The sequence below is a fragment of the Limanda limanda genome, chromosome 19, assembly GCF_963576545.1.
Source record: "Limanda limanda chromosome 19, fLimLim1.1, whole genome shotgun sequence".
Lineage (NCBI taxonomy): Eukaryota > Metazoa > Chordata > Actinopteri > Pleuronectiformes > Pleuronectidae > Limanda > Limanda limanda.
Window position 1 is genome coordinate 8,763,705 of NC_083654.1, and position 72,089 is coordinate 8,835,793.

Sequence of the window (72,089 nt, forward strand, 5' to 3'; positions counted from 1 at the left end):
ACTCCGATTGGCAGAGCTGTCGAGGACGTCCTAATTAAACGCTTACAGTGTGGTAAAGTTGAACATGTGTGCTGTCATCGTAATTGGCCACTCTTGGCAACTGTTAGCTTTCAGTACGAGAGCTTTGTGTTATCTCTTATCTGAACGTCAGACTTGTATCTGCGCTAATGTGTCACTTGATACAGCGGATAAGAACAAAGCTGTGGTTATATTGACGGTTATAATCGGCCACACACACACACTGAACTTCCTGTCATGATTCTGCTGTTTCAATATGGGTTTGTCATGACAACCTTCATGCCTACGTTGTTTTTTTCTGCTAAAAGTTTTTCTATTCTACCTGTGTGTCATTGGTTAAAAACCTCTGCCCAGGAGGTTATTTTTAGACCCTATAAAACAAACTGAATTACACGAAACCTGGTGGAACGATGGGACGTTGAACAACAATCAACATAAGATTTTTGCGTGGGAAAGATCCAGGCTTTTTCATTACTTTAAGAAACATTTTGAAAAAACCTATGAGGGTAGTTTGGTTTAATTTAAGAAGAATATCTGAGCCGTTGCAGAGGAAAGCTCTCTGCTAAGGGCTATTGTAGTTAGTTCTCATTTAGTAGAACCTTAATAACCACATGTTTTTATTTGATTATGTCTACCTGTTTCCATCATGTGCAAGACCTAAAAGCTAGGATTATCCCATTTTGCCCGTTTCTCATTTCCTTCGTTAAACACTGGTCTTTGCATGACTGCAAATACCGTATAAGCAATTATGTGAATATGCATTTATAAATGTATGCATGAATGTATGTGTTTCCAAGTGTATTTCCCTTCTGGAGTGTGCAGCAATATCCCACAGGGGAACAAATAATGGTAAGTCAGCTCAGTATGAATTTCTGATGTAATTTTACATAAATGTAAACAGAGGCTGCTGTCGTATGTAGAATTCACTGGTCTGTGCTCATAGAAACTTAGAAATCGGAGAAATCTGAAGTTTGTCTGTCTATCGTCTGTTAATAACAATATTAAGCTTAAAGTTCAGCAACGTAGATAAGGATTGGTTAAAAAATGGAGTTAGTAATTCTATGCACCTATGTACAAAATGTCAAATGCTCTTGAAGTTCTGTAGTTTGAAATAGAGTCGAGGTGCTTAGTTAAATATGTGTGTATTTCGATTTGGCGAGCTGCTCGGGTGCTTGATCGAGGGCCATTACATTCTCGTTAGTTCTGCTCCAGTGCTCGGGGTCTGGGCCAAAGCTGCCCTCGATCCCCGAACACAGGCAGAATCGCACCCAAAAGGCCCCCCCCGAGTCCCTGTTATGTCGCTCTCTCCCTCTGCTTGACCACCCAAGTGTCCATTATGTCATCTTCCTCCCTCTGGACTCTCTTTCACACAGTTTTTTTTTTTTAATGTACTTCTCGGCTCGGAGTATGTTCAGCAGTCTCTTCTGAAGGGCTTCACTGAATCCAGAACTTGTTTTTAACTTTCTTCAGTGTACTTTCAAACAAATGTAACTGTAATCCAAATGCACAGCTTATTTAGTTCGATCTATGTCTACCATACAAACGTCCATTGTCAACATATCCCAGGAGGTTACTTTTTCATCAAAATGCCAGTTTTCTTAGTTATCAAGATTTCTGCAAAAAACACTGAACCAGTTTCCGTGAAATGTGCTGGAGGTGTTGAATGGATCTGGACAAACCGTGATTATTTTTTCACTTTCTGCGACATGGTGAGACAGGGTGTTAACCTTGGCAGAGGTGTGCACAATCATATTTCCAGAGAACATGCAATAGAAATAGCATGGACATGGTGTCTTGCGCGGCTTACAAATCCTGCAAATATAGTGTTTACAAAGCATAAGTTTCTCTAAAATTGCTCTTTTTTTCTATCCAATTGAAAATGTTGTGAGTTTTCCGTCATATTTTGATATTTGTCAGGTGTCCCAATGCTTTTGATTGAAACTGAAACACATCTCAGATATTGTTGAAGTTCTGTTAATACATGGCAGGCTTAACAGATGGTACATAATATGTTATTATAAATGATTTGCTGCTGATATTTATATTAAACATTTTCCAATTTCTAAAGGTTGCAAAAGCTCGGCTGGATAAATTGCATGATGTGTTCTTTCTTTCCCTAAACATCTTCTTCTCCATCCAAAACATGTTATTCCTAGTTATGTTATTCTTGTATTAAATCTCAAACAGTTGAACAAATAGTCTATTCTTGTGCGTTGTTTGCGCACGCCATGAGAAAAGCCTATAAACCCTTTGTCACAAAAAACCTGTTCATTGTCTTGGTAAAATTAATTCTGACAGTCAAACCCAATAGTGAGAAAAGAGCATGAAGCCCACTGCTGTTTCCGCATTCAAATAAAAAAAAATGTGATCTGTTTCTCTTACACATGGCAGAAACTACAGCGGAGCTGAAGTGACTCAGAATCACCGGACAGGACACAACTTCAGAGAGCTGACAGGAAACCTCGAATCAGATCGACAAGGACACATTTTATTTACAGGCCCTGGTGGCTTTGCCCTGTCATCTTTGCCTTGGGGTGGAATCAAACTATCTGCAAAAAAGAATTGATCATCTAAAAAGCAAAGAAGACCGAAACACAGAGAAGTTCAAATAAGAAAACTTTTGGGGTAAGAATACGGGTTTCTTAGCCGTGTTTTTGTAAGGGAATGTCAATGTGTGGACGCTGCATGTAACAGTGGGTGAGGCAGAAGGGAAAGATGCACTGTCATACGCTGATTAGGACAAAAGTCAGTGAGAGGGAAATTGAATGAGAGTATTATTCATCCATGGGCAGCCTTCCATCACAGTACACACCCAAGCGGACCAGTGAGACAAATGCATGCATTTCTCGACACTGCGGAGTGCCCTCCATTCTCATTCAAATTCTATGGCGGAGCGCAGAGAGTTTGAAAAACAAGATTTGCTCTTTTTATCACCTGAAATACATTTACCTCAGCAGCGAGTAGTGGAGCTTTATCTTAATGAAATCTATCCCTGCTACCGATCTAGCTGACATTACACTGCATCTTAAACAAGGCAGCCGGGCACCCAACCTGAGAACTACTGGTGTTTTGTGTTTGTTTCTCTATCTCTCTCTCTATCTCAATCTTTCTCTCTTTCTGTGTGTGTGTGTGTGTGTTCACAAAAAAGAAAGACAGACAGACGTTTTGTAGCTTTATATTCCTCATCTCTGTGGATGATTGGGTTATTTTTGTCAATGACTCACTGCCTTTTCTTTTTGTTAGTTATTCCTGGTGGAGAAACAATGATGAGTAATTCGGCACTTCCTGTTTGTCTGTGTGTCTGTGTTTGTGCAAGCGAGAGAAAATGAGAAGTTCCTGATGCACCATACATAATTCAAATGTTTTACATCTCTACATTGTTTTTTTGTCTCCGTCAACAGTCACACATCAGTGCCTTCGCAGTAAATGAAGCGTGCCGACATTATTGTAAAAGTGGGTTTCACTGTCTGCTCTGTGTGTGTGTCTGTTTGTCTGTCTGTGTGTGTTTCCTTTGACTGCAGGGGGTTAGTCCAGGACATGGACGTGGTGGCTGGCACACTGCACTGCCCTCAGATCTGTCTTGCATTCTTAACGAACGTAATTGGCTCGGACAAAAAAAAATAAAACATTTAAATGATGATGAACAGATGGCATTATTCACCAGACTGCATCATAACAAGAGGCGGGCACCCCGATCTGCCGGAGAAGCAAGAGGTGAAACTTCAGAAATCATCCTCTTAACTCGGGACATCATGGCGGTAATCAGATGATAATTACCTAGCCAAATAAACCTTTGATTAGCTTTCAGTGGGTGCTGTTTCTGTTGTATCTGGCCTGCCACTGGTTCCTGCAAACACAGCCGCATTCAAATATGTTAACACCTGAATGAGTTGTGTAGTTTTACACCTGAGTGGCTTTTATATGTTTGTGCCTCACACATGCCCACACAGCGTTGCTTTAATACCTCTGTAGCACTAATAATGCCACAAATCTCCACAAACCTCAAAAGAAATGCATGCACACTCCTAAGACATGAATCTGAGCGAGGTGTTTGGACTGAGGATGAAGTAGCAAAGCTCCAAATAATAATCGTGTTGGCAGAGGTTTTCAGGTTACAGTCGTCTCCTCCCTCTGGCTCTGCTGATTAAAGCCGGCACCAATGGGACACAGAGGGAAAACAGTCTAATATAGCTATGGGCTGGAACAGATGCCGCGCTTTGATGAGCACGGGGGTTAACCTATCATGCAATGTCTCCAGTCATCAAGAGAGGAGCAGGAGGGGGTCTGCTTTAATTACCTGAAGGGAACCGGAGAGCGTGCGTTTAAAGAGGCAGAGTTCAGTAATCACAGTTTTACATGAATATGAATAAATCACTTGGACCAAAAAGCTAGTGGATGGAGGTTGTCCTTCATGTGTCTGTGTGGGGGTATTCCGTATTTGTACTGTGTCATAAGGAATATTAATTAAGATACCTTCACTTGGAGATGGGTTGAAAATATGTATCTTAGCCAATTGGCCACACCCACATTTTGAATATGAAATAAGTTATAATGTAGCATCGTAAATAATGACTACTTAAGCAAAGGCAATGTTTTTAACAGGCGGAAATGTGTGTCTGACATTATTCGGGGTTGCACCACTACATCCATTCAATTCAATTTGATTTGTCTTAAAGTGCAGTGCCTGTAGTGACCTGCAGGGATTGAGCCACGGTGAGTTACTTCTAGACAGTAACTCCACCCGATGGCGAGGAGGCCGACTGAGGGACTCAATCCTCGGAACCATGAAGCTGTTTCAGTTGTTTCATTTAAAGTGTAACTCAGAACCCAGCACGGGAGAATCCGTTGTTGTGGTCGTTGTTGTTGCGACAAACTCATTGTCGTCGTGATCCACAACATCCCTTATGTTGACAAGTCCTAACAGTGCTAAAGAGCACTGCTTGTCTGTTTATTCGAAAGTCTGTTCATATTAAATGTATCAGAGGTCCAGATTCAACACTGCACTTCCCGTGGCCCCTGAACAACTCACATTCCAAGTTGGAAGCTGATAAGCGGTTCATTCTACAGATGGAAAGAGAGTTCTGGAATCATAGGATAAATGCCACTAAATCACAACACACATTATCTGAAGGCAATTTACACAGTATCTTTACAAAAAGCTCTGCCTCGGTTGGTTGGTGGAGAGAGTAGAGAAATGGGTGTGAGAGAAGAGGTGGATGGACAGAGGTGGGGAAGAGAAAGAGAGGGAGAGAGAGAAGAGACAGACCAGGAGCAGTTGTGTTCCTCATGTGTGTTGTCTTGTGTGAGCTATGTGATGCTGGTAGGTATAATGATGGTATAATGGCACTAATGATTTAAGATATAATGGTGTTATTAGTGATAGCGGCCAGTTAATAGTGGTAATAATGATAATGATGCCAATCAAGAATGAACAATTATATTCATATGCAACTAAATGCTTTAATAACAAAGATAGAACGAAATGATGTATTAATAAAACCAATTGTAATTGTCAGGAAGTGGGTTTATGTTGTGCGTACAAAGCGCAGGACTGTTTCAGAGACCAGGGCTTCTTCAGTGGTAAGAGATTGCAGACACAAAAGCATTTTGACAATTAAGTCTATCATTAAGGATCTTACTGAAGACAGTTTCCTCCAAATATGGTAATGCTGAATGGTAAATATGGTATTAATATTTTAAATATTATGTAGTTTTCTTTGTGAAGGAAATCTTACCGGGAGAAGGACAAATATATCTATTATATATATAATAACCATTGTTGTGTCCTCGCTGTCTGTCTCAAAGAAAGTAAGTGTCCTCTCACAGAGATATAATTTAGCTTTCTCGGGTCATTATCCAACCTTTGCTTCTGCAATAGAGAGAAGATGACTCAGTATTATGTCAATTTTATTTAAAAAGCACTTTTAAAACAACTCAGTTGACCAAAGTGCTTCACAGGTGTAATAGTACAACCAAAGGACAGTAAAACGTTATGCATCATAGTGTAAGTAAATAAAATAAAATAAAATGATTAATGTAAAATAATTGACTTTTTTTTTTTAAATGACACGATTATGGGGTGAATTTACTGTAGATGATCTTCTTCTGTCTTAACTCTATGTGCTGTCATCCTGGGCTAGAGGCCTACAAATAACACAGTGTCTTTGAAGTCTAAAAAAATTCAACTAAATAAAGATTATTGCTTAAAATAGAAACTAAAACAAAATTGATCTAAAATACAAAAGATTCCATGACACTCTGCTTTGAGATAATTTACAGGAATTAAATGCTAACATGGCAGATTTTGTTACCCTGTGTAAACAAACATACTGTCATAAAGTAAAATTATCAGAAATAGCCCACTGTTATGAACTGTAATATAGGTGTATACTTCAGTACTGCTTTGTTGAAATGGTTTAAATGAACTGTGAATTTGCACACTGTTGCCACTATTGTCTCTGGTTTTATTCTAACGGTCTTTCCTACACAAACTGCATACAATGATTCAGTTTCTTATTTGTTTTCAATAATAAAAATGGATTATTGGATATTTTTTTTCCACCACAGCGAAGCTCAAGATCAAGACCTGTGAAAACTGAGATAATGCAGCGCTGGTGTGATTCGTGTCTAATGAGCTGTTTGTTTCAGCACCATGGACAGCGACAACACATCCTCACACACACTGTCAACACCTCGAGGAAGATCTCGTCTCAAGTGTTGGAAAGAAATAGATTCAGACCAGATAACAAGAGAGTTCTGCAGCGACATAAGGATCATCGGATGGATGTTTCATCATATCATGGAGCCCCGGTAAGAAATTAAGCCGATGTTTATTTTTACTCTGTAACTTCAGAAGAGGAGAAGTCAGATATAGACATACAACATCTTCTAATAAAACTCAAATTGAATTCAATTATAATGTAACTTTACTTTACTTTTTTCCCCTCAATAAATCTAAAAGAAAGTTATTGGTTGCACTCCGTCTTTGTTTTGGGTTGCCTTTGAAAACAGTCAGCTGTGGCACAACTGAAAATGCAACTAAGCAGCGGCGGATCATTAGAGTATTTTATTAAATTAATTTTAAAAATAAACTTTGTTTATCGACTCATTACAGTTTTCTTTAATTGTGCTTTGTGTGATGATCAACAATTACCCCAGCAGTGCGATGGTGCTCATGGCTTCCAGATTGTTGATCTAGTCATGCTCGAGACTGAAAAGACACACACACACACACACACACTCAGACACACACAGTTCATGCAAATGCACACACAACAGCTGTGTGAATCCAACTGCTCTGGAAGATTCCAATTACCCGAGCTTCAATGATCCACAGCAGCACCGCCTCCTGTCAGTGCTCTAATTTAGCTTGTGCTAATTAAATATTCATTCTAACAATCAACACCACAGGGTCTAGTTGTTGGCAGGACCATTGATTGCAACAGTACAAGAGCTTAAATGTGTGCGGATATGTGCACATGTGAGTTTGCTGTCCGTGTGTCACATGTGACCTTTAGAAAGAAACATGTGCTGTGCTTCCTTTTTTGTCTTTCCTTTCCTCTTCTTCTTCCTCTTTTTTCCCCCTCTTCCCTCACTTCTCCCGAGGCCCTGCAATTAGTAACTAAGCTCCCTCTCTCTTGTTGAAAATAGGGGGGACCACCCCGTGCGAGGGAAGCCCGGGTGATCAAGCCACAGGACAATCCCTGAGATTTCATTAAATCTCCATTTAAGGTTTCATCAGCCCCGGGGAGACAGGAGGGAATGGAGGGTGGAATTTGTGGAGAGAGGCGGAGGAAGACAGCAGTCGTTCCAATCTCCGATTTCCCGTGTTGAATACAGAGGAGGGGAGAGGCGGGCTACATGTTGCCTTGGTGACCACAGGTGTGCAGGAGGCGCGCACACACACACACACACACACACACACACACACACACACACACGTATCAAGTGCCCACTCTCAGTGCATCGTTTCCTGTGGATTTTTTCAACACCCTCTCAGACAGAAAATACAGGCGCAGATATCAGCTTTAACGGGGGGAAAAGTTTAGCTGTTGACTCTGTGTGTCGCTGCAGATGATCAAACAAACCAGGGGAAGGATATAAATCTGAACGGCGCAAAACATCCATTAAATTCAGCGCCATGACTCTGGTGGCATGCTGTGCAACAGGATGGAGGACTTGTTTGCTTCAAAGGAAAGGTTATCATGCCGTTTCACAGAGAAATCCAAGCTGCCGTTTCAGTTTTTAATCTCCAGATTCATGTAACTGGCTTATTTCCTCTGAGCTGAACATGTTTGAAGTAATAAATTATCAATGCAGTTTTTCCCCTTTCCCCCCCCCTCTAAATACCTTTCACATCAATGCTCATTGAACTCCATCACACACATACACATACAAAGTGGCGCACACACACATACCATGTTTCGACTAATTAAAAACAGTTACTTTCTGGAGTGGTTTAACCAGCTCTCCCTCTCTCTCTATACAGTATTATGACATTAAACATGTTATGTTGACAGCCATAGCGTGCTCTAATCCTCACGCTTACAAAGTCCCACCTATGGACTCAGACACAATAATTAATCCAGAGGATTTAAAGGGGCTACATGTCAGCATTTGATTTTAAAGCATTAAAAAAAAAATTCTTGGATCATCAACAAAATATAACAATAATTGTTTTGACATCATGTTAGAAAAGTGCATATATTGTGTTTCAGAGTGTATTGTTAGCATGCTAATCAGCCAGCCCTGCTCTGTCTTGTAAGAACACGTTGTACAGTCAAAAAGTGGATTTGTACAAATACAAATATTTTCAGATAAATGAAGTGGACTAAAAGTGAAAAATATACAATATAGTCAACTAAGTAAAGTAGATATAAATATATAAAATAAACATACTTTATTACATCTCACCACTGTTTTCTCTTGGTGACTAAAGGAATGCAGGAGGCTAATGTAGATGTAACATTTCTTGTAAAATGGGAATTAAACCGCTGTTAATGCAAATATTGGATATATAATGACATTAGAAACCTACATTTAACACCTTTGACGTGTTTATCCTTTGGATTATTTCTCAAAAAGTGCCATGCTTTTAGTCTGACTGGCAATTTGTATTTTTGCAAGTGCCCTTCTGGCCCATCAGCAGCTCTTATGAATGCACAGGAACTAATGACGGAGAGTCCTTGATGCTGCCAAAATGTTATACTTCTACATTAGGTTGTTAATGTGCTCCTGTCCATCACAGATTGTTTGGCAGTGTGGTTACATACACCACTGAGCCACAGTCAGACTAAACGCTTCTCTACCAGAGACCTTGCAGTCCAAACAGTACACAGTATATAAGATGTAACTCTCAGAACTGCATCTGGAAACACTTCATGTGAAGAGCAGTCACCAACCGTAAGTGATGCGTTTATGGGGTTTCATCTATCTGGTACAGTATACACTATACCGATGCATTTCTATAGAGTGTGCTCTGCTTCCTTGTGGAAGTGATGAACCCATGATGAGGAGATAGGAGGTTGTGTAAATGAAGATGAATAATGCATGGCCCTGCTCTGAGCGCCTGGCAGCTGCATTTGAGAAGCCCTTTGTAAGAGCCTCTCAGCTTGACGCACAGGGAAAGTTCCCGGTGCTGCGTTGTGTGAGGTGAATGCAGCATGGTGATACTGCTGGAGTCCTGCATGGAGAGAAGGATACAGTATGTAGTTAACGGCGAGAGAAGATGGCACGAAGCGGTGCTGTAGGTTTGAAGCCCAGCGGTTTAACATGCTCCTGAGTACCTAAGCATGATTTGTGCAGCACAGACTCTGCTGTGTTCGTCCAGGCTGTGCATCGCATTACTATGGTTGGATGTGGGAGGGGTTATCCGATGAGTTGGGTCGATTGAGGTCAGATCCAGTTCCCAACACAAACAACCATCTTAGGGTTTTGTGGCCTAAGACCTCCTCCTCTAAAGCATGTTGCTGCAGTAGTTTACTCCTGGTCCAGAATACATTATTTGAGATTTTTAAATATTTGACCCGCCGGGGGTTGAGTTTCAGTGAGTGAGAACTCTCGACTATATACGTCAAGGTATGTTGAAACATGGAAGGCAAACCAGGCAACTGCTCGGGGCCCAGCGCTGAGAGGGGGGCCCCTGAGAACGCCTGATTTATCCATTAATCCAGGGGTCTTCAACGTTTTTCAGTTCAAGGACCGCAAACTGATGGAGAGATGGAGCAGGGACCCCCTACTATATATATTGTTTTATATTAAACTGGGCCTGGTGCCATGTATAAATATAGCTACCCTGTTATTGTGCATTCAATACTAAGCTTTTCAAATAATACACAGGTTTATATATCCATGTTTTTAATTATTGTGTGTCGCTGAATGAAAAATGACGTCTTCTGCCTCCATTTATCCGTTCGCTACACTATGCTGGATTCATGTTAATGTGTATTTAAAACAATTTAAATTTGCAGAATTTTTTTTTTACATTTTAAAAATATAAAAAGTTGTCTAATCAACCAAAAATTCCGCGATTAGTTTTTTTTCTGCATTACTCCACAGCGACATCTATTTTGTGAGAATGACCTAATAATCTATGATTGGCTGTGTAGAGAAGACTGCAACAACACACCCACCAGACCCCATTTAATAAGGTTTTTGCCAAAAACGTCCTTGTAGGGCCCCTTAGCCCCCTTTTGCCCAAAGTCCATTGAAACGCTCCGGCTCTTATGCTAAACCTGTGCCCCATATGCTATCCATAAGGGTTGCTGAACCTCTACATTGTTTATCAAAGCCTGAGTCTTTGGAAAGCTGTGTGCGACCCCCCCCCCCTCTACATGTAAAGCAGTCGCTCGAGAAGAGGATATGAGAAGTCACATGCAATCGTGTCAGCTGTAAGTCTCGTTTGACAACAAGAGCTTTGAGCTAAATAAACAACTGGGGCAGACTTTTATTAGAGTGGATAGGTTTCCGGCATCAAAGCCTCACCTCTGTTTTGACGGAAAATCTCTGAAACACTCAGATTGAATTCATGAATACAAACAGAGCCTATGACAGCCGGCGAGGAGTTTTGAGTTGGAACAGAGAACGTCTGCGAGAGGAAATGAAATGCAGCCTCGACTGTTTCCTCTCACACTGCGTATGAGCAGAGACAAACTCTGGCACCCGGCCTCCGAACCCCCCACAGCCCCCCCCTCTCCCGGTGTCGGCTGCTGTTACCACTGTACGTTCACAGCCAAATGATAGCATATATCAAACACTGTATAGACACCATAAATAAGGAAGCCTTTTAGCTGCCACTGCTGTTCTTGGATCAGCCTGAACCTTTTTTTACGGTCCTGAGTTAAACAAGAAAAAGGAAAATAAATAATCCGGCAGGTAAAAATCACATCCAATCGGTGTGTGTATCTGTTGAGATGCACGCGGTGTGTATGCGTGTCCTTCTGCGCTCTGCGGTGTGTGTGTGTGTGTTTTCTCAGAGAGTTACTATCACACACATGGATCAATGGGGAGAGATAGTAAAAGTATGACTCTCCACCCTGGAGAGACGCCATCGATTTATGACCGTGACCACAGGAGACCTGTTACTGAGATTCTAGCAACACAAATCCACACACACACACACACAGAAATATTCTGGTTCTTTTTTATCGTCAGAAAATGAAAGTGCAGCTTGAATGCTTAAGGTTTAACCGAGAGCGGTGAGCAAAGAAAGCCAGGAGAGTATTTGTAATATATTTTTAATTAAGACTTGGCCATTGTAGTCCTTATCACAGTCATGGTGACTGGTCAGAATATGGTGATATTTATCTTTTCTTTTTATTAAGAAGATGATCTCATGAGAGAGGCTGTGTGTTCAGGGAAGCCACACAGAGAAATATTTGTTAATAATATATTTCTCCTATCTAACACACAGTCACAGTGGAGACTCATTGGGTTGGCTACACTATTACACTCGACAATTCTATGTACTGGACCAACTGTGGTGTAAGAAACTGATTATTCAGAGTTCCACTCACTCACAATCATTCAATTGGCATTAAATCAACAAAATATATACATTATATACTACACACAGTTGGCTGACATTTTTTTTAATTATTATTTGTGTTGAAAAATCTGTTTTCAGACTAACAATGACAAAATCTGCTACTTTGACATTAATTTGTGATTGAGGCATAATCATGTCTACATCTTTTGTTCGTTTATTGTATGTTACCATGAAAGCTTGTTAGCTACTTAATACCAATTGACCTGCCTGTTTTTAAGGCTTATGAACTAAAAAAGGGGGAGGCCTGTAGATTTAAAAATAGCCAATCAGAGTCAGCTGACCGGGAAGCGTCACCAACCAGATGTTGCGGACTGGTGTTGAGAAGGAAAACATGACTGCGTACAGCGTAAATATGATTTTTGTTTCCAGTGACAGGCGAACAGGATAAAAGGAGGAAAAACTTAGTTAACAAAAGTGTGGGTGCTTGATAATGTGTCATGTTGTTTTGTGCAAAACATTACATTAAAAACATTAAAAAGTGCAACCAACGGGTTAGGGTTAGGGTCAGTCTATGTTTATGCTTGTTTTAATTTTGAAGTCACGTTTGATCGCGCAAGTTTCTTCAAGTTCCCACGTCTCCGCCATCACCACTCAGAAATCATTTGTTTAAACGCCAAGTATGTGCATCTCAACTGTGTGTGTTCGCATGAGAAAAAAAATATTCAATTTTGGTTACATCTGTTTATATGTCTTATGCAGGCTGACGTTTTTTAAAAAGAGTGGAGATTGGGAAAATCCTCTCGTGCGCAGCAGCCACAGAAGATGGTCTTTGTTGCCAGACCCCTCCTTCATCCTGATTCTCGGTTGATGACAGTGACTGGAGCTGGTGCTGCCTGTTCCCGATGTTCATTCAGTCTCTTGCTCAGGGTCCTTCTCCTTGTAGCACCACTGCAGCTGTTGTATGTGATATCACACACATACACAACCCCCCCAGGGTCCCTCTCTGAGGAAGTCCAGTCTGAAGTGGACACCAGCAGAGATCTTAACGTGTTGAATGAATTTTTGCAAGAGCAGGCACCTTGACCACCTGACATCTCGAGAGGCTGAATGAAACACTGGGGGAACACCGGCTTCCTTTCAACACCACACCAAAGCAAACATCTAGTCCTTCAGCATAAAAAGCAGTTTCTTATATTTTTTACATCGTTTACATAAGAGAAAGAGAGTAATACTTAATCAATAAAAATATGCAGAACTAAACACCCTATTACGTGCAATGCACTGAATACATATTGCGTCCTTTGCGGAAGCCGGTTAGTTAATATTCAAGCCAACAGAGTGACCTGGGGCCTTTTCCATATTTGATTGAATTTAGATTGTTTAATTAATGCTTGTAATACAGCATATTATGGTCATTCATATTGTTTAAAACCTCTGCAGTTACTGCTCAAATGCTTCTTATCAAAGGACAAATCTCTGCACTGCATTACGCCAGCATGCAGATGTTTATATACTGTATTATTTAGAGAATAAATACTGTGATGTGAATGCAGACAAAATGATACGTTGATCTATTGTCTGTGTGTTTTTGTGTTACATATCATGATTTGTTTCAAATATCATGTTGAGAAACTATTGGATATTTAATATAAATCAAATCCTGGATATTCTAACCCCCCTGGGAGGTTTAGTTGTCTTCCTGTGCAGATTCCGTAGATCTGTGATGAATAAGCAGGAAGTTCAATGTTATTGTAAAAGGCTTTGTGAGGAGAGATAAATGTGAGGACAGCCCGGCAGCCTGTTTTTCTATACCATACATTTGGCAGCCTCAGAGCCAACTCAGCTGGTAAAGAAGTCTCGTGCCATCTCTAGAACATTGTTTTGTAAACCTAAGAGGGAAATGTAAACCTAAGATAATAACTAAAATGGTTAGAGAGCAGAAGAATGCTGTAGAGTGAACAGAACAAGAGGATTTTTTTTATAGACTATTACAACTATTTAGCAACGATTGATTGATTGATTATTTATTTATGCCTCGGAAAACACATTGAGGAATAAGACCCTCATTTACAATGGTGCCGAGGGTACAATGAAGAGTTAATACATTGAAAGAAAAAATAACTAAATAAGAATGAAATAAATATGCATATATATATATATATATACAGTAATACAAGGGAAAAGGTCATAAACAATCATTTTTGGCGATTCAATAAAATACTATGGTTTAGTCAACTAACAGTTACAATCACTGCAGAATAAGTCAGTTGTACATGAGATAAGATTTGAGAATTCCCTTCATGAAATACATCAATGAGGTGAAGGAGCAAGAGATTCGGTCCATATGCTTTTTGATGCACTTATCATTTGTTTTTGTTTTTTTTAGGGGGGGGGGGGGTAGCTCTGGGGTGCTAGCAGAACTTCAACTGTTATATGTCACACAATAAATGCATTGTGGGGACCATCCACAATGTAAAAAAAAAAAAGTAGAAAGTATTAGAAAAAGGGTGGAAGAGTGGAAATGCATGTTTGTTCACCACACAGCGCACATATTATTTTAAACTTATATAACCCAGAGAAGTGTCCAGCAAAGGTCAAAAGAGCACTAAGGTAGTATGAAGCACATGAGCAAAGAAGCCCTTTTGGTTGTGGGATCCAACTGGACACAGCCAGAAAAAAAATTCCTCCCGTCAAGCACTTTGTTAAATAGAATTTGTATTCATAAGATAGAATAATAAAAAAGAAATCTTAAGCTCCATGTCTAAGAGTGACGATTGGATGATGCATTATACTTCTATATCTACTGGAAACAAATTTGGACGGATGGATGGACATGCATGTGTGTAATGGAGTGAACATGAATAAAATGAACCAGAACATCAAGTGCTGTGACAATCAATCGTAACCATCACGACAGCGCAAACAAACCCAGTGTATAGTCGCCACTGTTTCCCCTAAATAACTCACTGCTCATTTTTCACACTTAATTCAAAGCTCTAATGTTTTGTAACCTGGTCTCATCCTTCTCCGTCCTCCCACTTTATGTCAACTCAGGAGGAAGCTGCTGCACATTAAAACCACCCCCTGCATCCGGGGGGGCTGTCGCATTGTCATTCCATTATGAGCCCCCCTCTGTAACTTCAACTAAAGGGGTTGGGTGTGGTGGGGGGGGGGGGACGAGCAGCATCAGACAGATAGCTGAGCAGTGGGCTATCTATAATACAAAGACACATCCAAAAGTGGATGAAATATACATGAAAAACTTGCCACGGAGCAATAGAAGGGACATATTAACACTCACACACACACACACACACACACACACACACACACACACACACACACACACACAATGTTACACTTGTCTTTAACATCTAACTCAGTGTTAATCTCTGGCTTTAAGTGTCACACAAAGAGTCACATCATTATTATTTAAAGAAAGATAAAGATAAAGAATCTGACGAACGAACTCCGCTTTTTCTTCTCTTGATTTTCCCCGGGTGTTGTGACATCTCTCGCCCAATTCGCTCGGAAATTAGCAAATTGGAAACTTGCTTTTCCCCGTTGAGAACCAATGTCACATGACACATTGTGTTAGCGGTGCCGTCTGCCCTGCTACATCTCCGTCACTTAATTCCTCTGTAACTCGCCCTCTACTACTTAACGCCCTACTCCAACTCAGAAACTGCTTTTACTGCCTCTTCCTTACACACCCGCCACTGCAACAGAGTTTATTCTCTCCCTCTTTTTTCTCTGCAACACACACACACAACATCCCTTATCCGACGGATCTAATGATGGTCCATCTCTAGTGGATGGGGTGAACACTCTCCTTTGCTTCCTGCTTTGATCCGGCCTCTGATAGGTTGGGAGGGGGGGAAGGGGGGGGAGGGTCACGCCAGATATGATTCATGATTAGCTGTGCTACTCCTACCTGGGGAGATGGCGGCTGTGGTCCTCTGAGAGCAGGAACTCATTACGGCAACATCTGAGAGAGCCATGGAGGAGCAGGAGATGAAGGGACACGGCAAAAGAGGGTTGAGAGGAAAACAGTCAAGTGGCAGCTGAGTGTGGGAGGAGGGGGGGATGAGAACAGGAGTGGCTGAGGAAGCGGGACGTCTTACATGATGAAAATATGCTGCAGAAAATGAGAATAAAGAGGAAGAGAGCGGGATGCAATGAAAGTGGCGGATTTGACACTTTCGGTTATTTTCGCGGGGTGGAGAAATGAGTCTGAACAAAAAGTGGTGGATGAGGTTGAAAACTACGACTTAGTTCCTCTGAACTGAGATGAAAGTGAAAGAGTGAGAGGGAGGACGAGACCAGAGCAACAGAGACTGACGTGGGGAGACGGAGGGAGCGAGCAGTCGCTAACACAGACGGCGCTAATGATACCAAATTCGGTGTCATAACTCCAGATAAAAACAACAAGTGCACAAAAACAAAGCAGAAGCCCTGAACTTCAAAACAATTTAATTGGAGGCGCTGGATGCTACAAGTGCGTGGGTGGTTGGTTTTTCCTCGCTATGATCTATTCTCTCGTGCTCTGTGGCAGCTTCTCACTTTGCATCTTTTTATAACACATTTTAAATCCACACCAAGTCTTCAGATCAACAAGTCACCTGACCTGAAACTCAATTATGAGCAATTTGGCCTTGGGTTTGACCCAGAGTGTTGTGGCGGTATACCAGACCTTAATTGTCATGGTAACAACACTTTAGTCACAGAAACGCACCAGGGCCAAATGTAATGGATGTTAGTGTTCATGGCAACAATAAAAAACTATTATGAAGTGTGGTTAAAGTCGTGAAACGGTCCCGGTTTGGCTTGGGAAACCAACCTTTAATCACCTAAATCAATAATGTGCAACTTTTAACCTTAAAATAGCAGCTAGTAGATTAGTTTGATGGTTCCATGACAGCTGCACTTTCATACGCATTCCCTAAACACCTGCTCTTGGACTTTGTGAGTTTGTAAGTTACAATCTCCTGCGAAAAGTGTGTAACTGACTGATTCAGGCTCAGCAAGTTGAAGAGTAATGCCTGACTGCCTGCATGTATCTCCAATATTAAGTCAGGGGGCGCTGCTGCTCATTAAAAGTTACACAGTGATTATTTAGGGTTGGAGATCCTTCGTTGTCATAGTTACAAGGAAACAATCATGGATAAAAGACACCATTTGGACAGATCTTTCTCGAGAAACTCATTTGTTAAAAGCTTGTGTTTTGTCCACCCCTCAGAACGCAGATCTTACTGATCCATATAACTATGTCACCTGACTTCCTCTTTTGAACCCCTCGCATTTGTCATCGTTGCATGAGGTCACCGAACCATAAAATCAAGTAATAGTGACCATCTAAAGGACAAATACTGGGTCCATTGGTCTTTTTTAGGAAGCGGCTTATGACCAATATAGACTTTGAATCTATTTAGACACCTTGTTGGCAATTTCAACATATTTCCACAAAATCATATAATTTGCTTCCCGGCATTTTGCGTGATGATTAAATTGAGGAAGACACCTCTACTGGGAATCTTTCCCAGCCCAGTGGGGGCAACTGGAGCCTCAGAGAAGCAGGGGCCTCCGGGGAGTCTCTGCTCTCTATATACCGCAAGTGATAAAACAAACATTACAGCAATTTCAGGCAGGCTCGGCTGCTGTAATGGCAGACGTGCATATCGAGATTCGAACATGTTTCTGTTACTAATTAAGCCCTAAGATAGAAAAGCAGAAGGAAAAATAAAATATTCCAGATCAGACTTGTTTGAGAAAGCCTCTGAGAAAAAGAAGGAGGTTGTTCATCCTGAGAGACTTTAAAGCTTGCTGCAGTGTGAGCACGACCGCATCATGTAATATAAAACTGTAATACACAAGTTGGAGGGTGACAGTCTTCTGAAGATAAACACGCAGAAGATGACTAAACATGTGTGTCCGGATACGCAGACGTGTTTTGATCTCCTGCCTGCGTGTGTGTGTTGAAGTGAAGTGTTTGGAGGCTTTGATTTGTCATCTCTGTGATGGAGACAAAGCTGTTTGATGCCTTTACAAATGGCAGTCTGCTCTGGGTGTCTTAAGTGCAACATGAGGGTTGTGCGACTTTATTCCTGTGAATTCTTGTAAAACATTGCCAGTGCTGATCTTATTTTTATTCTGTTCCCAGTTAAGAATGAGAATAAAAAGCTACGCGACTCCAAAGACCTATAAAACCACAATGTGTGTTTGTGTTTTTATTGCACCTATTCCCGCCTGATGATCAGACGGGTTTTCTATTTTATTGTACAGTTAACACTGTAAGATAACTTTGCAGACTTTAAAAATCATAATTTAAATAACAACCCGTGCTGGTGTGTAGTTCCCTTCCAACAATGTTGATGGCTGTTGTTACATTTCTGGCTCTGGCATGTGAAGATTATATATTGTGTTCTTCAAGGACAAGCTTGAAGGATACTTTTCCCATGTTTGTGTAATAATAGGGCAACAGTCTTGATGCTAAACTAGGCTGATGGTCTACTGGCAGCAGCTTTATTCATCATGAACAAATATGAGCGTGGTTTTGATGGGGCATTTTCTGATGTGTTGAACTCGACCTTTAAATCTACCTCAGAACCTTTTCTTTACTCGGGTGCTTTAATGACCAGGATGTGGACAGTGCTTCAGAGATCAGAGATCATACCAAAAAACTATTTAATAGTAATTTAAAATCAAATTCAAATATCAGTCACGAAGTCCACCACACTGTGGATAGTTGTTGGTCTCTGTGTGTCCGCCCTATGATGGACTGACGAGCTGTCCAGGGTGTACCCCACCTCCTCCTCAATGTCAGCTGGGATCAGGGATAATACACAATGGATGGATGGATGTCAAACATCTGAAGGATTTGTTAACGTCCACCCCCCCACACTCTAGTGATGTACAACCACGTATACATACAAACCGCCATGCAGCTTAGATAAGTAAACCATCTAGTCGTGTGACAGCACAGAGGCAAAGGAACTCTTTCTAGGCTCAGATTATGAACCATAATTGGATTGCATAATAATAATCCGCTCAAGTGATTTTCTGGATTATGCCGCTCTAACGGGGTGAGGGAGGGACAGGAACGGAACGCTTTGGTGCTATCGGGTCTGATAAATATGATTTGTTTGAGGGTTTTTTGATTATGTGATCAAAGAAGCACAAAGCTTCACCTAAATTGACGTGTCACTGCTACACTACTCCGCCTGAAATTGTTTTTATAAGCCTTATGAAAGAAAGAGAAAAAACATCAAAGCAGAAAACTGTTTTCTCTAATAATGTCATTTCATCAAATTTGCGGAGGATTCTATCGTTCTTCAGCCTATGGCAGGGCAGAGCGGATTGTTATTCTCAGTTTGTTAGTAACTGTGTCTTCTTTTGGTTTAATATTCTCAAAATTGATGATATTGGAATAGATTTCCACTGAATCCAGGTGGTTATGTCAACATCTGTTGCAGTCAGCAACGGAAAACGATGAACTTGTTTTAGATATGTTGTATTGCCTTGCTTGGCTGCTTACAGACAAACCCTTCAACACAGCTACTATACAGCTGCTATTTGTGGTGAGGATCCAGATTCACTCTAGTGTCATGTCATCCATCTTCATATAGTGTATGATCCTGCCCTTCAACCTGATGCGACTCACAAAGAAAGTGTTAACTGATGCTTTAACAAATTATCTTCACAGCATTTATCTGAGAGGTTTCTTTCGTTTAATTTCTTCTGATTAGTGGCACTTGATTTTGCCACACTAGCTGTGGTGTGTTGGTCTATTTGGAGATTTTTGTTCTTTTATCTCTTTTATTAAATGTTCTTGAGTGATCGAGTCGGGCAGGGTGGGTTAAATTTAGAGAGCGCATGGTGAAGCTTGCACTTGTTTTAAACATTTGGATATTTGATGACAAACATGATTATTTGACTATACTTAATTTCCAATTGATCCAACGTTTGTCCTGTGTCCTCAGCATCATCCTTCAGGTCCCTTTATCTGTATTTTCATGCACATAAGTTCCTGTTACAATACATTGTCGTTTTATCCACACTCAGAATAATAAAAGGTTTAGATTTTCCACATCTCTGTATGTTTTTAACATGCCAGGTAACTGTTTAGCCGGTTGTGGCCTCTACATTACAGAAGCAGGTGTTATTAATACAATACCTTAATTCATGGCTGTCCTGAACATGTGTTAAAATATCATATATATTTTAAGGCCTCCACCAAGACAGAGGGTATCAATTCAAATTCATTCACTCGTTAACTTCAGCAGTAACAAAATGCATTCACCTGCTAAATGTCACTAAACCATTGTTTATAGCTGCTGTTATATGACTATAAGTAACTGCTATTTTTATTAATGAGGAAATAAAATAACTTATCAGTTGTGGCTCATTTATTCAGACTTTCGAGGTTATAATGGAGTCCAGTGCAGTGATGTGCATGTATTTCAGGAGCAAAGATGTAGATATTAAACTGATGGGCTTCCCATATTAAAATGCCTCAATACATTATTAGCATTACATTGATTTAATCCTGGTCATTTTAAGCTTTTTGTTGCTCAACCTACCACCTGACTGACAACCTGACAAGAGATGAGACCACACTATCACACACTCAATATCCTCCATATTGAGGATAATATTGTTATGTTCACATGGGATATAATTAACCGAGTGCCACATATGGTGTTCTTACACTGAAGTGTGAGAAGAACAATTCAACTAAAATCCGATAGGACTTCCAGATCTAGACGGATAAACTGGTGATGGCTAACCAACCTCACATCATGGATGTCAGAGATATAGTGATCCCAAGTGACAACAACATCAAGAAGAATGAACAAGAGGAGCTTGAAAAAATACTTTAACTGGGAGAGTAGCTCCGACAGATACCAGGAATAACATTCAGGATCTGTTAAGATCCCAGCCAAGACCCTCAGGCTCCCAGGCCTCGTTTATTTTTTCCTCCTCTTTGGTCTCCTCCAGCTGATGGCACACGACTGGTTGACAGTCTAGGCGGACCTTTGCCTCCAGTCGACTCTGAATGTAGGTCTGTAAAACATCTTGAGTATCTATAACCTTGGTTATAAACATATAATTGAACTGAAACTGAAAACTAAAGGATTTGCAAAGTTAAACTTGATGGTGGAATAGTTGAATTCGATAAGATTGTACTGGGGTACCTAATAAAGTGGTGAATGTGTGCATGATACGCAAGCTGTTCCAATAATATGACAATGAAGACAGAGTGTGGTTATCCAAATACTTGTGTTTGTATAGTTCGCTCAGTGATCTGTTGGAGTGCTTATTATTTTGCCTCGTTCTTCATGTTTTACACCAAATAAACACACGATTTGAAAAATAAGTAAGGAACCCCATCTGTCATTTCATCTCCCATCCCTGATGTGACTAAATAAACAAATGTTGGAATTTCTTTTTTTACAAGCATAGCTCTATGACAACAGGGATGTTTATAATAGTCCAGCATGTTGTGTTGAATCTTTGTGTTGCACAGCAGCACAATATGTTGCAACACGGTAGAATCAGGGCATATCCATACAGTGGCTGCTTAAAGATGTATGCACATTGCATCATTAGCTTATCAAATCAGTGGGAGATGGTGAGATGTACCAAACTGGATGATGCCATTTCACAGCCGTGGAGACAAAGAGGACAGCAAAGCACCATCGTGGTCTCATTGTACTTCATCCATTGTGAGGTTATTTCAGGAAAGATCTCTCGAAGTTACAAATGGACGCTTTACGTCGCGCTTCACAAGACCACTTCCATGGCTCTTTATTAACCATCTGTTGCAGACTCCAGCCTATCCTTGGTTAGAGTCCACAGCATCCAGGCTTTTAAAATGACGGAATATGGGTTCCCCTTAGTGACTTGGACACCATGATCTTATTATCTGGCTCCATAAAGAGCTTGTTCCCAGCTTGTTAGAAAGACATTAGATCTAAATGATCAGTGCCCACAAGCTACACAGGCCTCTTTCTAGAGACTGTTAGCAACCAAGAGTAAAGAGGCCATGTAACAAGATACATAAGAGTGGGTGTAATGGAGAAATGGGAAAACCACATTGTATAATGGATGAATTATCCATACTCTAAGAAAGTGGGTGGTAGGGGTTAGACAGGGCAAGGACGAGGGATGAGCCGACAATGAGAAAAAGCGGTGACGGCTCGAAGATGAAAAAGATTCAAGATTAAAGTTGAAAACAAAGCGAGCAAACATAATGAAATAAAATAAAAAAAGACGACTAATATATTCTCCGAGCAAGGCAAGATAAACAAAAGACATTTATTTTGGATAAAGGAAGAGATAAACTCAGGCAGATTGCACAACAGTGAGGAGAAAAACCTGTACATGAGCGTGCAAGTATAAAAGCAAGAGAAGGAGAGGGAGCGGCTTGCAGCCTCTAATCCCGACAGAAAAACATTCTGATTAGATTTATCCTTTCCTCTGAGGATTAGAAGCTTTGATAAAACCTTCAACCCAAACCAAAATCAATTTAGTCAGGGTGTAACATTCCTGAGCACTAGTTTCTATTTTTTCCCCCCGTAGACAAACCTCCACGAGTGAAGCAATGTGAAATGATGTCGGCTTTTTTTTTCTATACTATCCTCATAAGCTCCACTGACTGAGCCCTGATTGGCCTGTCCAAACAGCACGCCACACTGAACGCTAAACGTGTCTGCTGAAACTGCGATATTCACTCAACTTAATACGGTGAAGAAAGATTTTTCTTTTTTTTAATTCCAATCAGATAGGGCGGCTTTGTTGCACCATATTTAACATCCCCTGGGTGCCGAAGGAGATTCTCTTGAAAAGCTGGAGGGCCCTGAAGTGCAGCAGAGAGAAAAGAGACTAATCAAAACAAGCCAGGCAACCCCCAATAAATGATTCATACAAGGACACAGTGTTTGTCAAAGTTTTCAGGCTATAATCACAAAAAAAGGTCAGGCCTAATTGACTTCTTGCTGGGAAACTATTTGGATAACGACGGCTTGTTGTTGTTCAATGTGTCTCTTGCATGCCTTACATAAATGACACTTTAATTGTTTTATCAAAATTTATGGTATAGAAGCTCTTATCTTGGTGTACCTGATGCATAATTTAATGCTTTGTTCAGCAGATTTTTGTATATATCTAATGCCCAAAAAGTATCTATGCATCAGCTAAGGGGATTGCATAAAGGTAGACATATTTTTTGTGCGCATTCATAAATAATAATTTAATGGCGGATTTTTCACTTTTGATCTTATCCACTTTCTGTAAATCCTCCACAGCTGACCTTGGGAAAAAAGTTTGGTTTTGCCCTGCAGTGAGAAACACCCTAAGGCAATCCACCTTGACTGCTGCTGTAGAACCACACCAGTGTGTGTTTGCTCCCCTCTCACTACAAATCAGCAGAGAAAAACTCATTTTTTACCACCGCGGCACAGAGCTGGGAGTTTGAGCGGAGTCTTAACCGTGCTTGGCAAGCAGAACACACAGTGTAGCACAAGTCCTGAGAGACCCGGCAGCTAAAGCTAATCACTGCAAAGACATGACACACACCCACGCATCTGCCCTCGCCCACACAAATTTGCTCATGCAAATGTTGTCTTGCTCACACACACACACACACACACTCATTTACACACACTAATAACACGAAGGGGATCCAGAGGAGCGGAGGAATGTACTTCTTACCAAACTGGATTAAGAGTGTCATCTAATATGGAACAAGCGTGAGAGTGTTCTCTGAAACTTTGTGTTAAAGGGATAGCGGGGTCGAAAAATGAGCTGCACGCTTTTTGGTTAGGAGACAATTCCCGAATTATGGGAGGGGAAGGAGGATGGAGAGCGGGCTCCACATCCAGGGAGATGATCCTCCATTTGAGCGCCCATCCGCTCATGATCAGCACCCACGCCTCAATATATGTGGACGGCCTAAAAATGTGAGCAACGGATGATGCATCGGAGCACTCAGCTCGTCTGACTATCTCAATGACGTGCTTTCTCATTTCCCTCCGTAGCCTCCTCTGTCTCTGTTTCGTCCTTTCTTTGCAATTTCCTCCCCTCAGCAATGAATCCGTTTTGCGAAATTGCACTGCAAGCGTTCCCTGCTCGGCCATTTCCTTTCTCATATATTATCCATCTGTTCACATGGGCCCATTTAATGCAGCCTGTCCCCGTGGTGGGCAGGACCTCAGGGGCAGCCGGGGGACTTGATGCCCACTAGCATACACATTATACTGCCCGAGGCGTGCCCATGGTCGAGAATGGCCGTGTCCTTCCCCCGTGAAAATTAGCCTGCTTCAATAGGACCATGGGTTGGTGTGCTTTGGAAATCACGGGCAGCTAGTACAGAATAATAGGGGTTGTTGTGTGTGGGCACTCACGGGAAAACTTTCAGTAAACTTTCCGTCTGTGAGCATTTGGACAGTTACATGCTTTTTGTTTTTATTGCACTCCGGGCTCCGTGCTTCAGCACATTCAGCTTGAAAAAAAATAGAGCCGACACCAAGTCTGCTGTCTTTGAGTAGTTTTATGTGAATATAGAAAAAAAACGGTGCCCTTTAAACAAGCACTGGACAAATGATGGTAGGTAATTGAACACTTTGGACTTAATGGTTCATGGGCAGCTGTGTGTCATTTTGCTAGTTGGAACAAAAACAAATATTTCACATGTGGCTCAGAGTTGACTGAGTTGCCCTTTGGATGAGGGTGGAGCAGTATGAAATTATGAGGAGAGAAGTGGAGGCAGAGCAGAGTGGACTAAAGACAGAAAGACCTCACAACAAGCTGAAGGATCAGGAGGGCATCACCACGGTTTGGTACAAAGTGTCTGCTGACTTCGGGCTGTCCTCGGAAGTCTTTTTCCACACAAAAAATAAATTTAATGATGTTCCTGACTTCATGTGATTCTGTCCAATGACCTTTTTCCATTGACCCCTCAACGTTGTGCCTCATTGACAACACGCTGACTACAAGCCAATCCATATATCAAGTATAGGTCGACACAGCCCAAGTAGGTGATGATGACAGTATGCATTTATTTGAATCTGGTTGGAAATGTTTTATCTGTTCAGGGTGACTACTGACAGTAATTACCATTTTATTTGTTTACCTGCAATAAAGTATGATTTAGTAACATGAAAACCGGACCCACTAGCTGTAACAGCAGCTCACACTGTCGGCCGAGTTGACAGATAAAAACAGGTGAGACAGTCGGTCCTGCATTTCAATTGCAGCATCTGAGGCTCAAAGGGTGGAAGGTTAAGTGTGCTACACAGAATTGGACCTGAGGGGTTATGGGGGGTGGTGAAGTGCATGAAGTGAAAGCGCTCGAGTGTGTCGGCACATTGCTGTCAACCTGTTAGAGTAAGTGTGTGCGTGCGTGTGTGTTGTAAAGAGATGTTAAGGAGCTTGTTCCATCATGCTGATGAGTTCCATAACGCAATGTAGTTGCCATTCCCAGACAGAAGTGAGGACATCCACCAGTACATCATCTCCATTATCTGTGTATACATTAACCTTGAGTACGGTGAATGGGAGTGGTGCAGTGAAGTTTTCTACACACAAACACGCACACACACAATACACACAGCAAACATCCATGCATGCATGCACATTAAGAGATTTACTTTGTGTGAAATGTGCAGAAATTTGCTATTCTGAATGGAAAGGAGCTGCTGTACACAGAGAAACTGCCCTATAATGTATGACTGTGCAGCTTGTCATAAAATATTTCACAGATACTGTTTATCAATGATCTGACTTGACCTTCACATATTAATTTGTCTCCTTATGGCGCCGGGGAGCAATATTCACCTCTGCCAAACAGGTTGTGTTTTCACCCTTGTACATTTCTCGATCGGTGTGTTTGTCAGCAGAAGAACATAAAAAACCAACATCCACAAAAAGGTTGGGACACGGCCCTAGAAAAAAATGTAATTTCGCCAGGATTTTCTTTTTTTACTTCCGTTAACATTGCAGGATAGGTCGTTTTTCATCACTTTTACCATTTTCCCAGGGAATAATTAATTGATCTTAATTGAAAAAAAACTATTTAGGGGACTAGTCTTTATGAGTGAGTGAAATCTGGCGCAGCTTGATGTAATTCTGGGCCTTGGTTGAGTTATGTGCTTCTATTTTGTTTGTTGGTTGGTTGTTTTGTTTTGTTTGATTGTCTGCTACATAACACCTAAATTAATCAATGGATTTCTACTAAACTTGATGGAAGGATGGGATATGGGCCAAGAAAGAACCAATTAAATGTAGGAGTTGACCTGGACTTGAATAATGACGCTAGCTATCTTGAATTGAAAACAATCGTGCTAGGAGACTTTTATCTATGAGTGTGTGCAAATTGGTCCAGATCAAAATAAAGATCTGTATTCAGTGGATTAAAATGTGGTCTCATAATGGGGACTTTGTGGAGGCATGCGCTCTACTAGCGGGCGGCTGTGGCTGAGGGGTAGAGCGGTCGTCCTCCAAGCAGAAGGTCGGCAGTTTGATCCCCAGTCTTCCCCATCTGCATGCTGAAGTGTCCTTGGGCAAGATGCTGAACCCCGAATTGCCCCTCATGGCATAAACAAGTGCTGCTAATAGATGCGCTGTATGAATTTGTGTGTGAATGGGTGACATGGCAAGCTGTAATGCAAAAAGCTTTTAGTGGTCATCAAAGCTAGAAAAGTTCTATATAAATACAAACCATTTACTGTTCTAGTTCCATGCGTGGCTCCCCGTGTTGTTTGCGTCCTACATGCACATATACAGGAATAGACATACCTGCACTCTGTTTCAAGCTGTCCTGCTGTGTTACCTGTAGCACTACAAAAGTAGCACTGTACGGAAGTGGAAAAAAATAACTGCAAGGTAATTAAATTCAAACATCGACCACAAAACTTGTTTCTGTCAAATTCCGCCGAATTGCCCCTCACTGCATAAACAAGTGCTGCTAATAGATGTGCTGTATGAATGTATGTGTGAATGGGTGAAATGGCAAACTGTAATGCAAACTGCTTTGAGTGGTCCTCAAAGCTAGAAAAGCTCTATATAAATACAAACCATTTACAAACCATTTACTGTTTTAGTTCCATGCGTAGCTCCCCGTGTTGTTTGTGTCGTACATGCACATATACAGGAATAGACATGCCTGCACTCTGTTTCAAGCTGTCCTGCTGTGTTACCTGTAGCACTACAAAAGTAGCACTGTACGGAAGTGGAAAAAAATAGCTGCAAGGTAATTAAATTCAAACATCGACCACTTGTTTCTGTCAACTTCCGCCGGGAAAAATTCTGCGAAGTACAGATCTGCTCTGTGGGTGTGGTCAGAGGTGAACCAGACTCAAACCCAACCCCAGAGACTGGAGTCTGAGGAGCGATGCTTTATAAGGTTGTTAATCTCTAATGCATCTTTTTGTATGCACAGGGTCGCTTTGAAAAGACAGATGTAACCGTACCTAAATCCCGTCCTCATCTTTGATCATTCAGGGCAGAGGGCAGGGTGGCATACGAGTGCGCCGCTGCTGTTCGAGTTAAAGAACTGGAAGCAGAAGCATCCCTTAGAGAGAAATATTGCATAATAAACCGATCCCTCAGTCATGATCCTCTATTGTCAAGGACATACACTACGAGCCTACTAATGCTTCCCTTCCAGCGCCTGTGTGTCTGTCTGTGTGTGTGTGTGTGTAGCACTGAGCAGAAGCACACAGCACAATCCAAGGTTCACCGTAGTTATAATGTCATATTGATCGAGATGCATTCAGCATGGGATGAGGTGTTGTGAAGGTCTCCACATGCAGGTGAAAAAACGTGACTCTGTAAACACAACAAATGATCCACACTCAGGTCTTTGGTGAGAGTGCCTTAGATGGTTTTAAATCGCTGTCTTATCAGATAAGGTGAGCTTCAACTTGCCACGGAGCATGTGTGGTTTGGTGTCGACACAAACCAACGCAAACGCGGAATCTGACAGGTTGTAACCGACGGTAACCGCAGCCGGAAGCACGCCGCTGCAATTAGGGCCCGTGCAGGTCTCCTGGGAAACAAACAATCGGAGTCTTAGCACAATTTGGAGCGCACACACAAAAACAAACATCCAAGAACATGGATTTAGACGTTTTGTGCCAGGGAAACAGTTATATCATTTGTGCGTAGATACAAAAAAAAAAAGATGTTTGCCGTGCACAACTGGAAATGACACACCCTTGCACACATGTGCCGGTGAAACAATAACACACAAACAGCAAAGACATGTTTCCTTTCTGAGTTTTTTTTTTTCTCTTTTCTAAAGCGGCATCGGTCGTAATTGGTTTCCAGCGACGGAGAGTTGAAGGAGAGGCAAAGATGGGTTTATATCTGAACGGCTCTCAACCTTTTATTTCTCCTCTGTGAGGGGGGGGGCGGAGAAACACTGCATGTTCACGTCCTGTTTCCTTGACAAAATGCAGAGGGAGGATATTGCGTTTGTGTGTATTATCGAATGAGATCCGGCGGATGTAGCTGGTGGCCGTTTAACAAACTCCATTTTTATAAGCGATGAGTAAAAATGGGATGTGAGCCTTCCTCACTGAAAGTTGCCCTTTCATACCTCTGCTCTAATGCGATAAATACTGAATCAGACTGGAATTTAAAAAGCTAACCCCCATTTTATTTTCTGGAGGCGTACTTCATTTATTAGGCCCCACTGATATATGCTAAATGAATTACATGTGTGACTTGGCAGATGCTTTTATCCAGAGTGTTTTACATTTCAGAGAATGCATACATTAAAAGAATAATTGGCCCTAAGTGAAGTGTGCAAAGTTGGAGCCAATCAAAGGTGATCCCGAGGCGTGCGAGATTATTCAGGGACTTAGATGTTTTGTTGCTTTCATGTACAAGCGGAAATATATGCACCGCCATTGACTTTCTGTTCCTGCACACAATATTTACACTTCATAATAACTGCTGCACATGAACTGCTCAAATACATCATTTTGAATACAATGCACATTCCATTTCACACCGACATCAACACAGAAACAGGCTTTTCATTTCCTGTTAACAACTATTGATCTTGTCACCTTCTCTCCACCTGAATTCAAATTTTTTTCCAGTTTCCAGTTGCACGCTGTTTAAAACAGCAACTGTGTAAAGGGGCTTTCAATATGCACATGGTGTCTACATGATGCTAGAGGGATGAACTGCACAAAAACCACAGGTAGCAGGAAGTTGGCGGAAGGATTTAACATTGAGCGAGAAATACCCTGTTATATTTTGGCATTGATCTTTATATATTTTTGTATCCCTTCCTTTAACGTTTCGATTTCAAAAGGGAATAACAAATAATGATTAGAGGACTGGTATCTGTTAGTGTGCGCAAGTTGGTGCACCTTGAATTCAAGGGGGTTGTATCACTCACCAGAGAGAATATGGATGAAGTAAGTGTCATTCAAGTCAAACTTTCCATAGGTAACAACAAATGAAATCACCTCAGATCAATTAATAAAAACCATCATCTATACACTGGTTATGTGGTAGGTGAATATGTAGAAATGTGGCAAAGTCTGTTGATGGGATGAGAGTAAAAGTGCAACGCTATATTTCATTGTAGCTCCAAGAGAAGTTAAATTACCTCTCACTGCAGCAGACAGCGGCAATGAATAGAACTTTATGGATTTCAGCTTCAAACGTAATACCCAGCGAGTTGCTGAAACACTAACCCTGTCACCTTCCCGGCCTTGACGGTTAAATTAAGACGGTGCATTGTGTGTGTGGCATTCCAACATGCGGCCACGCATTATTTTCCAGCCCCAAGTGGAACCAAAAATATTTATTTTCTCCCTCTGAGAGAAAAAAATAAAGAGATTGTGTTTCCATGTAGCTTTAACCAATCCGGGCTCCAGCGCCAAGGTAAAAGGGAAGGCAATGACACGGAATTTAGCCGAAGCAGGAGGAGCTGGGATTTCAATCTCCATGGATAATGGGATGTGGCATGGCCGCAGCTGAGGGACAATGCTTTTGTAGGAAATGCTTAAATATATTGGAGAGACAATAAAGCCATTTACATGTCGCTCCTGAGACTTCGGTTCCCTGAAGTGCTCCTGGAGATAGAAGTACCTGACGGCATGATAATACCGCACATGCTCCCCCACGTACCCCTTGGGGAGTCACAGACATCAAATGGTCTGTTCAGCTGTACCGGCACAAGGACTTGGATTCGTATTTAAGGACACGTAATAGAACGACAGCATGATTTGGGATTTGTTGGGTTGTTCTCAAGAGTTGATGGGCAGATGGTCTTTATAGATCAAGTCGGTGTTGGGACAGGTGTTGATTGAATTTCCTTGGCAATGGAGAAGTGGACTGCTACGGGAAGGACACATTGGTTAAAATAATAGACTGTAATCCGGAAAGAAAGGAATTTAGAGAGAGAAACAAGGAGAGGAGATAAACAGGAAATTTGTTTTGACCTGCTATTCAACATAATCATAACATTGCAAACGTTTTGTTTTGTATGCTTGCATTCAGAACTCATACCACATGAGTGAATCATTGGACTCTTAATCGACCTTAGGCTGAAGCTAATATCAAAGTAAACCATTTTACAATGTGTGTGTTTGTTTCTCTCTCCGAGGACAGAGAAATATCTTGTGTGTGTGTCCTGCCTCGAGAGTCGGGTCTCTTGACTTTAGCACAAGTGCTGTCAATCAGAACTGTTTGTTTCTGGCAGCAGCACACATAAATGTGCATGTGTCCACACGTCTACATGCACAAATACATTCATATGCATGTATGCAAATGCTCAGGCAAAGACACACACACACTGTAAGTCTGTTTGTGAAGATCCTCCACCCCATGGATAACGAAACCGCACATGCACTCCCTACCTCTGTTCGTCTCACGCCAACATACACGCCAAATCAGAGCGTAAGTATTTCATGCTGTCATTTCAAATTGATACATGACTTTGTTAGGGATGCCTATTTTTGGGCCGCTCCGTTCTTCAGTGGTGGTAAATAATGAAAAGCATTGTAGAGTGGAAAGCCCCGAGCTCAGACGTTACACAAGCCTGTCTGAGCTGACTAACCGAATCAGTCAGCAGTGTGATAGATCTGTTTACCAAACCTTTTGACAAGGGAAACATTATGCAAGTGTTTGGCACTAGTGTCTGTTTGCATGCGTCTGTCTTCATATATACGAAGCCGGATGAGTGACGTGAGAAAAAACAATGTTCTGTACAAAAATAACAGACTTTACAGAAGGTCACCCGAGGCAGAGGATTACGCCCGTACTTTGGACACTTTCCAAAGAAAGTTGTCGTTACCTGTAGGCTGTGTTTCATCTATCAGTTTGTTCCATGGATTTAATGTAAATATGGACAACATGACTGCTCCCTCAAAGTTTCAACCGCCACCTGGTGTCTGGCTGCAGTACAGGTCATACATCCCGCCGTCTCCATGTTAGTGGATAGGACATGCACCCAACTTAAGTCAAAGTACACGTCAAATACGTTTTTCTCAAAGATGTTTTCTATCATTTTGTTTTTTTAATTAGTTATTTGATCCAATAATACGTGGTAAAACATTTTGATTGACTGACTCATGATTTGTCGAGTGTGTTTTTCAGCAGGAACTCAAAACGGCGACTCCGTCCTCTGATCGCTACGATGTCTCCAGATACGTAAGATGGCAGCTTTCACATCTTGGATATAATTGCATTGTAGTGTAATTGAAGTGTAATTTAAGAGCAAAGCTTCGAATGTAGCTATCGTCAACCAATCAGGCGCTAGTACTTGTGTATTAGTACCGCTGCATACAGACATGTAGAGTATAAGTCAGATATGTGTGTTTTATGAACAGGTTATTAACCATTGCTGAGAGGATGAGAACATGACTGACACATACACGGGTATGTATTTGTTTTATGGCTTTATTTAAAGGCACAACCGGTCCAAACGCTGTGTTGTGTGCACATGGGCACTGATCCAAGCACCCTTGCTGCTGTTATTCATACGAACAGGAAGCATATTGAAGTGGCACAAAGAGGTTAGGTGAAGAGGGGTATGTGTTTATGAGGCATTATCTCCTCAGCCAGTCACTTTTCTCTCGTAGGGCTCTCAAACCAACATGTTTAACAGCTGCGACACGTCCAGTTTTCTATTCCATGATAGAAAATAAGCTCAATAAAAAAAAGAGGAGAATAAATCCGACTGGTTTTGTGTCTGTTCAGAATCTTTGAAAAATAAGCCTTGGTATTTGCTTCTGTGTTTAATGATAAACATCTGATTGCAAAAGCTGATTCTTAAAAATACAATGCAGCATAAACAATCCATTTATTGTTCATGCACCATTGTTGTCATCACATTCCACCTCAGCGAGTCAGTATCAGTGAGCCCTCTTCATCGCGAGAAAACCTTCTGTATTGTAAAGTGAAGAGGGTCTCCTCGTAAATAGAAAAAAATATATTTTATTATGAAGCTGGGAGTCTCTCTACCTCTATGTAAAAAAGAAATCTGTGGCAATTGGCAAATCCTGAAAATGATAAGCCTAAAAGACATGGAAGCATTGTTCTGCACGCTCACAGTCCAGCTCAAATTGAGAACATGGTAAAGACGTCACACATCACCAATCCCAGAATTCGACCAGTTACATCAGGCCGACGACACAAGTCCTATCAGTGTAGAACCGACCTCCTCATGCTCTCATTCCTCCCAACGTGTATCACACTACTCAATAAGGAAACATGTTGATTCGGTCACGTATCTCAATCACCTGTACGCTTTGGTTTTTTCAGTTTTAATGCCAGTTTTATTTTAATATCCTTTTATTTTAATTTTTTTTTATCATTCTAAGTGTTTTTAGAGCAGGTGCAATCTTCAACCTGTGTACTGTTTTCTGTTGTTGTTGTTGTTTGTTGTACAATGCACTGTTCTGCAGCTGCTGTCACACTTAAGACCATGAAGTATATTTGATTTGATTTGACCATGAATTTGCTGAATTTTTTTCATTTTTCCAGACACTCTTCTGTGCGGCAGCGACTCTAAAAACCAACTGTTAATCCTAACACTAATTAATTATTGTATCTAAAACAATTCATACATTTTGCACCGTAAGTGTTACGTTTTCCTTATAATCCGGCTCGCCCCGGAGAGGAACAGAGGAAAGTGTTACCAAGCTAAACAAAGCCTTTTATACCGATTAATTTGGCTCTGCACAAAAGCTTTATACTTGTTTGCATATCCGTCGCTCTGATGTTCTACAATCCCCGTCAGGGTAATGGGCCACATAGGTAATAATGCAAACAGCATAGGAAAACTATTACCGAGTACATTGAATAATAGATGCTGGCCATAATAAGCACAGCAAACTTGTTTTTTAGAAAACTGGCCACGCAGAACTATTCATTAAGAGTTCAGGGCGGAAATTAAATGAGATTCCTCATCAAAGCTCTGTCAGAAAACAGCAGATTGCTTGCTTCAAGAGAAAGAGAGAGAGAGAGGGGTATCTTTAAGACTCACTGCTTTCTACTGCGGACACACTGCAGACTCATCCCTTTTAACCAGAGTCGGCAGCTGTTTGGTGAGTAATTAGAGGGCGAATAAAGAAAATAAACCATGTATACAGTAATTAATCACTTCTAAATTGTGACGGCGCTTCTAAAACAATATCACAGGCCCCGTGAGATATGAGCTGCCACTTCACCCGCAGTAAATGGACTGAGTGGATGGCTCAATATGGGCCGCGCAAGACCGGTGAAGTGGATGTGCCTCCTTCGCCGCGGGCATATTATGCCGTGTCGCCGTAAGCTGTGTATTTATGAGCTGACCCCCCCCCCCGCAGGGTTCACCGAGAGGTCAGCGTTACAGATGGCTGGGCTCTTTGAGCCGCATGTTCACTCAGGTGTCAAAAATAAAAAGTCTGTGTGTTTGCCATTGCATAACCTGGAAGCGTGAGCGGGGGGGGGGGCACCGGGATAGACAGGGGCGAGAGAGTGAAATGCTAAGCACAGAATAATTAGAACTCTCTCCATTAGGCTTGAGTTACATTATGCAGAATTTAATGTGATACAAAATGCTTTGACCTAAACCAGGGGTGTATTTAAAAAGTGAGAGAGAGTATGTATTATTACTCTTTAGCTGTGAGCTTAAACTCGAGCCCCATTTTTTAGGCCCCATTTAGTGCACATTTTTTTTACATGAAACATCAGCTATTAACAGATCTAGATATTTAAGTTTGGCTGTACAGACAAGTGGCAACAGACATCACCGGATTTCAGCAGCTTCACCAAGTTATATTTTTCAACTGTGTTCGTTAGTTAGCAGGCTTACAAAAAACGACTGATCCAATCTCCGTGAAATTCTGGGGAGAGGTGACATTGCCCAGGGAGAAACTTAATACATTTTGGAAGAGCTCAAAAATAACTGGGCCGATCTAGGATTTTTTCTTTTCCACTTTCTCAGCAGCTTTGATATAATTGAATATATGGCATAAGCAGGGGGTGCATGGGCGTGTGTATGAACATCACTTTCACACACAACAGATGTTGATTGACAGTTACACAGACTAAAAGGATGTGCAGAAGTGCATCTGGGATTATGAGGTCTGACCGCGTGGATGGTAAGAAATTTATGGACGATGGCGATGGAGTGAACTCGTGGCAAGCGGCGCTGCACACAGCTCTACAATGTAGCAGCGGAGCAAAACACCAAGGTTGAGATCTCTCAGGTTAATATGAGAGGGTAAAGAAAATCGAGGTATTATGAAAATGTGACAAATTATAGAAAACACAGTGTTCCAACACAGTCTGGATAATTAATGAGAAACACTGCTCTGACACGGGGAAATAGGGCATTAGCCGTGGCAGAGGTACGTGCCCTCAGAGTAGTTTTTAAAATGATGACTCAGCTGATTTACGGACATTTCTTCCCATTGGAGATAATGGTTTCCTCCAAGGAGCGTAAATCATATATGACATATATGCACATATATGGATGTGCTCGCATTTGACTGAGCTATGATTCCGAGAGGGAGAATGCAATGTAACCTACATTGTACCATTCAGGCATTGTGGACGTACAGTGATTTAACTGAGGACTGTATGGATGAGCAGGTCAAATCAATGAGCAAAAAAATCCATTGAGCACAGTGTCTTACCCCTTTAACTTTCCGGAGAGCAAACCTCCAACCTAAACCACTCATTCTCCACAGGAAGTGGCAATGGACAAGAAATAGTAAAATGTTTGAGGAAAATTATCAAATGTTTGCGTAATGACTTATATAACTGTCATTCTGAAAGCAATAATTGCAAAAAAAACGATTAGATCATATCCTTTGAAACTAAACTGGTTCTTTTGTGATGATAAACCATAAAACCGCGAGTCTTTTCAGTCGTACCTCAACTCGCTCTGATATTAAAATATTGGTGCAAGAACATTCATATTATATTTGAATTAAGAAATAATATCAATCGCTCAGTAATTAAAGTGCAGATCTCAAATGATAAGTCATGTGTGCTGCTGAGGAGCTCGGAGCGCAGCAGGCCAAGTGTGAACCCTTCACAATTGTGTCATTTCCAGCTCATCTGAGCCCACGTTCATTTCTTACCTCGCCTAATGAGTTATGGTTCAATTTTCCTTCCACATCTTCCCAGTAGAGCTGAAAGAGCCAAATTCTTTTGCCATAATGGAGTTGAGGCCTTCAGTGCTTTTCTCTGGATGTCACACAGACTATTGTTCTTCAGTGAGAAAGCCATTAGAACAAGTGTTTTAGCTAGGTGCTGCTCTTTGAACTGTCATATCGTGGAGCCCCGGCTCAGTGACACACATTGTGTATTTTCTTTACAGTTTTAAAAGACGGACGCTCATTTATGTTCTCCCTCTGACTACGATCCCTTTATTAAGTGACTCTTTTGTCCCGTCCCCCAGTCTGAGCGTCCCTGCCTGCCCGCTCTTCCTTATTGTTCTGCCATCTATGCACATTGAAAATCAATCACTCCCTTCACCCTTCATGCATTGTTTTCGGTCTCGTTCTCCTCTTTGTTCCTTCCCCACAGTGGTTCGGTACGAGAGGGACGCCAGCACTGCTTTGTGTCTGAATATTGCCTCTGGCGGTTCCACTTGAGGGACCTTTGCAAAACAATTGCCGCATCTAGTGTGACTTTACAGTTTGGGATTAAAGCAGTGGCTCAAAATAACGCACCTGCAACCTCGAACTTGTGTCCAACAAACCCTCAAAAAAACAACCGGTCACTTAGTTTGTTCCGTTGCAAGGCCTGAAGAGAGCAGAGAGGGCCGCATCAGATCCGTGGGCCAGCCAGACAGGCTGTCAGACATGAATTCGGGAAAATGCCCACACAATTGGTTCCAGACTTTATCTGGAATTTACCTTTCACACATGCAACAAGCGATTCTTTGCTCAGACACGTCACAACAACACAGACATCTCCAGAGCGTTCAGGCGAGGCGTGCCGCAGCGTACAGAGATGTAATGAGATAAACAATGTATGATTAACGCTGTGGAGATGATGTTTTTTAATGTTTGCTGCAAATCAATAATAGTGTCAGCCCCATATCATCCAAAGCTCTCCTGACATCGTCGCTGATAACTGAAAAAACTTTTTTCACGTTTGCGTCCTGCAGGTAATCCGTGGCAACACTTCATGGTGAGTTTGCTGGTTTTGAACAACGCATGCTAATATTACCTTAGAGGTTAGACCTTATGAGACAAACAGAGGGATAATTTGTAAACCTGCGGTGCAGAGGAGGCTCTGATACAACACTGGGGACATCTGGACAGGAAGCTCTCCTGCGAGGCAATCAATAAAGTTGTTAAAATGATGAAATTTAGGCCTGCGCCACATCCTGTTTTGTATATTTGGCTTTACTTGGGCACATTTAAATGGATTCTAAGAAAATTTGCCCAGATGGCATATCTGATCGTAAAAAAGATGGCGGTAATTATCTATTTTATAGTTTGCTATTTTTAATGTGCCTGTCTTCTACATTTCTGAACAGTACATTAAGCGTGCAGGCAACACAAATGACACACAAGTAATTAACTAAGATAAAAGAAGCTTGGGGGAGCATAATGAAAGTTTTTATTAATTTATGGTGTCTGTTCTTGAGAAATGAAAAACTTGTGGAGACAAAGGCCCATTAGTTTATCATTGTATTTAATTAAACCACACAAAAGCCACATGATAAAAGCTGCATATGTGCGGTGGGGTGTTTATTTGTTAAACTCCAGTCCAAGCACTGAGTCTTCATCTTAAACTAAAAGTTTGGTTATTACTACTCTTCAGAGGATTTAAATAAAAGTGCCCTGTTATTCAAATAAAATAATTATGTTACGCCTTTCAATCAAAGTCAATGACTCCTCTTACTGGTCTGCGCTACTTATGCTCTTCGTTTGCATAATAGTATCGATTCACATTTATGAGTCTTCACCTCATTCCCCATCCATCTGGCTTCACGCTGCTGGGTTTCAATATGTGTTTTACTCCAGTGACAACCATTGCAAACACTCTTAACACTAAGGGTGAGCATGAGGTTTTACAGAGCACTAATGGAATTCTCCCATGAGCCTTTGGAAGCCTTTCATACGTCTTAATGAGAAACTGTAATGTGTGTGCGTGTGTGTGTGATAATGTGTGTGGTTGTCTGCACTGTCCTCTACATTTATGTGAGAGCACAGACACTTGTTTCATGTGCGAGGCTAATGCTGCATTAGTGGCTAAGCCTCTTAGCTCCTTCCGAGTTATAGACCCTCACTCCCTCTGAGGTTAAAGGGATAGTTCTCCCAGAAAGGGAAATTCACTCATTATCTAGTCCCCACTATGCCGATGGAGCGGTGGGTGAAGTGCTTGAGTCCACAAAATACTGTTGGAGTCTCAGGGGTTAACAGTGCTAGAGCAGAATCCAATACAATTGAAGTCATTTGTAAGTCTTTCTTCAGACGTAATAAAACAGAAAAAACACAACATGCCTCCATACTGCTCGTGTGGTGTTTTCAAAGTGTTCGCCAGCCCCGACATTCATATTTGACTCAAAACGAGGTCATTTACATGTGTTTTAAGCCTAAAATTCCACCATAAGCAGCTAAGCGTAAGATATCAGCGGACTTTAAGGCTTAAAACAGTTTAAATTACCTTGTTTCGAGTGGAATTTGAATGTCAGGGCAGTATGGAGGCATGGAAGCACATACTATTGACTTTAATTGTATTGGATTGCACCCACCCCTCAATTGGCCTAGCGGTGAGTAGATAATGACTTAATTTTCCTTTCTGGGTGAACTATCCCTTTAACGCTATGTTGTTGAAACCCGTCCCCACGGTTATCCCCAATCTTGTCATTCCTGGTCTCCCACTGCTCTGCAAAACGCCTCGCCTGTGACTAAAACACTTGAGCTAAATTAGCTAGCATGCACCCCACCGCATCACATATTCCCTTTATTTATCAATCAGGGAGCAGCTTACTGTTATTGATCTTTTCCATGTTAATTGAAGCAAGGGGTCTTTTTCCACCAAATCCTCTATTGATCTGAAATGCCATCAGTCAGAGGCTTAATTAAGCAGCTAATAGAGGGAAATGCTATTGATCCCGTGGCGTTGTGGCATTTTTAATGAGTGCATGGTGTGTGTGTGTGTGTGTGCTCTGCATATGCCCTCATGTCAGAAGATTATAATTATATAACATTATGTAAAACAACAAATTTAGAAAATTAGAATTTTTAATTGTTTTTTAGATTGTGTTTTTGTCCATGTTGTATATATAGTATATTGATACTTTGCCGCTTCATGCTTTCACACAGCAAACTGATAGATGCCTGGATAGATGTTGCCACTGGATCTTGTGGGTTTGAAGAACAAACACATTAATGCACAAAATGAGGAAGGAAAAATACAAAGATAACACCTCTACAGTTTGAGCTGGAGACAAAAATAGGCTGGAACAAATGTGTACTTTGAACAGTGTTGCTTCTAACATCCCCCTTTTCAGTCTGTTTTGTGATGGCGAAGTGAAACGTCTCGGAAATGTCACAAAGCAGTGGTTTCTGCTACTTCCATGGAAACAGGATCCTTGTGGTACGAAGGACAAACATATAATTCACAAGGCTTTCCACTTGAGCAAAGAAGCCAACTTCTTAGATTTAGAAAAATGAAATGACACATTAAATCTCAATAGAAAGACAGCTTGGACAGTTCTCCCACTAAGCACCCGACTAAAACACACAGTGACATTTAATTTCTGACACACACGCGCAGACAAACAGATGTCAGAGATCACCATGACAGAGGAGGAAATAGACCTGTCCTTTTGTACATTTTAGACTGGACGGTTAATGAGAAAAAATAAGATGAGTTGAAAAGCTTGTGTAAACTTCTCATCTCAAAAGTAATTGTAACTACAGCATCTAAATAATCATTTACGTACAGTTATTTAAGTACAATACCACACTGTGAAAACATTCCTCTCAAAGTAAGCTGCTTTTAGAACATATTTAAGTAAAAGTATAGACCAAAATGTACTTAATATCAAAAAAGAAACTGGATCATAGTCCCAGGTATCCAAAATATCTAGAGCCAGCCCTCAGTTCTCGGCTTTGCACGTTTGATTTTGATATTCTACTAACTGTACATCCCACTCTGATTCTCAAACCATTTGGACAGTTGCACTTTTAAAATCGAAAGACTGCAAAAGTCTCTATAGGCATTAAATACAATAGACTACTAGCTTTTTCCAAACCTAGCGCTCTGCTCTCTCTCAGTCTTGCCCCTATTGTATATATACTGTATATGTTCTTCCAGCACCGTCCCTTTCCATGGCCTGTTCTTACCTGCAGAAATCTTACATCAAACATTAATCACTCCTTGTATCTCTGTTTCCCTCCGTCTGCAACCAAAAAGGTTTTTTATTAAACTCACAGTTACTTTTGCACTCTAGTCTATGTAGTCTTTATAGCAACTTGGGTCTTGTTACATCAATTACTGTATAGTCCTGCAAGGCAAAACCCTCCCAGCCCAAAGGATCAGGAGACCTTTTGGGTTTCACCTGCAAAATGTCACTGAAAGAGACACAAAACAACCACAAAGAGACACATAATGGCTACAAAGAGAGTGAAAGAAAAACAAAGGAACATAAATCAACTACAGAGAGCTGCAAAGTGATGATACAAGTAGGTCATATAATCACAAAAGTCCAAAGCAACCATTGTTAATCGACCTGGTATTGCAATACCTCCAGGAAACACTGCACCAATGCAGTAGATGGGGGTAATGCACCTTGAAGTTGGTTGACACGCGCCAATAGACCGAACAAAGAAGAAGAAGAAGAAGAAGAAGAAAGCAACCATGGAGAGACATAAGGTTAATACAGTCACACAAAATGTGAAATAGCTTTCTCCTTCTTTCCATGTCTGTATGGTTAAAGGGATAGTTGGGTAGGTGAAGTGTTTGAGTCCAGAAAACACTTTAGGAGTTTCAGGGGAAAACAGTGTTCCAGCCAAGGAGACCTCTTCTTCAGACGTAATAAGAGGTCCGAGTGTCCGCAAACCCCACAGTATTCTATGTTGTTCCTGTTTTCCCTGAATAATACTTTGATAAATAACCTCATCTATCAACATGGATCGTGTGAGGGAAGATTTTAATCAGCAATATTTTTTAAAGACAACAACTCCCATGATCCTACGCTGCGTCATCAAACTAGGTCTTTAGTTATTGGTTTGAATTTAAGAGAGATGGAAAAGGACAGGTTTATTTGTGTGTTATTCTTTACATTACATTTCATTTAGCTGACACTTTTATCCAAAGCGTCTTACAATAAGTGCATTTTTGATTCCTATGGGTGATTTACATGTGCCACGTATTCACAAGTCAATAGTTGGATATTTGAAGTCAATATATTCACAAAAGAAAATAATTTAACATTTTTATCCTTTTCACTAAGCCATGTTTGATAGTGGTTTTTAAGTGAGTCATAATAAAAAGGAATATAAAAACGTATGAATCTCAGGGCATTTTCTCCCAAGGTCTGTAACTTCATATTAAAAGCCAGCGCCTCTGACTTTAAAAGACTGTAATGAAATTTGTGAAACCCGAGGTTACATGCGCTCATTCAGGATTAATCCCTCTCTCCTACTGGTGAGTTCTTTTTAGATGCTGCTGCTCACACAGTGATGTAGTGTTACTGATTTTTCTGTCTGTTTTGTCATTTTTCACGCACGCATACATTAACTTCCCATCCTCTCCGTTATAGATGACGCTGTAGCCGAGGCATTAAAAACAAGGACAGATGAGGATGTAAATTCTCCATAAAAATGAAACTGTAAATCTCAATTAAAAGGGCATCATGGTGTGTGTGTGAGAGAGTTACTCATTTGTATTGTTTCATATCTTCACAATAATATGCTGTAATACACTTATTCCTTTCATAACAGATGATACTTCCTCTAAGGGTTGTGTGTCAGCATCACATCACTGCTGTTTGTCACTACCCTGCAGTCATGAGGTTTGGCCTGTGTGTGTGTGTGTGTGTGTGTGTGCCTGTGTGCACACACACACACACATGAGAAAGCGCTACAACCAACTATCTTTGCTATTGTTAGGGCCGGACACCTAATTGCAAATTTATTCTGTATTTAAGATGATCAAGCATCTTTGGGATTATTCTCATCCATCTATTTCCATGTCCTGTTTTTTCATCATCATCTACATGAATCATTTCCCCTCACCCTATTGCACGTCTTCATTGCCTCTTTGATAGTTTTATTTTTTTTATCTATCTCACAAGAAAATCATTCAAACCCTACAGGGTACATGGAGTGATTGAAACGTCCTGGTGTCAAAGAGGTATAATTCTGAATAAAACATAATTATTCTCCATTCTTTCCTATTTTTCTTTTCTGCCCTTGAGGCAAATACGTCTCAGAGGTTTCTATTCCAAGGACTTCAACTCAATTATTACTGTACTTTGCAACAATACACTTTTATGGATGGAAAATTCAGTTTTTTATCTCTATTAATAACTTCTGTTTGTAAATCCCAGCTGGAAAAGTTGCAGGGATGGTGTCGTGTTAGGGTGTCAATGAAAGCTATGATGAAACAACATCGCAGGCTGACTGGGCCGCAGTGCGAGTCAGGTCTTGTACTGTAATGTATCTCTGATCTTGATCTGTCATTGATTTCCAGTCCTTCACTTGCTCAGGGCAGTACAACGGAAGAATGGAGACACACAGAGAGTCCAGTGTTATTTTGTGCATCCACTAAAGCATTCACCGACCTTTGTCCCACACCGTTGTCCTCGCCACATTCGCCCCAACCCTCCCTCTCCTCTTCCCAGCCGCCTATCGTCTATCGTCCCTCTCCCTCTCTCTGACACGCTGGGAAAATACTGGGGGGAGCTGGTTGGATTGCTGTGAAGAAAACAAGCCCTTTCAGCTTGCACGCCGGATATCATGTCACAGTATGAAACCCCCAAATCGGATTGCTATGTGAGCGAAATTACCATCGATTTGATTTGCTGAGATTAATTAAGTAGCATTACAGAAACCCTCACTTGCCTGACAGCTTCACCACTGCCGGCTCAACCACTTAATTGTTGTTTTCTGGAGGAGTGTGTGCGTGAGAGAGAGTGTTTCGAGGGGGTTTGAGTGACACTGTTTCTTTCCACTGCTTGTGTGCGCTTTTGATAAGCTGACAAACTCTTCTGTCTGCCCGCCCCAGCGATTTAAATGCCTCTTTTGAATACACTCATTAATATCACTGACTTGTGTACGCGTTCACCCCCAGACACGCGCACACTTACGGCTCCCTCCACTTCCTTACAATTCATGTCTATCACTGCCAAACACTTGTCAACAAAATCGTTGGGATTTATTCAGCAGTATGCATGAGCTTAACACGCATCACTGTGCTCGACCATGTAAACAGCTTCTGGAATTGCTAATGCTCGACTGTTTACCTCAATGGGTCTATGGACGCAATCCGCAAACGAGCATAATTCATATGAATAATCACTGTCAAGTGCACTGGGTATCAAACTGTATGACAGAAGAAGGAGGCGGCTTAGGGAAAAAGTTGGTGTTTAATGACAGAACTCTGTCTGAGCTGAGCTGCAAGCATGTTTTTTTCTAATCATCGTTTCCATCAAAACTACAATTCAAACTGTCAAATGTTGGATTCTACTCAGTTGTACTTTTACACTATCAAGCCATATCAGGATCAAATAATCCTCCCCTACTGTTTTTGCCAACCTGATCCTTCTCCCATGACATCTCGGCCCCCTATCTGTTGCCTTATCCAGGTAATATTGCTCATAGCCTGCCCTTTTTACCTGATAATGTCAGGGCCTCTCATTCCGCCCATCTGATAAGAGACGAGGAGCTGTTACTTAAAGGAAAGCTTTCTCTTTGCACCTGCACCCTAAGCAGATCTAATCTCCCCCTGTTATCTTCCACTCAGATAGTACAAGCATAGTGTAAATAAATGCCTCTACAGAACTTACTGCATGTAGTGCATTTCCATCTTGACCAAAAACACCTCTTGTATACCGCACGGCAGGGGTGCAATGCATAAAACCGTGGAGGCACTTGTTCACGTCATTGAGTAATTTTCTGATGGCTACTTGAGGCATGATCATGGTTTTCATGAACAGCATTATGAGTTCAGTTTACTTCGATGAACTCCCCAGTCACGTGATCTGATTCCGTCACCTTTGGCATCCGGTAGAACCTGAGACTGTGCAACTGACGAATGAAGTGATGCAATAATGTCTAAAAAGAGCAGAAGATTTCTAACATCCTGAGGAATCAATGCTAAGAATAACTGGAGCAAATAGAGGCCTTATTTGAACCGCGTTCCTGATAAAGCACTTTGCGAGTCTATGTGTGAGTTTTACCCGCAGTATTAGTATTATGAATATTACTTAGTAATAGTTTAGCTCCTTAACTGTTATATAATGTTGATATATCAAATTCTCAAAAGAGAAACAACAATAACAATATTTTCATTATCGTTGGGATCATTGACTTGCACATATTCAATCCATCTCCTCTGACGTAATGCCAAGTTGTTGATTCATGGGTCAAAAGCAGGTGAGATGCACATAAAAAATAAAAGAGGGCACTCATGCATGGATATTCAGCAACACACATGCAGAAGCTCACATTCCCATTTGTTCCCCTTCCATCCGCTCATCTTCGTTGCATAACCTAATGAGGCATCTTGAATACACGGCCTGCATATATAAGGGCCTATTTGTACTTGCGGAGGAGGAATCTGGATAGATGGCAGAAGTAATATAACATGAAAGTAATATTAACCGGGTCCAAACCTCTGAGCGAGAGAATATCTGCCTCCCCATCCTTTACTTGTCATGCTATTGTTGGAGGACTCTGGCAAAACACAAAAGGTCACAAAGCGACCAGACATAACTCAGCAAGAGAAGAAAAATACATCATGAAATAGGCACGGAAAAGGAGACGGAAGGGGGGGGGCGAAAGGAGCCAGGCGTGGGGGCGGGAGATGTAAGTATGAGATTGGTTTGTTTTGTCTGAAGCAGCACTGGGCACAGACAAAGATAAAGACAGTGAGAGAGAAAGGGAGAGACAAACAGACAGAAAGAGCAGCAGGAGGAATGCTCAGAGGAAGCAACATAATGTCAAGCTCTCATCCCGGCTAATCTCTTGTAGTGTCTGCAGTCATGTAATCGTTGGGGGGTTAACGGACTCGGGCTCAACTCCCTTCCCTTTGAGCTTTTTGTCTAATTTCAGCTGAGCTCTGGCCTTTAGATGGTGGTGGGTGATTGATCTCGCTCATTATGGGCCTGAATGTTTCCACTCTCGCAGCCCGGTATTTGTTAGATGGCCGGCCACTAGAGAGATCGCTCATTGCAGTGCACGTGCTCGGTGATGCAGCCGCTAACCTGCGCAGGGCGGAACGTACACAGACGCATCATCCCACTGGACATCAGAGGACCGGATCCCTTCGGGTTACACAACAGTGATCTTACATCACCAGTAATTTACAGCAAGCGTCCAAGTACATCTTACTTTGTAAACTGGATCTGTGCTGTTCTGAGTTGGGTTTATTTAAACTCAAAATGTTATTACCCAGGTTGTTGGGGTCATTTTTACAAATACAATAGTTGGACTGACGAACAGGTAATAAAGTGAATTCCACCTTCAAGTTAGTCGATAGGACATGGACCAAATTATAAAAAAAATCAAAGCACACGTCAAATAATTTTAGTCTCAAAGGGAGTTTCTGTCGTTTTAGGTTTTTCTTATCACACCGATGTTCAAGGGCTATTATTTCCTCTAGTTTTAATCTATTGTAATTACTGTTCCATTCAGATGGACCATTCCTGAAAATGGCTGCCTTTTGTCTTGAATATAAAATCCAAAATTACGCCAAAAACTCTTAACTACCTATTTTGCCACATATGCTGTAAAATTGCATAAATATTAGAGGTGCCTCATAATAGGGTTTTTTCGAATTCGAAGCAATCAATTATTTCTCAATCAAGATTAGCCTCCGCCTAAGTCTTTCATTTTAATCATAAATTAACTGTAAAATTGGAACTATGAATAGTAATAATAGAAACTGATCAACCGCCTCTCTAATGGAAAATCAGTTCGCTGAATTTCAAACTCCACCTCGGGGGAAGCCTGACTGCAGAAGGAGAAATGCAGAGATTTGCGGAAAATGAATCAAGAGGGATGAAGAGCCACTCCGTCTCGACATCTATATTGTATGTCCTCCAACTGTAAGGAAAGGCATTTGCTGTCAGTGGGCTGTGCATGTGCAGGCTCTTCTATAACAGATAACTTAGAGCCTTCACACGGGTTCAGTAAAATATCATGGGAGACTCAGGAGTCTTGAATCTCTGCAGGGTCGGTATGAGTGCGGCTCTGACATTAATACACCCAGCTATCCCCAGGGTGGTGAGACACAGAGCTCAGCGATCTCTCATCTCCGCTTTATCACGGACAACGTGACACCTGGTATGGATCACCTAGCGTCACCCATGCCTGCGCTGTCACATGCGTCACATTCGAACATGTTCACCCTCACACGTAGGCTCTGCCTGGCACACGACCCGCTCCCTCAATCTAACCCTGTCACGCCATTCTCCATGCTTTTCAGAAACCTAGTCACCCCTCGGAAAGGCCACACACACACACACACACACACACACACACACCCACACACAGGCACACGCAGTCTCACACTTCAGCACATACCAAGCCACAGTCTACTGCATGAACAGTCACAGACACATGACCCTATGTGTTTCACTAGTGACCCCTCTCCAAAGCTCCCACACTGTTAATAACACTGCCACCAATAGTGACACGCATGCTTTGCCCGGGGATACAGAGCTGCAGTCTAGAGCAGAGGAGGGAATGGGTCATATGACCAATGGAGTCAAGCAAAGCTATGAGTATAGTACACTCTGGTAGTCTGGCCAAATTAGAAATGTGAATTGGGTAAATGGCAACCAGGCTGGAGGAGTTGGGTAAAGACAATGGGTGGGTCTCAATTCAAGTGCTGCTTCCTTCGGACTTCCAGAGGTGGATCCTACCTAGCCCAACCTAGCCCAGGATTCATTGCGCTACACTGACGTACCAATTTTTCAAAGCGGTAATGCTACAACGCAACAAAACAGCTAACGGTAAACATGTAAAAAAAAAAACATGAAAACTATATTGGTCCAACTGCAGCTCTGTTCCTAGCAACAGCGGCAAAGGCAGAACAAGCCGGTGATGTCAATCACGGAAATCTATTGACCAGAATATGTCATCTTAGGTCAGACTTGGCGTTACGTATCCCACGACAACGGCCTCCTTTGTGGGCCGCCCCTTAATTGGGACCCAGCTAAAGAAGCATTGGATTTTTGCCTTCAATGGAATTCGTCGATAACAACAAACACTAAACATGGCCAATCCTTTTAACTGAGGCCAGCAGCGGTGATGCCCTCCTAAATTCCGCAGCGTCAGACGCTCACACGACTGTCAGCGTACATGCTGTACTGCTCCCCTGAGACTCTCCTGAGCAGATAAAGTCAGGCCGACAGGTTTTATGAGGCATGTGTGCACCTTTACAGGCCTGTGAGGTGGTCAAGAATCATGCAATCAAAGCAAGTCATAAAGGGTGAGCCTTTTAGGACAGCACACACAAACACTTTTACATCCTGATGGTTTGACCCGTATTAAAGTTGGATTTTGGCAGACTGTGCAGCAATGGGGGAAAACGTGTTTCCACACAGAGGAAAAACTGGGATGCATTTGAATGCCGTTCTGTGTCCGCAGTCTCCGCACACCTAATTAGATTCATTTGAATGGTTGAGGTCACTCGTATCACCTCTGCTGTTCTCTGCCTGTTTTTAATTCTGCAGTCGGAGTGAAACTTTCAGATAGAAGTCAGTGAAATGACACAGCCAAAACCACATCATTTTCATTCACGTTCAAAAAGGGCCTGCTGCAATCTCCTCTAGCGGTCTGTCTCCCTCTTTTCTCTTCTTCCCTGATTAAAGAAGGTGATGCATGGCATTAACCACAAGAAATCCTGATTAATGCTGAGACGAGTCAAGAGAATATCCTCAGATTCATATAAAGTCCTGAAGAAACACAGCCGTTGCACAGCTTGTAGACACTGTGCATGTATTTTGGAGCCGAATCCTTCCACGTCATTGACTCTTTAGGGGTCTTATTTTAACCTGTATCACGCACAAGATCACATGCACATTGCTACAGGCAGTGAAGCTCATGTTCAAGGTGTAAAATCCACTTCTATTCTTTCCTTCCAAGACACCTACTTTCTTTCTTTCTCTCTCTGTCTCTTTTTCAGACACCCTCTCCCTTGACACTCGCTCTCTAATCGTCTTTGTCCTGACATCCTCCACATACACCTTTAGCTGAAATCTGCCTCTCACCTCTCCCCTTTTCTCTGATCTATCACTCTCAAAGATCCTCCATCACCAGCACTCTAACACTCAATGTCAGATGTGGTGCACACACACACACACACACACACACACACGCACACACACGCACGCACACAGACACACACACACACACACACACACACACACGCACGCACGCACGCACGCACGCACGCACACACACACACACACACACACATACACTATTGCTATGACAGATAATTCACAGTTTGGTTCTATCAGTGCTTTCTATGGCTGGGAGTGCCACTCTTATGACATTTGATTTACAGTCGAGATATCAATTACTAAGTAATCAGTTAATCGTCATACTAAATGAATTGATCAAAACGAAAAAAGAAGTCACCAAAGAGGTTGCTTGTTGTTGGAACTTGTTTCTCCACAATATTTGTACGGTTTCGACCTGACTATGTAAAGCGCCTTGAGATAATGTATATACATATTTGGCGATATACGAAGCACACTTGAGAGCACGAGCAGGGAGGGAGCGGTGACTCCTTGAACAAATGTAGCGCTGTCAGACAGCTGTTTGGTTTTTTGTTCTGTGTACAGACCCATGCTAAAGCAAAACCAGCAGCTTGTAGCAGCTTAAACATACGGAGTAAACAGCAGAGAGCACCGCTGTACTGACATTCTGCCAACATCGGGGACGAGCAACATTCTTAGGTCATGAAATTTCCCAGCGACGTCTCTCCTTTTTAGGTGAAAATCCAACTTACGATGAAATGTAGACTGATTCTCAGGAGGTGGAAAGCTGACATGAACATATTATAACGTGACGTCTATTTCACCTTATTATCACTATTTAGAAATAGAGCATCTTCTGGTTAACTTTTAAATAACAGTCTCTTGCTTTGCATGCCATTTTTAACCACATGCCACTTTTGATTGACAGTTCTGGCTGCTGGCATGACACATACTCCAGTGAGAAACAGCAGCCAGTAGCAGTAATGATGATTCATGAGGCTATTCAAAAAAAAGTTAGCTCCGCAGGAAGAGAGACATCATCTGTGAGTGTCCAAAACATCGACTGACGGACTCAGAAACACAACGTTAGCATAAGAAATGTATAAGAGCATGTCACTGTATCTGTAAGATTAGCATGTATGGAAATCCTGCTTTGTGCTCTCACAGCCATCAGCCTGCTCCCGAATCAGCTGTCACTGACTCCCAAACTGAAAATACACATGTCAAACCCAGAACATTCATTAATCAGCTTTAAACACACAGCAACGGTGGGAGCTGTCTGACCAGATCACTGGAACAAGACTGTTCTTGTTCTTTGCAACTTTTCATGTTGGTCTCTCTGTAAGCTCTCATTTATTTTAGAACGCTTTCTGCCTCCGTCCTATGTACACATTTTATGTTTATATAGAAACAGCCTGAGGTTTTAGACCATTTTAATGATACAAAACAAGACTGAGAGTTTACAGCCTTGCTAGAAGCTGAGGCTGAATTCTAATATGCTCACTTAGAAAATTATTACATGTTAATGCTGAGAGGGTATAAGAACTATGAATGAATGTTACACAATCTTGTTTCCATTCGTTTAGCAGATGTTGATGTATTTTGACAAGTGAAGACTTAGCCAGGGTAAGATTCATGAATGTGAAAAATGTCTAATGTACAGAATTCCATGACAATTTAGCAGATATTTCAATGACACGTCTGTTGAAGAACTTTCAATGTTGCCATCCCTCGAGCCACGCCCCCTAGAATAACTTCTAATAAATTAGACTTTGTTTTACCAGCATGTTTTCTTTTATCTGATTTGTGACCTTCACTAGCTGTGCAGCAATATTAAATATATTTAGTATTTTGAACCATTTCATCATTTGTTGACTAGCATCAACTGGATTCAGATAACCCTGCTTAAAGTCAAATCATAGTTTGATTTATTATTCATTGGCCTGAAGACTGAAGAACGATCACAGAATCTCAAACTGCAAACTGTATTTTGAACCATTTCATCATTTGTTGACTAGCATCAACTGGATTCAGATAACCCTGCTTAATGTCAAATCATAGTTTGATTTATTATTCATTGGCCTGAAGACTAAAGAACGATCACAGAATCTCAAACTGCAAACTGTGGATATCTAAATTGATGAAATAATATTAAAAGGGCTTTTACATATTTTCTTATTTTGTTACCATTGATTTCATGTAAGCCTCACCTAATTCAAGGTAAATGTTAACGCTACAAGTTGTTACAAATCTCCCAGTATATCAAGCAAAGCAGTGTTGGATCTGTGTTGGGATCCCCGAGGACTTTTGAGCTATCGATACCCAGAGACACGTGGATTGAGCAGAGACCTCACACTGTATCTGCACCTCTTCCGAGACACATTGTCAATATCCGCTTTAATTCTCCCATCTCTGTTTTCTAAATGCTCAAACCCATTGGGAGGATACACCTTGAGGCCACGGTAACTTGAACTAAACGAGTAAATGTAATCCCTCAATTATTCAGCAGCCATTTTGCAAAGTCATCCTTTTCTTAATTTTTCACAGAAAACTTTACCACAGATGAATCCATTTATTTTTTTCCTCTGCCATTAAGTGAAATTTGTTTTAATCATGAATCTCTTTCAAGTGGTGTCTTTCGACAGTGTTAGAATATGTTTGAGTGGGAAAAGTGTCAAGAGAACTAACCAGTAGCTGTTGGAAACAGTTGAAGTAATGAGCATTCAGTAATACTGACTGGTAGTGTCAGGGCCTTCTCATCTGTATGTGAAGTAACTGTGTTTTATTTCTGCATCCCTTTCTTTCTCCATGTTGTGATTCAGCAACCCTCTGTCTACCGTCTCATCAGCTTCCTTTCATACCAAAAATAAATACAAGATGTGACTTGTTTGTATTTGCTCTCATCTTCCTGTCGCTGTCTTCCTCTCACTGTGCGGGAGATTGGAGTGACGAAACGGCGAGTCAAAGGGAAAAAGAAAGCATGCACTTGTCAACTGACATGTTGTTACACAGTTTTGTGCTTGTTCGTTGAAGAGGTCTATCTATTTTTAATCACAAGTGGTCAAAGTCATAATAACAAGACCTTCTCGGCTGAGTTGTCGACAAGCAATCAGAGGTTTTTTGTTGTTACCTCTTGCTATAAACTTCCTTATCTGTCTTTTATCAACTTTCTCCATCGCCCAAGGGCTTTAAATCTGGATCCGAGTGGCAGTTTACTTTCTCTCACAATGCCAAAAGAAAGGGCATCCTAATAAAGCTTGGAATATCAAAGTGTCCTTCTGCCAAAGCAATTTATAGCAGAGGGGCCAAGGCTTCTGTTTACCATGGACGTGTCCTGTTTACTCCACAAAGGACTTCTTTTATGCATATAAATCATGAATAATAATGACGACGGAGCCTTCATCCTGGCACTTTATCATGGTTTGAACCCCTGCCATCGCTGGGCAACATGAAACCGACACGAGACAGATAAAGGCAGAGAGATTTATTTACTAATGTGGTTAGTTCTTTCTCCCTCGGTAGGATAATTGACCACAGAGTCAGTTCCCGAGAGTCAAGTGACCCCCAAGTGTTGAATGCAGGGAAAGCAGTGGGGAGTTGAGAGCCGGGCCTGCGGTTAAGCAGGCAGATTCACGGACACACAACAGGAAGTCCTAATGAAGAGAGTGGTCAGCGGAAGGATTGAGCTAAGAAAAATCCCACTCCCCATTAATGAGGCTCAGGGATATAAGAGCAATAGAAACTGATCCTTAAGATGAGATGAGAGCTGTTGAGATGAGAGGAGGAGAGGACCAGTAGAGCAGTGGGTATAAAAGCAAGGCGCCGGGACTAGATGGGAGTGAATTGTGGAGGAGAAAACCCCACCAGGTTCTCAGTCCAGGCTCTTTATGACTTCCTCCCCAGGGACCCCTTGGGTGCATCTTGAACTACAGCTCTGGTTGAAGGCCAATGTTACTGGCATCACAAGAGGTGTTCAAGATCATCGCAGAGATCATCTACAGTGCCAGCTGCCCCGAGGTAAAACCCCTCACAGCAACTTGCTGGCTCCTTCAGCACTGGAGAGAAGCCATGAGCGAATTCTAAGGAAACATCGATGCTTCGCAACACTGCACGGAAACGGCAGCTGCCAGTAGACTACTCAAGTTTTGCAACAAATGTCACCAAGGCCACCCTGAGACCTGACATTGTTCTCGTTTTAGAAGCAGTGACGAATGCAGTCATGTCAGAGTGTTTTGAGAGAGAGAGAGAGAGAGAGAGAGAGAGAGAGAGAGAGAGAGAGAGAGAGAGAGAGAGAGAGAGAGAGAGAGAGAGAGAGAGAGAGAGAGAGAGAGAGAGAGAGAGAGAGAGAGAGAGAGAGAGAGAGAGAGAGAGAGAGAGAGAGAGAGAGAGAGAGAGAGAGAGAGAGAGATGAGGGAGACAAGGCTGGAAGGCAAGGTTATAGCTGTGATGGTGTGTACTTTTTCTCACTGTGGTGATAAAGCAACATAATGCCGTGGTTTCTCTCTCTCTCTCTCTCTCTCTGTCTGTCTGTCTGTCTGTCTGTCTGATCACACTGATCACCACCTAATGATCGATACTTTTCTAAAACGGTCAAATCTTTCTTAGGTGCATGCATTTCGCTCCCTCTCTTCCTCTCTCTCTTGCAGACAGGCGGACATGACCACTAACACACACACACACACACACACACACACACACACACACACACACACACACACACGTTGGGCGTGCTCGTTTGGGCTCGGGAATGATAGAGACACAGAGAGAAGCAGTACATTACTGATAGAGGCGGTAAAACTGTAAAAAAAATATCCAGATGAGCATGCAAAACCACAAGATGAACACTGTAAGCTGACTACGTGTTCACTATAACCAAATTATACCAGCCTCGCCTAACTATCAGCTAGGAAAAACCAAGAGGTAGGTTACAAAGGCTTTGCTCGACAGCTCCTCTGTCAGGTTCACACTGTGCTCAGCCTCACAAGGACGGGGGGGGGGGGGGGGGGGCATATAGAACACAGACTGCTGAGAAATCCTTTTCGTGGGTCTGGATCCAGACAGTGGGTCTGTGGGAGTGTGCAGCATTGGCACAAGTCGAGGCTTGATCAACCTCAGCTGGTTCCCCTTGGGGATGGTTGTTCTCCAGGCACTCATTACTGACAGTGCACCTCTGCCTAGCGTGAGTGCATATGTCATTACAAAAATCGAGCCTTCTTCTCAGAGGCTTTGGCTTTTTTGGCAAATAATTATGAAATATATTTTTTTGACTTGCAGTGCAGGTTGCTACTGAGAGAGGGAACGACGAGACAGATGAAGACGCTGATGGAAGTAACGACGGAGAAAACAGGATCAAACTAGAAGGGAATCAGATCGAGAGGAAAGGGAAGCAGCAGGGGAGGTGTTTTTTCGGAGGTTACGATGATGGTGAAGTGGATGTGCTGATGGCAGGAAGAGTAAGAGGAGGGATGATGCATTAGAAGACACAAACAGGCACAGAAGTAGCTGTGGAGAAAACGCGGAGTGAAAGGAATTCAGGGATTGATCGACACTTTTCTGGACAGAAAAATGACGTAACACACAGAGAGACAGAAAGTGACACACTATAGGTGCTGTCACCTATGGTGCTGTCTATATGGAGTTGGCAATTTCTCACTTCCATTTGTGACCTTTAAAACTGGACAGCGGAGGCCTCTACCTGCAGTTAACCTTCTTCTAAAAGAAGTTACCCTGAGAATTACATCACAAACAGTCACTTCCCTCTGTGGACTCCAAAAATAATTGCATCTAAAATAACTATATTCAAGCACCCCACTAAGGTTATAGCTTTTTGATGTAGCTTTTCAGAACATTAAAACATATGCTCTCTCTATGCAGCCATCTGGGCTTCTAAAAAAACCTTTCTGCTTTCATTTTACACAGACACTTTTCTTTTCCCCTATTTTCAGCTACTTCCGACCATTATCCGTAACAATTAAATATCCTGTCCTGTTTTTATCAAGACAATAAAACGCAGTACAGAAACAGATGCAGGCCTCCGCTCCGTCAGTTGCATTAGGTCACATTCACTAAAAGGTTTACTATGATGCTGATGAGTCAGATGTGGGGTTTACAGCTCGGTCCGCTGCGCCCAAGAGTCCAGAATATCTCATGACGCAGGTCTACTTTTCATAATCATCTGAAAAACCTCTGTTTTTGGGACTCCATAGTTGAAAAATAGAGTAGTTAAGTAGGCTGAGTAATAAAAGACATAAATATAGGGATGATTCAAAATATTTGAGAAAAAGGGTGGAAGGAATACCTGTAAATATCAGTTGTACAGTAACATTGTGCTTTTTCAATTATTGAAGTATTCCCCAATGCTCATTTTGTTCATGGTTTGAGACCATTCCTCTTTTTTTTTCTCTCTAAATGTGCAACTCTGTCTCGTAAATCCCTGTCTTTCATGTTGAGTCGTGAAAAGAGACCAAGTGAAGGTGTGTGTTTGCTTTTTCCACTTTCACAGTTCGAGACCGAGCTTCCGGGAGCTTCGCTGGGAAACGGCAGCAATCTGTGACTCCACGAGCAAAGTGAGCATGTCTCCAGGTGCCGAATTATCATAGCTGGCTGGCTCGACACACCTGGGAATGAAAAAGAGAGGGAGAGGGGGGGAAAAAAAGGGAGCGAGTGAGAAAGCGAAAGAATGAGAGAGAGGGGGGGGGGGGCACAGTGTGCAGAGGAGAGCTGAGGTTGACGTGCTCATTTCATTCCTTGTGCATGATCCCGGTGACAGGTGCTGGTGCAGAAAATGGCAGCCCCCCCAGGGCTCCACCTAAGGGGCCTGCCGTCACTGCTGTACAGGTGTGTGTGTGTGTGTGTGTGTGTGTGTGTGCGTGTGTGTGTGCACGAGGGCTGTCACAGTACATACACCTATATATATTAACATAAAAACAAACATACATCAGCATCTCAACTTCTGTTTGTACACACTCGACATTGTGTGTTCCCTGTGTGCTGTTTGTGTGTACACGAATTATGACAGTAATCCTCCGTGACAGGATGATCACGCCCTTCTCCCCACAGCTCCGAGGAGACTCTCCACTCCTCCTCCTCCTCCTCATCCTCCAGCTCCCCCCCCAACACCACCACCAGCCCCCAAAGGAGCTGTGTGCTTCCACATATGTCAAAGCCTGTTTCCCTGTGGGCAGCAGCACTGCTCTGCATCTCGCTCTCGCTCCTCTCCGCCTGCCACACATAATCTAAGGAGTCTGTCCGACCCCTTAACGCACAGAACCGACTGAAATCACATACAGTTGAACATATGGACCCCAGGACAGGACAGTAATACGCCACACTGTCCATCTGGCCGGCTGTACGTTTGTGTTTGCACACGACTCCTGTGACTCGACTGTGACATAACCAGGGCGACGGTTTCACCAACTGAATTATATCCGTATTCGTTACTGTTTAATAAGCTGCTGGGAGACTTTAACCCAGATGTGAAAAGGAAAAAAAAAAAAGTTTACTATTGACATCTGGCTGGCAGTTTAATGCTGCAACAACAACAAAAGCCGCATGATGTGTTTGCTTTAATAATGCAATGACAATGTTTTGTTGTCTTCACTAAAACTTTTTTTTTTTTATGTAATTACTTACACAAAAACAATTACGAGCTTTCATATAATAGATGATTTCAGGAGATGCTGTCAAACGTTTAATCTCGCTAATAGAATGCAGAGGGGAAAAAAACACTGTGTCAGGGATGAGGGGGATTATATTACATTACTGCAGGGGGATTACATTCTGCAATGATCATACCGAATATCTCATTCTCAACACGTAATTAAATGTAGTATTGAAGTTGTTTTTTCTTCTTTCCCTCCCTCTGCTGAAAAATAATGAATAAATGAAACGTGCCTGTGGGTTCTAATAATTTCATTTGTTTCAGTGCTGTTTATCTTGTTTGCAGACAAAAAGGGAGGATATTGTAAGACTCAATACGCCATTTAATTACTTGTTAAGGCTTTTTTGTGCTTCATCGTCTCCTAGCGCTCTCCTCTCTTCACTCCATCCTTCTGCTTCTCTGTCAAGCAACCCCGCGCAGCAAGCCGACACTCCAACCATAAAGCATCTCACTTGCACGAGTCCATTTCCAGACAATTACTGCTCCTAAATCACTGCCTCCAATAAAGAGGGAACAGATACTCTCTCGACACACCGACGTTGTGTGCAGGTGCCGGGGCCTGACTGGTGTCACGTCATAAATCTTCCTTCCCTTGTTTGGCGGACCATGCTGGGCATTATAAAAGGCGGATGACACAAAAGTTCCCGTCCTTGACTGCTGGTCCGATAAGGATTTGAAGGGTGGCTCCTCGAGACGCGTTGGAAGGGACGCATGAGGCGTCGTGAGTGTGAGCGGGTAGACAAAGAGTTACAGGGAGTGAGAGAGAGAGAGAGGAACAGAGGGAGAAAGAGAAAGAGAGAGAGGAGGGGTCTTGTTGTGCCTTTAATGTAATTGCCTGGACCACTTCATCATAAACGAAGCACTCGTGTGCAACGCTGGCTTATCTCCCCCGACCACCGCTCCACCCTCAACCCCTCCATCCCGGGCGACACTATCTCACAGAGCGGCTTAAGGATGGGCTTTGGGCCACATCAATAAACGCCAGCGCAGATCAACCTGTCAGCAAGCCGGCGGCTGTAATGCACGGCATAAACCAGGCTATATGTAAAAGAAAAAAATAACAAAAGTGGGGGAGACGACAACATTTTCTCCCTTCAGCTTTGAAGTTATCAGTCCTGGCTGATGCGGCGATCCGGCGATCCCTTTAAGTACCTCTCAGTTGCATTTGAATACATAAACATGCAGTTTTCTATTGAAAGCTCCATTTGTATCGAGGCGTGAAATATGCAGCGACCTTGTCAGACATGCAACAAGCAAAGTAACATGTTTAAAGTGCAGTCAAACTAAGTATTTGACTCGATGAGGAAGTTGTGATTGTCGGCTCAGTTAAAAGAAAGTCTTTGATGAGATTATTTTGAGACACAATTTTCTGTGTTGACCACGACGCGTATATTCGATTACGTAACCTTGTGAACATAAAAATGTGACAATAGAAAAGAGAGATCAAAAATAACCCCCGTCTAACTCACTTTGCAAAGTTGCACAACTCATGTGCTTCCATCTGCAGCGGATTTAAGGAAATGCCTTCCTGCCTTGCATTTGTGTATTTGTTGACAAAGAGGCAGGGTGCACAGCCCGGGGAAGATTTTGTACAAAAGAGTGTGTGAGTGTGTGTGTGCTTGTCGCCTGTGTGTACCCGTGGCATGATAAGCAGGCTCTGGTTGACTGGCTGAGTAGCCTTGCCTCATACCAAAGCTTAGATCTCCTCCTTTCCTATCTAGACTCATGTTGACTTTGTACCCGACCTACACATGGTGTTTTTGATACAGCTCTATTTAATGGCTGGTCTTTGTGCTTGAGCATGTAACTCTGCATGTATGTGTGTAACAAGTGAGACAGAAGAAAAAATGTATCTTTCCACTCAGATCATCGGAATCGAACGATTTCTCGCTTCACCACCTCGCCCCCCTACCTCCAACAGACATTACCGATCACAGTATGCATGCTGTGCTGAAATTGATCTTTTGCAGGGTTTCCACAATTCAATACCCCATCTGGCATTTATTTGGTGCATGCCAAGTTAAAGCTGATCCATATCTGAGAAGACCAACACCTCAAACCCGACGAATCCTGTGTTCTCAGTGTCCTCATCGACCCGTCTCTCAGTTTGCAAAGAGGAAGGCTTTGAGGGCTGCATAATGGTGCACATCCTTGTTTCCTCGCTGACGGGGTGTGGGGAGTGGGGGTAAGAGGGAAAAGTATTTTATTCTGAAATGATAAAGCCGGCCATGTGACCCAGAACACACAGGATGTGTCCCTGAATGAAACAAACAAGAGCATTTGTCTTTGGGAGCACTTGTCTCGCTCCTTCCCCTAAATCCTTTAAAACACTATCTTTACCTTCCATATCTCACTGAACATCTCCTCTATTTTATTTTCCTTGAGCTGGTGAGAGAGTTCTTACCATAAAGAAAGTCAGGCTCATCTCACATAGTCGGAGATGTCGGAAGATGGGCAAAACCAAAAGTTTTAAAGTTTATGAAGCGAGGGCGTACAACATTTAAAAACAATGGTATCAGCAGACAGACAGCGATAGAGGCCAAACTTTATCTGCCCTGCAGAAGGTGGATATATAGTCCTTCAGAGTTTGATGTAGTTGGTGTAAGGTGGAGGAGTTAAGGCCTGTAGAACATAGAGGTCATTCATCAACTCCCTGTTCGGCTCATTCTAATGAGACTCTTGTCTGCTTGACGAATGTAGACAAACACTTATAGCAAGTCGCTTTTGTTTACATTCAATTAGTCATTTGTTTTGCTTCGTATTACCTCACTCGGATGTTTGAGCTTCTCTGTGTGGAACAATTTGAGAGGTTGACACTGGAGGCTGAGGGATGTGAAGTTCCTCTGTTTCTCCAAGATTAACTCACGTGGACATTTTTAGCAGAGACCTAAAGGAGGCAGCTCGTGTCCAAACCTTTGAAATCAGGACAGGGTTAGATGGTTCTGAAGTGTCAATTTGTCTCGAGACAAAGTTCTGGCCTGTGATGTGACAACAGACAGAACAAACACTGCCTCATGTGCCATTTGCGTGTGTTGAATCACTGCTGAGTTTCACTTTGCAAACAATGAACCATCAAAGATGAGGATTTTTTTTTTGTTTATAACCAGCTGTAAGTATAATCATCATCATCATCATCATCATCATCATCATCATAATCATCATCATCATCATCATCATCATCATCATCATCATCATCACCACTACCATCTGATGTGAGATTCATTGCGAAAGAAAAATTATATTTGTGAAGACATTTCACAAATGCAGAAACGACAGTGCTTCAAATCAATACGAATTCTTAATAATCAATATTAAAAGTAAATATTAAACAAAGGTTAATATCAGTAAACAATAGTTAAAATCACAATAACCAACATGTAGAAAATGTAATATATAGTTTAATAAGTAAGAACGGCCCATAACCTTTTAATACAAATTTAAATGGCCCTTGATGGGAAACAGGTTTCCCACCACTGGATTGGAGACTGCTCTGCAAGCATGCATGTGAGCCTTTGGGGAACACTGGTAATATATAGTGTTCATTTATAGTAAGGTCTTTTAGGGACATTTACAATTCATGGTTGGAGAAAGGAAAACACCCTCCCTCTCTTAACTGCATGAGTCTCTTCATTCCCGCTGTGTCACCGAAAAGCTCAAGTACATTCACTAACGGTGGGAAACGCTGCAGAATCATGGCACACGTTTGTATTGTCATTAGTAACACCTATGCATTTCCTACAATGAATATTCTTAATATCAGCTGTGACAACGGCGAATGTATTCTGTTTGTGTTTTATAGGAACTAATCACTGCAGAGGAACACAACACAAAATCGGGAGACTTTCCTTGTTTTGATGAATTACAGTGTCCAACGTCCCCCATTAATACAATTAAGAAAAAAATAAAAGGTCAAAGTGCAGAGGACCCGATGACAAGTTACAAAAAAGGAAAGAAAAGCATCACCTACATGACTGCAGAATAAAAATTGCAAGTGGCTTTATCAATGAAACTTCTCATTGTGTTCGCACAATCTATTGTTTTTACGATCGTGGATATTTTTGCATTGTGTGGTTTTGAGCTCACTTTACATCGGGTGATAACAGCATGGTATATAGTAGGCTAGATTATTTTTTTCCAACTAAAGTCATTGGGCTTTTCACTAAACCTGCTGAGCTGTGAGGCAGAAAAATAACAACCATGCCCTAAAATCACAGGTACTTTGAAACACTTGTTATTTGCTGCGGATTGGTTGGGCTCTAAACAGGAAATGTACTTACGTTAATTATACCAAAAATGTAGCAGACACAAACTGAGCAGGGACAGATGAATCATCATCTCTCTGATATTCAGTTATGCAGAGATGCCAACAGACCTCACACTGTTACAGCTAATGTTGGCATCCACAGCGAAGCCAGTAATAACCCTAATGCAGAATTGCAATAAAAATATTCAGCTGTAAAAGTTTACCTATAAAAAGGCACACAAAAACACAAAGAAATCACTGTTGTATTACATAAACAAGCACTTAAATAAAAGTGAAGGCTGATGCCAAAAGAAGAAAACTTCGAATTATTTACTTTGCTCTTGTAAATTATTGGAATACACTTTTTATGCCCACAAGACATATTCCCCCTCATACTCCGAAGTGTAATTTTGGGATCAAATAAAAATAAATAATAGGACTTCTGTATTTTTGTCCATTTAATCGCTCTTGGAAAACAAAAGGCACAAGAACACGAATTCTTTTCTTTGATGGTTCATTGGAGTATCACAAAAAAAGAACAAATGTTACAACAAACAAGCACCGTCTACACTGATGGATTATAGAGTTTGAGTAAGTCGTATTTCTGCCAACAGGATATTTAAGCTACAAACAAAAGGCAAAGAATTGACACTAAATCTTCTGAGCGGCAGACGGAAAGCAACTAAAAGTAACATATTACACTCCTGTGTGTTATACGATTTATTTAGCACTTTATTTCCATGCTGATGGCCGGATACGGTAACTCAGAACTACTGATAATCCTCTGCCGGAGGTCAAAACTGCAAACTGGCACATTCTGATGTTTATAGCTTCTGTGACCCTTTGTCGTCAACTTCTAGATCCTGAAAAAAAAAAGGCCAATCAATGTAATTATCTAGTCAGAACAGGCATCCCGGTCCCACTGCACCCATCACGCTGAGATTAAAATTGTTTAGTTTACGAGCCTTTATCCTTGCAGTTTTCTCGAATAACAAATGGCGAGGTAATTATCCTCCCTCTGTACATTAGAAACAGGTTTAATTTGCAGAGAGGCAATAAACTAAATCAGAATGTGGTTTTTGCATATTTTCTTCAATTCCTCCGTCGCTCATCGTATAATGTGCGACCCAAAGCTGCTCCCTTTTCTCTCCATTTCCACTTTCTTCTTTGCCACATTTTTATCCTTCACCTTTAGCTGTGTTATTATGCAGCGGGTCCCTTGCTTTTTGCACACATTTAGCAGGCAAGGGAGGTCTGGAGAGCCCAGATGTTTGCTGAACTGGAAGCCTGCCTTGGCAGCAGCTGCCAGCCCATCACAGAGGAACACAGGCACGGAGTTAAAAAAAAAAAAAAAAAAAATACCACTTCCAGATCGCCTCCCTCCTCCTTTTCACCATTTCTCCTCCAAACAAGAGGGTAAAGGGATTCCAGCATACATAGAGACGCACAGATGTCTCGTGACCACAGAACGGCCTTCAGTTGTAACCGCTTCGGACCACAGAACAACTACAGATGGAGGACTGGTAGTTTATCTCTTTACCTAATTCTCACATATGTATATCAACATTCTGCCAGATCCTTAAAAGCTTTGCTCCGTCCTCGAGCTCACAGGTCAAATCCGTGATCTCTCAGTCGCCATGCTTCGGCGTTTAAGAGCTCATCCTTTGTTTACTGGCCTGATTTCACTTCAGTATATAAACGAAGACGAGCAGTGCCTGAAAGGTAGGGGGGGGGGCGCAAATAAAAAGAAAGAGGGACCCTGGCAGCAAGAGGAGGAATCCATTTGGAGCACTTAGTCAGCCAAGAGTCCCCAACAACAAAATTGAGAGAGGGAAAATGACCGGCAGGCAGGCAGCAGCCACGTTGCAGCAGTGGCACGAACAGAAAGAAGAAAAAAAACTGAAGTAAAATATAACCTAGAAATAACAACCCGGTGAATACTTGTGTGTCTGCTTGGCTCCCTGTCAACCAGCTGCCTCCATCCACTCCTCCACTGTCATTTTGTTTTCCCCACAGCTGTGATTCAAATTTGCGCCGCGAGAAAGATTTTTTAATGCCCGTGTTTAAACGCTCCGAAAAAGTAACAAACTGTCCGTTCTGCATCTGCGCTTCATGATCTTGTTTTGATCGATCCGAGTTTAGTTCCCGGGTCTTTCCACTACTACTTTTCCACACTATTTAATTTATCTCACCTAAATGATTCAGTGCTGATGACGATACACTGTCCATGGTAATAAGGACACATTTGCAACAGAACTTCATTTGAAATGACTGGATTTGGAAACTAAGCAGTAAATATTCTTTCTTTTTGTAAAATAACTGACATCTCAGAATTTAAACTTGACTGAAACACAAACAGTAATGGTCAGTGATGAACTGGATAAGCCTTTGTGTTTTCATTAAAGTGCCACTGACCTGATAAAGCATGTGATTGGGTAAAATAGCTCAAACACCAATGCACAAAACAGAAGTCCACCCACACAAGTGTGTTCTTTTTATAATCTCTGCTAAGAAAGTTGTTTTTGTTTTGTTTGTGTGTTAGTTGGTGGAATTACAAGAAAACTATTGAATGAAGTTAGGAAAGAACCCATCTCATTTTGGTGCAGATCCCAATGAATGGGCAGAATCAGGACCTCATGCGCAACAGATTCCAAGGGACAGGTACACAGACTCAAGAGTGGAAGAAAAGTTCTCACGTGAGAAACAGAACTACGGAGGTCTGACTGTCTACATGAACATGAACAACTTTATGGTCAATAGCGCGAGCACACAAGCAGGCATGTGACAAATAGCGATTCCTACAGCTATGCAATGCAGCGATGGACCAAAACACCAAGCTAGAAATGTCTCATGTTGACATGAGAAGTGTAAATAAAAGTTCATCATAAAACTGGCAGTACCAATAAAAACATGGCGCGCTGTCTAGATGATTAGTGAGAAACACTGCAATGGCATGGTGAGACGGGGCATTAGCCGTGCCGGAGGTATACAGATTCCTTTATTGTCCCTCTGCTTTTAACCCTTTTAATCTGTAAGTGAACTCAGCACACAGCACACACAAGGGCAGTGACCACACAGAGCAGTGGGCAGCTATTGGAAAGCGCCCGGGGAGCAGATGTTAGAGGGGAGGAAGGCGCCTTGCTCAGGGGCACTTAGACAGTGGGATAGGTGTCGCTTCTGTCGCTCCTCTTGAACTTGAATGGATTAGTTGTCTGATCCATCCTCCGGTCCAGGTATCATGTTTGCCAGTCCGATGTCCTTCTTCTCAAGCCACTAGTCCAGACATGGGCAAAGTACGGCCCGTTGGGCTTTTTAATCCGGCCCGCCGAACTTGTCCAAATAATTAAATTAAATGGCACGTACTTATAGAACTTTGTTGTTTTGCTTTATTATTGAAGAAATCTTACTTTCTTGATAATTGTTGTTCTGGGTTTGAACCCTCTGGGTTGATGCACTTATTGTAAGTTGCTTTGGATAAAAGCGTCAGCTACATTAAATTTGCACGGGAGTGTGGTGTATAGGGCTCGAAAGGCACATGATCTCCCTTCACGTTTTCCCTTTGCCCTGTGAGCCCTTCTGTAAAATGAGAGGATCAAGGAAACGAAAAGTGGACAATGAGCGCCGAGTGTTTAACAAGGAGTCGACAACAAAATACTTTTTCACTGAAGTCCAATCGAAGGCTGTATGCCTGATATGACGAGAAACTGTCAAAGTTTTCATGGAGTACAACATCAGCCGTCACTTTACTAAGAAGCATGCTAACTACGCTAGCAAGCAGTCAACGCAAGAACGGGTGGCTGCAGCTCAGAGGTTGGCAACTAATATACAGACTCAGCAACATTTTTTTTCACAGACAAACTGCGATTAAAGAGTCATCTACCAAGTCATGTTTTTTCGGGGGCATTCGAAATAGCAAAGGCTAGCAAGCCTTTCTCTGAGGGCGGGTTTTTGTTAAATGGTCTAAGTGCTTTGCTACTTGGTAAAGGCCAAATCCTTTCATGTAATGATTTTTCCATGTCATTTATATTAGTTCACAAAAACACTCCATCCATCTGTTCCTGGCCCGGCTCCTCTGTCAAATTTTGGAACCCATTGTGGCCCGCAAGTCAAAAAGTTTGCCCACCCCTGCACTAGTCCATCGCCGGTATGCGCCCTTCTAATATGTTCTTCTTCTCAGGATGATACCTGGCTGCAGAGAGACTGTTTGACCTGCTTGTTGACCATTTATCAGTTTTAATGGTAACTAGAGTTTCAGTTTCCACCACTGAAACAGATATAAACTGAGATACAGAAGCTTTAAGAGACAGTTACTTGAAAACTAAGATTTGCAGAATAAATGTGCAGAATCTGGGTCAGATCTGTGGTTCTGTAATGATGTAGCTGAATCTATGCCTCTAATAATTCTTCCCCACGTATCAGTTCATCTTCACACCCACAGTGTCAGCTGTGTAATAAGTGCCATTACATTTCATTCAAATACCTTCATGATCCTCTTTCATACCGTCGGCTTAAAAAGCCCTGTGCGCTCTCGGCTTTGGCAGCAGAGATGGTTTGAATGTGAGTTTCTTCCAGCGAAGGGAACGACTGCTCCCGAGCATCAATGACAGAGCTTTATAAAAACCCTCTCATATCAGCATTTGGGGAATTTCTCTCAATTTTCCTTTTTTAGTTTCTTTTAAGAAACGTAAGAAAAAAGTCCAATGTAGAATAAAAAACGAAGACTGGCTGACAAAAATTAAGTCCTTGGAGAGCCTATATGCGATGTTTTAGATGACTGGAAGCTTCTAGCATCTCTCCGAGGCGTGTGATGCAGCCAAAGCTGTTGTGTTGAGATGCTGAAGCGAACACCAGCCAGTAAAGAAAAACAAAATCCGTCACAAAGTCTGTGCAAGCTTTTAAGACGGATAATGACAAGCATCTCTCGCAGCCTATTCCTCGTTTGGAGTTTGTTGGACGGAATAAAACTAGTTTGTTTCCAGGCAGTGGACCTAATCCGGTTCACAGTGAAATGGGAGGATGGCGAGCAGATGTCTGCTCTCCTCAGCTGCAGTTCTGCTTATCAGGCTGGATGAGGTCCAGCCAGAGTGACATTACATCTGAAATGTCTGAACAGTGAGCCGAGGCTGCCCGCCAAATGAGAGGCAGGCCGTCCTCACTGCGAGCCTTCAGTCAGAGACAGGAAGAGAGACGCTGTTGATTACCAGACCTGAGCCGGGCATCGATCCTCGTATAGCCACGGGTTGGAACGTCTATGTGTGATTTAGAGAGCGAGCCGCTACCCACAGCTATGAGGCCCAATAGACACGAGGAGGAGGGATTTCAAGGATTTTCACCATATTGAACAAACCATTATGGACCTAAAGCAGGTAGTTACTCCTTCGACGGAGGCCCGCTCGCTTACAGACGTGAACAAACAGCGGCCCAAACACGCGGATATGTAAGTGCAATGAGAGCTGTTTGTTTTCACACTGTAGGAGAGAAGGAGATCGATTTTCGAGTAAAACTTAGGGAGGACAAAATAACTCACCTGCTCTCATTCACGGAGGAGGAATGCCAATACAGCAGTAAATACTCCAATGAAACAGGTGTAGACTAATATTAGCAATAGATTTTTATTACTAATTAGACGGAGAGACTAATATTTTATCACAAACACAATTAAGGTGAAGGCCTCTGAGAGAGCACAACCCCAACTACAACCTTTAAAAATAACCACAGACAACAATCAGCACCTCTGATGTAAATGAATCTTATTAACATTAATTTTGTAGTCCGCAAAAATGGAACTGCATGTTTTTGTTGCAAAGCACGGTTGTCAAGACCAAATTAGTAACAGTAATGATGTGATCATTGTATCTCTAGAAAACATTATAATTAACCTTTGTTTGTTGCTCTTTTATAATGATAATAATTCACTTTATCTGTATAGAACCTGTCATACAAGACAAGACAAGAAATGTGGCTGAAAGGGTTCCACATTCAATATAGATGAAAATTAAATCATGTTTATTAAAATAAAAACATGAAATTAAAATGTAATTATATAAAAGATTTTAAGAAACATAAGAACGTGTTAAAATAACATTTAGAAAGGAAAAATCTATTAAACTAAAAATCTAAACTTTATCAAAAAACCCTAATACAAACATTGTTGGAGTGTGAATCAGATGCATCACAGCTGAATGAAATGGGAGTTGTTTAAGAGACAATTATTCACATGACATTATGATATGTGTTATGTGCGTTATTATTAATGTTATTGTCAATACAGGTTTATTGCAGTACACGTCATGTAAAGTGTAGAACAAACAGAGGGCAAAGGAATCAGAATGTTTACGGATCAGAGAATCTCGATCTGGACTCGGTCTGGCTCAAATTTTGATGTTATTGAAATGTGGCTCAATCCAGAGTATGTCATGGAAAAGCTGTGTATCATCATTTAAGATGGCGGCCACAATTCAAATCGCTCCTCACAGGAGGCCCTCCTTTTTTCGAAAGCCCTGGTAATTACAAACAAAGGTGCTGTAAAATGATAAATTACAAAGAAACAATCTTCTGAGCGTCACACACACTTCAAAGTGTCTCTGTGTGTCATTAGAGGTGAAGAATACTGTTACAACAAAGATAAGGCGAAGAACTGTATGACTAATTCATTCAGTCATTAGGGAGCCGAGGAGGACACAAATTCTCTCTGCTCTACGGGCCCCAAACACCAAAGCCTGAGGTTTAAGTACCAATGGGGTTATTCGCCTTGTGAGCAGCTTTCATTTTGATTGATCGAGATGCCCCATTGTGGAATACTGTTACATGTTCTCTTAATGTCCAAAGATAAAAAGAAAACACGGATACACAACTCCCTCAGAGTCAGACGATAGCGGAGGGACTGTGATGGCTGGAGAACTACATGTGCTGTACCCGTCAAAATGTGTGAGATTGTGAGAGAGACTATGAAAGAAGAATTAAGACAACACAAATACTTTATATAAGTATAACTAGAGGGTTAAAGAGATGGAAGCTTTTACCTCTCAGGACAGTTTTATGTGTCAGGTCTGGTTATAAGCAGACGCACACAACGACCAAACATCCACCAGCTGTTTATCGGCCAACACAGCAGCATTTGTCCTCACTAGAGGAATAACACCCACAGGTCACCTGCCCTGAAAAACCCTCAACGCACTGATTAACAGTCATTAAGGGATTTGGCGGAAAAAAACAAACACATTTGTGCTCGAAAGAATCCCAAACATGTGCATCAATTTGCCCTGTTCCTCCTTTAAATACCAGCCACAAATGTGATCGCTGTGTTTCATTCAATTCACTTTGCCATTTTTTGCTAATTAATCTTAATTTTCCGCCCACTACCTGACGATCAAAACAGAATAGATTGCCAAGATCAAGTGGCGTCTGTTTGTCAGCGCTATTAGAAGTAAGTACTGAGAAGGATGACTTACATTGTAAAATACGTTAACGCTGGATAAGGCTTTCATGAATACAAATATAAATATTGATAATCACTGATCAATTGAACAACCACCATGTTAATCAATTGTTTATTCTTAAATGTAGCTCAGACATCATCCTACAATTGTTTTGCTTGTTTTCCCAAATATCCACTCCACTGATTCTTTCTTTCACAAACTGGACCGAGGTGTATTGATACTGTGAGAAATACACAGGCTGACATTTTACCAGATCAAAGTGTGAGATTTGATCCCTGCCACATGATTTTCATTCTTCCTCTGCTTCCCTCAAGTGCAGCGCCGCAGGCCCGGCCAGGTGGAGACACCACGCCCCCTTTTCTGAGACCCAGAAACCAGCAGACAGATCAAGACATATTAACCCGAGTCCATATGATCTGAAACGCACCAGCATGCACACAGCTTGGTAAATTAAAATTGTTTTTTATCCATAGTGGTCTGAGATATTATAAATTGCCTTTTATTTTAATGCTGTTGGGTGAAAGTGGCTGGTTTGCAATGAATGCAGGGCCGAAAGATAATGGAAGAGAAATGTAGTGCGCACAAATGTGTGTGCAAATTAGTTAAAAACAACAAAATAGTTAATAGATATAAAGTTTTTTTTTACATGTCTGAAGAGTTTTGTCTGTTGTTATCATAGAAGGTAGATGGACAACATAACTGCTAGCCCAACAGTGCGGCCAAAACATCCTGATCCCCACCTGGTGGCTAGCTGCAGTATAGGTCAATTTTGTATTTTAATTAGTTATTTGATACTATATAAACAGGCTCAAATGTCATGATAGCGTTAATATCCAAGAAATCTGTACTTCATTTCTGCAGAACGGGAGGAAGTAGAGACGTATCCATCAGTATCCAACAAGTCCATCTTTGTATACAGTCTACGGTTGTGATGCATAATAACCGTGGCCAATATTTACATATGGAAATGCGAGTAGTATTTTAAAATAGACTTGTAAAAGTGGTACTGACTTCAACCACATGCCCGTGTCCTTAATTGATATATTCATATATTCGAGTGCAGTCGGCCTCCTTTGAGTGCAGTTGTGTTATAATTCAATTAATCACAGATGTGTCTTCTGTTAATTATTTCACATCCGAATGGCCAGTAAAGCACCAGGATGATTAAATGCTGAAATCAAACGGCGGCAGCTCCAGAACAAGGTTTATATTCTTATTAAAAAGAGTGCAAAGATTGTGTGGAGGCATTAGAGTGGAGCAGAGCACATGGATTTACATTAGAAAAAGGTGGAGCTCCTATGTAATTCTATAACATCTCATTAAACCTTCCACACAGACCTCCCTGAAAACACCAACGTCTTTAAGCCTGTTTACTGATATGTGTGATTTGGGCATGGATTACTTATTATGATTTAAATGTTCTAGTCTGATTTCATTATGGTTTAATTTCTTAAACCAGCTGTAGCTGAGGGGTAGAGTAGTCGTCTAACCTGGAGGTCGGGGGTTCGATCCCCAGTCTGACCCATCTGCATGCCGAAGTGTCTTGGGGCAAGATGCTGAACCCTGAATGGCCCCTCATAGAATAACAAAGTGCTGTGATTAGATGCACTGTATGAATGTGTGTGTGAATGGGAGAATGTAAAACTGTACTGTAAAGCGCTTTGAGTGGTTATCAAGACTGGAAAAGCGCTATCTAAATACAAAACCATTTACCATATGGCATTTATGACTAAACACTGCAGAAAGAAGATTATTTAATCCAAATGTAAAACAATTTTGTCAGAAAAAGAAGTTTAAAGGACGTTTCATTAGACAATTGGCTTTGACAAGAAAGAAAGAAAGAAAGAAAGAAAGAAAGAAAGAAAGAAAGAAAGAAAGAAAGAAAGAAAGAAAGCTTGAGCTGGTCTCAGGGATTTGAACGGCGGAGCAGCTAGGACCACTCAGACGAGCTGAATTCCTCCACAAAGAAAGAGCCGGGACACTCGGAAAACTCTCCGGCAGGGTTCAAAATAACTCACTGTCAGCTGTCATGCTAATGCTCGACACTAAATGGCCATAATGAATGACCGAATTACTTTTGTGACATCCAGTGAAATGTTATACGCGGGGGAGGCTGTTCCCTCAAAACCAAACCAGACACGCTGGAAACCGTGGCCTCAACATGAATTTTAAACAGTGCGGGCTCCAGCTTCTTTGGAGGCGAGCTGTTCAAACATCGGTGCTGCTGCGGCCGCCGCACGCCTCGGACTGTGCACAGTGGCGTGGGAGAGGGATGGCAAGGAAACCGTGGGACCGCTCGTCTGGCAGCTGCATTCGCCCTTTTGCACAAGAAAACTTTTTCTTCTGTTTTAGATTGAATGAGACAGCTGCCTTCTGTTACCCGCAATAACTATGGCAGAGTCTTTTGCCAAAGACGAGGGGGATTCAAACAGGCAGATTTATTAAAGACACCCAGCACGACTCTTCCCTGCAGTGCAGAAACAACCTGTGGTGAGTAAAATGAAGGAGCCGTAAAAGCTTTTTAATTGGAGCTGCCTCAGTACTTGCCCCATTCTTTTATTAATTAAGTAGCAGTGGAGGGTGTCTGTTGGCATGAAGCATGTGGTGTGTGGGCCAGAGTCAGGGGCAGCAGTGTTTCCACTGTGCTGCGTCTTTTAATGACACAATGTAGGGTGAAGTCTTGCTCACACACACAGACACCCATAGACACACACACGCAGGCATACACAGACACACACACACACACAAAGACACACACACACACACTCTGAACTTCTATCTTTTTGAGGACACTTACCTTTACCATTCAAACTAAATTCTAACCCTAAAGGCTCCAGTATGCTTCTACGTATCCATTTCTCGGAGAGGGTTGCACGGAGAGCGGAGAGTCTTTTTGATTTTTACATCTCCGACGACTGTACGTTGAAAACAATTCACCGCCAAACCCATAGGTGGCGCAACGGAAGACGAGCTCAGAGAAGCCTACCCCATTTCTCGGAAGAAGAAGTCCACGTGTGTTTGTTTACCTCTGTCAGCTGGCCTCCCACACACTGAACCATGGCAACTAACAGAACTAAATAAAGTGACACCCAGCGGGTCAAAATGCTGATGTTATCGTTTCTTAGCGCAGCGGTTTCCAGGTCTTGTTTCCGAACTGTGTTGCTGATTCCACAGCTTGAAGCTCCGTGTAGATTGAAGCTAGACGGAGCTAGCTAGCTCCCCTCCCAGCTAGCTCCCCCCCAGCTTCCACACACAGTCAGCAGGGACTCCCGACACTAACTACTACCCAGTGTTTGCTTCTAACCTGGCGGTATTATATAAACAGTGTCATGATAGAAGTGGAATTACAGTCGTGACGGCGGGTTTTTGCACCGTTACCACCGCAGTTAGCATGGTGGCCAGCCCGCTAGCCTAGCACGCTTGCGCCGTTATGAAAGCTCGTTATAACCGTATGTGACCGTGCACACATGCCGTCAATACTCTAACAAGCCACCGTCAGCCGGACAACTTCGCTGGCTTAACACACACGTCACATTAATCGTAGAATCATAGTTATGTTTGGGTTTTTGTGACACAGGGAAGGAAGCAGGAAGTTTGAGGTCCGGAAATGTGAAATACGGAAATGACGTCATACGGAAATGATGTCGTTCGCGGACCAATCACAGCCAAGGTCTGTCCGTTGGGTCTCCGAAATAAACACGGACAGTTAGAAAAATCAGAGGTGCACGAAAAGCTGTCCGAGGCGATCTTTTCTATCCGTTTTAGAAAAGACATAGAGGCATAAATTGGCCTTAACCCTAAAACCAAGTCTTAACCCCCAGCAGTACATTGAAAAAGTAAGGAATCACTCAATTTGCTAAGATGTCCTCACTCTGTAAGATTTATGCAAAAAATTGGTCCTCACAAAAGTACACAGTTAAAGTACACACACACACACACACACACACAGTGGTGAGGATGCAGACAAATAGCCCTGAGATGATAAAGTTGTAAATTGCTCCCATAGGTAGAGTTAGCCCGAAGAGTTGGATGGATTTTGTTCATACTTTGTTAAGGGGCTGTTTATATCATAATTGTGAGGTTAAACGCACATCAACGCAAAAAAAATGGGACACTAGCCCCCAGGTATTTCTAGTTGCAGCATAAATACAAATGGTAGAGCAGAAAGAAATCACACGGGAACAAGCATTTCTGTGCATGTACAGGCCACACACACACGTCGGCTCAGGCGCTGAGGTGACAACTGGCGACGAAATCAACAGCAACCCAAAACACCCACGAGCGCAATTCATGTTCTGTCACTCCCTTCTCTTTCGCTTTCCTTCACCGTGCCCTCTCTCCTGGTGACATTTCCTCACAACAATGCAGCATCCTTGATAGCAGCGGCGGCGCCACCGAGCCGCTTGTAAGAGATGACGATCCGCGTGAATGTCAAAATGGAACATTTCACCCGGGGGCTGATGCCCTGTTCTTACAGAGGAGCCACCCCCATGAACCTGTGACATGGAATAATCTGTGAGAGGTCGGAGGGCAGCGTGCAACAGCATGTGTGTGTTTGTGTGTGTGTTTGTGAAGCAGGGCTGAGGTAACATGTAAGGCAGTTCAAACCTTTTAAATCCGCCGTCAAAGGCTGATAAACATCTGATTTATTGGTATGTGTGTGTGTGGGTGGTGACGTGAGCGGGCCCGTGCACGTGTGGGTCTGTTGGGTGTGTGTTGTGTACACATGAGCTGGGATCCATGGTGATGGATTAGGGCTGTAACTAATGTGCTTGTCCACCTGTGAAATGAGAAGCAGGGGAGAAGGGGACAGACAGAGGAGGGTC